General features: G+C 39.2%; 2 protein-coding genes across 14 annotated transcripts; both read right to left on the reverse strand.

The window, feature by feature from the left end:
• Nucleotides 1-2,136: 2,136 nt before the first annotated feature.
• Nucleotides 2,137-55,277, reverse strand: LOC105498718 (centrosomal protein 78). 13 transcript variants are annotated; one of them, XR_011612422.1, is made up of 19 exons: nucleotides 54,748-55,201; nucleotides 51,294-51,466; nucleotides 51,125-51,197; nucleotides 49,685-49,788; nucleotides 47,102-47,276; nucleotides 43,997-44,110; nucleotides 42,406-42,470; nucleotides 41,889-42,000; nucleotides 40,493-40,510; nucleotides 38,704-38,839; nucleotides 37,488-37,533; nucleotides 35,718-35,846; nucleotides 27,708-27,785; nucleotides 26,368-26,534; nucleotides 25,159-25,330; nucleotides 24,800-24,847; nucleotides 23,999-24,260; nucleotides 3,202-3,386; nucleotides 2,140-2,484 (listed from the first exon to the last, which is right to left on the reverse strand). XR_011612422.1 is itself a non-coding variant. In XM_011770998.3 (18 exons), the coding sequence occupies exons 1-18, from the start codon at nucleotides 54,998-55,000 to the stop codon at nucleotides 19,496-19,498; spliced, it is 2,136 nt and encodes a 711-aa protein (XP_011769300.1). In that variant the 5' UTR covers nucleotides 55,001-55,201; the 3' UTR covers nucleotides 16,734-19,495. The 13 variants fall into 13 exon arrangements, 11 of the variants coding, with proteins under 11 accessions (XP_011769303.1, XP_011769300.1, XP_011769291.2 ...); XR_011612423.1 differs by lacking the exon at nucleotides 24,800-24,847 and having other exon boundaries at nucleotides 2,137-2,484; nucleotides 23,999-24,085; XM_011770998.3 differs by lacking the exons at nucleotides 2,140-2,484; nucleotides 3,202-3,386 and adding an exon at nucleotides 16,734-19,506.
• Nucleotides 47,793-49,471, reverse strand: LOC105498717 (U1 small nuclear ribonucleoprotein C). Its single transcript, XM_071077635.1, has one exon. The coding sequence runs from the start codon at nucleotides 49,412-49,414 to the stop codon at nucleotides 48,935-48,937; it is 480 nt and encodes a 159-aa protein (XP_070933736.1). The 5' UTR covers nucleotides 49,415-49,471; the 3' UTR covers nucleotides 47,793-48,934.
• Nucleotides 55,278-72,089: the final 16,812 nt, after the last annotated feature.

The raw sequence follows: 72,089 nt of genomic DNA on the forward strand, positions 1-72,089 counted from the left end.
CTCTCACCAACAGTGCACAAGGATTCCAATTTCTTCATATCCTTGTCAACACTTATTTTCTGTTTTGTTTTGTTAATAGTAGCTATCCAAATAGAAGTAAGATACTTTCCCAGGATTTTTAACTGGAACTGAGAAAATCAGTTTTTCCTGTGACAGAAGGTATGCTGTGGAGGTGGTACTCTAGAGTTAACTGTTATGTTTCTTTTTTTTTTTTCTTTTTTTTTTGAGTCAGCATCTCACTCTGTCGCCCAAGGTGGTGTGATCACACACAGCTCACTGAAGCCTTGACCTCCCCAGGCTCAGGTGATCCTCCCACCTCAACCTCCCAAGTAGCTGGTGAGAGGTGAAGCCAGCTGGGCTTCTGGGTCGAGTGGGGACTTGGAGAACTTTTCTGTCTAGCTAAAGGATTGTAAACACACCAATCAGTGCTCTGTGTCTAGCTAAAGGTTTGTAAACACACCAATCAGCACTCTGTAAAATGGACCAGTCAGCGCTCTGTAAAATGGACCAATCAGCAAGATGTGGGTGGGGCCAAATAAGGGAATAAAAGCTGGCCACTGGCGCCAGCAGCAGCAACCTGGTTTGGGTTTCCTTCCACCATATGGAAGCTTTGTTCTTTCGCTCTTTATAATAAATCTTGCTGCTGCTCACTCTTTGGGTCTGCACTACGTTTACGAGCTGTAACACTCACTGCCAGGGTCAGCGGCTTCATTCCTGAAGTCACCGAGACCATGAACCCATCAGGAGGAACAAACAACTCCAGATGAGTCACCTTTAAGAGCTGTAACACTCTCTGCGAAGGTCTGTGGCTTCACTCCTGAAGTCGGCGAGGCCGCGAACCCACCAGAAGGAAGAAACTCCAGACACATCTGAACAGCTGAAGGAACACACTCAGGACACACCATCTTTAAGAACTGTAACACTCACCACAAGGGTCTGCAGCTTCATTCCTGAAGTCAGCAAGACCATGAACCCACCGGAATGAAGAAACTCTGGACACATCTGAACATCTGAAGGAACAAACTCTGGACACACCATATTTTAGAACTGTAACACTCACCGCGAGGGTCCACGGCTTCATTCTTCAAGTCAGTGAGACCATGAATCCGCCAGAAGGAACCAATTCTGGAAGGTGTGTGTCACCACACCTTCCTAATTTTTGTATTTTTTGTAGAGACAGGGTTTTGCCATGTTGCTCAGGCTGGTCTCAAACTCCTGGGCTCAAGTGATCCACCTGCCTCTGCTTCCCAAAGTGCTGGGATTACCAGAGTGAGCCACCATGACCAGCCACTATCATGTTTCCTGACATGAATTAAGACGATCCACGTTGAGTGTTTAGGGTACTAATTAATACAATCCTTCTCCCCTCCAAAGTTCTGAATCCCAATGAAACCTGTTCACAGAAGCACAATAGACTCCAATAAAGATGGTAATAGCAGCTTCAGTCCTTTTTAAGGTGGATTGGAGACTATGACTGGAAGCCAAATCCAGGTTGGTCTTCCCATTCCTCTTCCCCCAGCAAATGGAATTTACTTACAAGGTAGTGGCAGGCCTGCTATGTCCCACCTTGCAACAGAGGCAGAGAAGGCCCCCATGAATCAGCTACAGAAAATGAACAAAACCAAAGGGAAAACTGCATGCTACTTGGGGACAGGCAAGATCCAAAAGAGAACCAGAGGAAGGAGGCCCGTATGCCTAATGAGCCTTTGCCAATCTCGGCAGCCTGAATGAGTCATTCCTTCATCCTGGGAGGATATAGGGAGTCTGATAAGAAGAAGGCTTCGTCCCCAAAACATCTGAGGAAGCCAACACTCATCTTTATGGACTCAGACTGACACCTGAAGAGAAAGGGAAATGTCCCTCTTCCTTGCCTCCCCAGTGTTGCTTATGTTTGGCTTTCTTAGTTTTTGTTTTTGTTTTGGAGATAGGGTCTCGGTCTGTTGCCCAGGCTGGAGTGCAATGGTACTATCACCGTTCACTTCAACGTCCACCTCCGGGGCTCAAGCGATCCTCCTACCTCAGCCTCCCAAGTAGCTGGAATTACAGGCATGGACCACCAGGTCTGGCTAATTTTTATTTATTTATTATTATTTTTTAAATTTTTATTTACTTTAAGTTCTGGGATACATGTGCAGAATGTGCAGGTTTGTTACATAGGTACACATGTACATTTTAAAACTTTTTGTAGAGATGGGATCTTGCCATGTTGCCTAAGCTGGTCCCAAACTCCTAGATGCAAGCAATCCACATGCCTAAACCTCCTAAAGTGCTGGGATTCCAAGCGTGAGCCACGGAGTGTTGGCATGCTGGCTTCGTTTGGCTTTCTTAACCCCTGTGGTGCAGCACAGCCAGATGCAGCTGTTGCCCCTGGGTAAGGGTGCTGAGTGTCCCTAAGCCTTCCCCCTCATCTGGAAGCCTGCTCCGGACCGTCATCATGACTCCTGCAGGAGTCCTCCTGAGGTCAGTGGTGGGACGCTGAAGGTTCTGAAATGGGTAAGAACAGAACATTGGTTGCATTTACGGAAGGTCATAAATGCCCTAGACGGGAAATTCACTCCCCAATCTGTTCTTCATCTTACATTTTCTCAGGTAGGACATTCAGTGGAGCTCACTGGAGATTATGCAGTGAACTCAAATGAAGGCATAAAACTTCTCCAAATAATAAATGCCAGCAATATTAAAATGCCCTGATTTGAACTATATGAAATACTTCACATTATTAAATTCTCAGGGAGCTATTAAGGTCTTAAACCAAATGTCATTTTTCTTGAAAATTGAGGTCTAAAGAAATTAAAAGTCCAAAAATGATTCCCTCTCCAATTTTTTTTTTTTGGTTTGGGGTCAGCCAGAGGGCTCATTTAGCCATGGTGGTAGACTCTGACTCCTTCTGCACAGCTGCAGTCCCCTGCAGAAGAGCCTTAGCTGCAGGCTCTCCAAAATGCCACTCAAGATCTTGGGCAGCTGTCCTGAGTCCATGACTTGTGAACTTAACTGGGAGAAATCCAGTCTTGTGAATTCACTCCTGCTGCTCTGGGGCCCTCCCCAACCCTGGCAGAAGTCCAGGGCTGGCTGAGGCCTGTGTTCCTGCTGGGATAGCTCTCCTCTGAAGCTGCTGCTTCTCAAAACCATTAAAAGTAAACCCCCTTTTAAGAGGCATCTCTGCCTCTTTTGAGGTAAGCCTTTCCCAGCTGTAGCAAGTACCTGCCTCATCCACATGAGACTGTGAAGTCCTTGGAGAAATGAAGTTATTTCTCATTTCCCTGGGAGTTTCTCCTGATAGGAGGCTCACCGGTGCTTCAGCCTGCAGGGCTATGACAGATATCGGAGGCCAAGGACCAGCAAGGCCAATGCTTTCCAACTAAGGCCAAAGGCATGAGGCTTTCCTTCTAGAAAGAACAGGTGAGACAGAATAGCCAGAAGGGTAAGAATCGTGTTATTGTAGAGAAAAATCACAGTTTCCTGATGACAAACATGGAGAAATCCTAAATGATTACAATTGTTGTAAACTGTGAAGATGATTTAACTCAGATCTGTGGAAAGTTTCATCATGGTCCTCTTTAAGAAAGCAATCACTTGAAAAGCATGGCAAAGCCGGGCGCGGTGGCTCAAGCCTGTAATCCCAGCACTTTGGGAGGCCGAGGCGGGTGGATCACGAGGTCAGGAGATCGAGACTATCCTGGCTAACATAGTGAAACCCCGTCTCTACTAAAAATACAAAAAAAAAACTAGTCGGGCGTGGTGGCGGGCGCCTGTAGTCTCAGCTACTTGGGAGGCTGAGGCAGGAGAATGGCGTGAACCCGGGAGGCGGAGCTTGCAGTGAGCCGAGATCACGCCACTGCACTCCAGCCTGGGAGACACAGTGAGACTCCGTCTCAAAAAAAAAAAAAAAAAAGAAAAGCATGGCAAAATCACAGGCAATTGACAGTTTTAGACCTGAAGCTCTATTTTAAAGTGAAAGGTCTAAAATGTTAACCCCAGTAAAAGATTCAGGGCAAATCTACTGTTTTTTTTTTTGTTGTTTGAGATGGAGTCTCGCTCTGTCACCTAGGCTGGAGTGCAGTGGCTTGATCTCGGCTCACTGCAAGCTCCGCCTCCCGGGTTCACACCATTCTCCTGCCTCAGCCTCCCACGTAGCTGGGACTACAGGCACCTGTCACCACACCTGGCTAATTTTTTGTATTTTTAGTAGAGACGGGGTTTCACCATGTTAGCCAGGATGGTCTCGATCTCCTGATCTCATGATCCGCCCGCCTCAGACTCCCAAAGTGCTGAGATTACAGGCGTGAGCCACCGCACCTGGCCCAAATCTACTCTTAGTAGTGAGAGAAAACACCGCACTGTAGCTTGTCTATTATATTCAGCATCTAGGCCTTAGATGCTATGGACTTCACATGTAAGATGACTGATTTCGGGCTGGGCTTAGTGGCTCGTTTACTTGAGTATGAGCAGAAGTGTGGACCTGGGTAGAACTCACTGCTGCAGTCTCTCTGATATATAGCTCTGATCTGATGTTATAGTCGGTGACAATAAATATTTGTGGAATACTATTTGTGCGGGAAAGATGCAAAGGTCACACGGTGAAGAAAACAGATTTGGAAGTCAACAGATCCTGCTTCTGCCTTGTACTACTTGAAGCCCTCAGCCAAGTGAATCAATACCTCTTGGGCCTCATTTCTTCTTCTTTAAAATAATAACACTTTTTACTCCTTATAGGTTTTCAAGATTTGGAATAATATACAGAAGTGTCTCCTATCTGGTTACAATAAGGAACTCAATTCTTAGGTAAGATTTAGGTAAAGTTTGGATTTAGTATAAAGAAATTAGAGCTGATTATTTGGCAAACTGATTTTAGTGTTTTCAAACCCTACTCAAATTTTATCATTTTTAAGCTAGGATTATCTAGCTTTCAAGATTTTGTGGAGTTTTCTTGTTTTCTTAAAGAGATAAAATGCCTTCACATTTCAAGGACTTTGAGGACCATCTTTCTAACACATTAAAGAAACCAACTAATCTTCACTGGTCTCTCTGGAACAAGCTAATTATTATTTAATCTATAAGTGGGTCCTTATCTATTTCTAAACTACCAAGTTTGCCTTTTTTTTTTTCCTTCAATTCACAGTGGTTTAAAATGTACAAACTGTACTAAGAGAACTCGGGCATTCTCTGAGCCCTTTCAGTCCCTGTCGCTCACTATGTGCCTTTGTGAGCAGCCAGGCGTACCTTCCGAGCACCTCAGTAGCAGGGCAAAGTCTTCTGGTTTTTTAACTTTTTGACCAAATTATATGTGAAAACTCTCAGGTAGATGTATCAGTTTGAAAACTCAGGTTTTCATTGTCACAAAAGGGTTCTGAAAAGGGAAATCTAAAGAGAATTACCATAAGACTATGGAGAGTTAAAGAGCTCAAGGAAGTAATTTGCAAATGCAGAAATGACTTTTAGCCATAAAATAAAACAAATGTGGGAAAGACTTGCATCGTCCACGAGTAGCAGTTTTGTCAGGGGTAAACAGAGCAGATGTTTGAAACACTCTAGCCAGTGTTTCCAAACAGTAGGACATGACCCATTAGTGGATTGTGAAACATACTTCGTGGGTTGCCAACACAATTTTCTTTAAAGGCATGGAATAGAACAGAACATGAATTAGTCACTGGAAGTACAATCAGAGTTGTTTGATTTCATTTTTCCATTAATTATATGTGCACACAGGGAAGGTGGGGCCAGGACTACTACTTTTTACTTTGCAGAAAACTTCATTTTTACTGTGGGTTGTGGTTAAGTTAAAAACATTTGACTATGCCATGTAGGCAACTCCAACACTTCAGGAATACAAAGCTCTGAAAAGAGGTTGTGTAGCAAAGCTCATTTTCATTCGCATTGATAAGGAAATAGGTCAGACACATTTTTGAAGAAAAAAATGGACAGAGCATAAAGGATAGCAGAGTACACATTTTCATTTTCTATGATGAAAAATAATTTTAAAATTTGTCTGTTCTACATAAAAACATGTTTTTTTTCAAATCAAATAACCTAGAATCAAATGAAGTAAAATGTGAGAAGCCCCCCTTTATTCCTCCTTCAGCCAACAAAACCACTGTCAACAGCCTGATATGTATTATCACAGACTCTTTTCTAGGGTGCACACACGCGTATATGCTACGTATAGGTAAACAGGTTTTAACTATACAAATGTAAACAGGAGTGTGTGCCTACTATGCAACTTCCTTTTCCTGTCAATGTCTTAGAAGTATTTTCATGTCCACAGTAGAGAGCTATTGTCTTTAGCTGCTGCAGTGTTATATGTCAGAAATTGGTATGTATTAATTCAACAATTTCTGCATTTCTGTACATGTATGCTGTTTCTAATTTTTTATTATCTCAAAAAACACTTCACACAATCTTGTATCTGACTCTTTGGGCACTTGTGTCAATATTTCTTTAGGCTGGATGCCTACAATTAGTCATTAGATCAAAGGCTGGAGACGTTTCACATGTTGATACACATTGTCAGACTGTCCATCCAAAAGTTGTACCAATTTGTACAATGACTGAGAGTACTCCTTTCCTCACATTATCTCCAGCACTATTACTAATCTTTAATATCTGCCATTTCAATGTATTGAAAAATAGTATCTCCTGTTAACTTCAATTTTCCTGATTGCTTACGAAGTTGAATGTTTTTTATGTCTGTAGTCTGTATTTCTTATTTGTAAAATATTTCCATGTACTTTGTCCTATTTTTGTTTGTAGGTGCTCTTTATATTAAGTATCTTAAATTTTCTGTTCTATTACCTATATTTTCCCACTCTTTTATTTATGAAACCTAATTTTATCAAAGTTTTGTAAAAAGTGAAAGGTTTTACTTTTTAAAAATATAGTCAAATCTATCATTTTTTTTTCATGGCTACCGGGTTTTGTGTCTTGGTTGGGAATGCATTTCTTACACCACATTTATTACAATTTTTTTCCAATATTTTCTTCTAGTTATTTTTAGATTTCCATGTTTAATTCATCTTGATTTTTTTCATCCATGATATGAAATAAGAACTAGTAGTAAATAACCTCAACATCATTTACTGAATAGTTCAAACCCTTCTCAACTGACTTGTGATGCCATTATTTAAATACCAAGTTCCCATATATATACATTGCCCTGTTCCTAGGTTCTCAGTTCTACATCTGTACGTGATTATTCCTTACACTACGGTAAATGAACAGCACATTTACCCTAGCTCCATGGATTGTTTTGAGATGTAATCAAAATTGCTTTATGCCTGATGTCTTTCAGATTAATGTGATAATCAAGTTATTACTTCCATTTAAAAAGCTTTACTGTGGTTCTATGAAACTGCTTTGACTTTATAAATTAACTTGGTAGAACTGATATACTTATTATGTCGGGTCTTATACATGGTATACCTCAATTTTTGTGTTTCTTTTATACCCTCTAGCATAGATTGATCATTTTATTTATATAGGCCTTACATTTCTCTTGTTAATCTTATTTCTAGATAATATTTACTTCTTGTAGCTATTGTGGATGTGAGTCTATTTCCTCATACTTTTTCTAACTGGTTATTGCTGGTGTACACACTTTTCATACTGGTGTGTTGGTGTTGTGCACAGCTTCCTTACTAAGCTTTCTTAGTTGTAATAGAATGCCAGTAGATCATCACGGGGGGTTTTTGGTCCAAAAAAAAAAAGACCCCGTATTTACAAACAACGAGAGCCTTTATCTCATTTTCCAAACTGTACTTTTTAGTACCGTTTCTGTCTTCGTAAAAACTTTTCACCAAGTTTGTTTCCTGTAGATTTCTGTTAGGTATATTTAATCAAGCCAAGAAGCTAAGCTAAGGAAGTTTCCTTCTATTTCAAGATTGTTAAGAGTATCAGAGGATGTTGAATTTGTCACATGCTCTTTCAGCTTGTGAAGATGACTACAATCCTTTAATCTGTTAATTTAGTGAGCTACAGTGAGTTACTCTTGACTCAGTCTTGCATGTTTTGGTATAACTCTTACTTGAAAATGATATATCTGTTACTACACTGCTGAATTCAAACTGCTAGTTTTATTTTGGATTTTTGCACCTACATTAATTGAATATGGTTTAGTTTTCCTTGTGTTTTATTTGTGCAGTTTGCTCTAAGGATTATGCTAACCATATGGAATGAATTAGGGAGCTTTACATCTCTTTCCTATCCTCTGGAATGGTTTACAAATAAATGTGCCCCTGGAAGGTTTTTCTTTTTCTTTTCTTGAGTCGGAGTCTCACTCTTGCCCAGGCTAGAGAGCAGTGGTGGCATGATCACAGCACACTGCAGCCTTGATTCCTGGCCTCAAGCGATCCTCCCACCTCAGTCTCCTGAGTGGCTGGGACTACATGCACGCACCACCATGCCTGGCTACGTTTTTGGTTTTTTGTTTTTTTTTTTTTTAATTTTTGTAGAAATGAGGTCTTGCCCAGGCTGGTCTCAAATTGCTGGTCTCAGCAATCTTCCCCCTTTGGCCTCCCAAAGTGCTGGGATTACAGGTATGAGCCACCACACCTGGCCCCTTGAAAGTTTTTCTATTTGTCTTTTTTTTTTTTTTTTTGGAGAGTTTCCCTCTTGTCTCCCAGGCTACAGTGCAATGGCGCCACCTCAGCTCACTGAAACCTCTGCCTCCCAGGTTCAAGCAACTCGCATGCCTCAGCCTCCTGAGTAATTAGGATTACAGATGCCTGCCACCACGCCCGGCTAATTTTTGTATTTTTAGTAGAGACGGGGTTTCACCATGTTGGCCAGGCTGGTCTTGAATTCCTCACCTCAGGTGAGCTGCCCACCTCGGCCTCCCAAAGTGCTGGGATTATAGGCATGGGCCACCGCGCCCAGCCTCTTTTTAAAAATAAGTTCTTGTTCTATTTTCCAATTTCTCCTAAGATGTTTCATTTATTTACATTTTCTACTTTTTATCAATTTTTACAATCCATATTTTTACAAAGTCATCACATTTCATCTAGTCTTTCAAATCTATTGGTTTAACACTATCCAATCATTTATAGTAAATTATAAATAGTACTCTCATAATTAAAAATATCTCTTCAATTTGTAGGCATCCTCCTCAAATTATTCCTAATAGTGGCAATTTTTGTTAATTCTTGCTTTTTTTAATCATATTTTACAAAGGTTTATCTTTCATTTTTTAAAACCCTGTGTTTCACTGATCAAAATTGCTGTTTTATTCATTTCTGCTTTTCCCAATTCCTCACCTTTCTTTTGGTTTATCTCTTTCTTAGCTTTATGTTTTTAATTCATCTCTTTTGTCTTCTTACTTCCTGGAAAGTAAATCAAAATCTATACAATTTCCTCTAACACCTATTTGGCAGAATTCCTCAGCTTTAGAGAAGTAGTTTTTATTAATTCTAAATAATTTGCAATTTGTTTTGATTTCTCCTTTACATGAGTTATTTAGAAGATCATTTTAAAATTTCCAAGTGGACAGGGGTGCCCAAGATGGCCAAACAGGTTCAGCTCCAGCTCCCAGTGTGAATGACACAGAAGATGGGTGATTTCTGCATTTTCAACAGAGGTACCAGGTTCATCTCACTGGGGCTTGTCGGACAGTCAGTGCTGGTCAGTGGGTGAAGCCCAACCAGCAAGAGCTGAAGCAGGGCGAGGCATCGCCTCACCTGGGAAGCGCAACGGGGAAGGGAATTCCTTTTCCTAGCCAAGGGAAACTGAGGCACACAACACCTGGAAAATTGGGTAACTCCCACCCTAATACTGCACTTTATAGTATTAGGTCTTAGTATTAGGTCTTAGCAAACGGCACCCCAGGAGATTATATCCCACGCCTGGCCTGGAGAGTCCCACGCCCACGGAGCCTCCCTCATTGCTAGCACAGCAGTCTGAGATCTAACTGCAAGGCGGTAGCGAGGCTGGGGGAGGGGCACCCGCCATTACTGAGGCTTAAGTAGGTAAACAAAACCTCCAGGAAGCTCGAACTGGGTGGAGCGTACTGCAGCTCAAGGAGGCCTGCCTGCCTCTGTAGACTCCACCTATGGAGACAGGGCATAGCTAAACAAAAAGCAGCAGAAACCTCTGCAGATGTAAATGTCCCTGTCTGACAGCTTTGAGGAGAGCAGTGGTTCTCCCAGCACGGAGGTTGAGATCTGAGAACGGACAGACTGCCTGCTCAAGTGGGTCCCTGACCCCTGAGTAGCCTAACTGGGAGACATCCCCCACTAGGTGCAGACTGACACCTCCCACCTCACATGGCTGGGTACACTTCTAAGATGAAGCTCCCAGAGCAAGAATCAGACAGCAACACTTGCTGTTCAGCAATATTCTATCTTCTGCAGCCTCCGCTGCTGATACCCAGGCAAACGGGGTCTGGAGTGGACCTCAAGCAAACTCCAACAGACCCGCAGCTGAAGGTCCTGACTGTTAGAAGGAAAACTAACAAACAAAAAGGACACCCACACCAAAACCCCATCAGTACGTCACCATCATCAAAGACCAAAGGCAGATAAAACCACAAAGGTGGGGAAACAGCAGTGCAGAAAAGCTGGAAATTCAAAAAATCAGAGCACATCTCCCCCTCCAAAGGATCGCAGCTCATCGCCAGCAATGGAACAAAGCTGAACGGAGAATGATTTTGATGAGTTGAGAGAAGAAAGCTTCAGTCGATCAAACTTCTCAGAGCTAAAGGAGGAAGTACATACCCAGCACAAAGAAACTAAAAACCTTGAAAAAAGAAAGGAAGAATGGATAACTAGAATAACCGATGCAGAGAAGTCCATAAACGAACTGATAGAGATGAAAACTATGACACGAGAACTACGTGACAAATGCACAAGCTTCAGTAACTAACTCGATCAACTGGAATAAAGAGTATCAATGACTGAAGATCAAATGAATGAAATGAAGCGAGAAGTTTAGACAAAAAAGAGTAAAAAGAGATGAACAAAGCCTCCAAGAAATATGGGATTATGTGAAAAGACCAAATCTACGTCTGATTGGTGTGCCTGAAAGTGATGGGGAGAATGGAACCAAGTTGGAAAACACTCTGCAGGATATTATCCAGGAGAACTTCCCCAAACTAGCAAGGTAGGCCAACATTCAAATTCAGGAAATACAGAGAACGCCACAAAGATACTCCTCGGGAAGAGCAACTCCAAGATACATAATTGTCAGATTCACCAAAGTTGAACTGGAAGGAAAAAATGTGAAGGAAAGCCAGAGAGAAAGGTCGGGTTACCCATAAAAGGAAGCCCATCAGACTAACAGTAGATCTCTCGGCAGAAACTCTACAAGCCAGAAGAGAGTGGGGGCCAATATTCAGCATTCTTAAAGAAAAGAATTTTCAACCCAGAATTTCATATCCAGCCAAACTAAGTTTCATAAATGAAGGAGAAATAAAATCCTTTACAGACAAGCAAATGCTTAGAGAACCTGAAGGAAGCACTAAACATGGAAAGGAACAACTGGTACCAGCCATTGCAAACACATGCCAGAATGTAAAGACCATCGATGCTAGGAAGAAACTGTATCAACGAACGAGCAAAATAACCAGCTAATATCATAATGACAAGATCAAGTTCACACATAACAATATTAACCTTAAATGTAAATGAATTAAATGGTCCAATTAAAAGACACAGACTGGCAAATTGGATAAAGAGTCAACACACATCAGTTTGCTGTATTCAGGAGACCCATCTCACATGCAGAGACACATACAGGCTCAAAACAAAGGGATGGAGGAAGATCTACCAAGCAAATGGAAAACAAAAAAAGGCAAGGGTTGCAATCCTAGTCTCTGATAAAACAGACTTTAAACTAACAAAGATCAAAAGAGACAAAGAAGGCCATTACATAATGACAAAGGGATCAATTCAACAAGAAGAGCTAACTATCCTAAATATATATGCACCCAATACAGGAGCACCCAGATTCACAAAGCAAGTCCTTAGAGACTCACAAAGAGACTTAGACTCCCACACAATAATAATGTGAGACTTTAACACCCCACTGTCAACACTAAACAGATCAATGAGACAGAAAGTTACCATGGATATCCAGGAATTGAACTCAACTCCGCACCAAGCGGACCTAACAGGCATCTACAGAACTCTCCACCCCAAATCAACAGAATATATATTCTTCTCAGCACCATATCACAATTATTCCAAAATTGACCACATAGTTGGAAGTAAAGCACTCCTCAGCAAATGGAAAAGAACAGAAATTATAACAAACTGTCTCTCAGACCACAGTGCAATCAAACTAGAACTCAGGACTAAGAAACTCAATCAAAACTGCTCAACTACATGGAAACTGGACAACCTGCTCCTGAATGACTACTGGGTACATAATGAAATGAAGGCAGAAATAAAGATGTTCTTTGAAACCAATGAGAACAAAGATACAACATACCAGAATCTCTGGAACACATTTAAAGCAGTGTGTAGAGGGAAATTTATAGCACTAAATGCCCACAAGAGAAAGCAGGAGAGATCTAAAATTAACACCCTAACATCACAATTAAAAGAACTAGAGAAGCAAGAGCAAACACATTCAAAAGCCAGCAGAAGGCAAGAAATAACTAAGATCAGAGCAGAACTGAAGGAGATAGAGACAAAAAAAAACCCTTCAAAAAATCAATGAATCCAGGAGCTGGTTTTTTGAAAAGATCAACAAAATTGATAGACCGCTAGCAAGATTAATAAAGAAGAAAAGAGAGAAGAATCAAACAGATGCAATAAAAAATGATAAAGGGGATATCACCACCGACTCCACAGAAATACAAACTACCATCAGAAAATACTGTAAACACCTCTATGCAAATAAACTAGAAAACCTAGAAGAAATGGATAAATTCCTGGACACACACACTCTCCCAAGACTAAGAAGAAGTTGAATCCCTGAATAGACCAGTTTCAGGCTCTGAAATTGAGGCAATAATTAATAGCCTACCAACCAAAAAAAGTCCAGGACCAGACGGATTCACAACTGAGTTCTACCAGAGGTACAAGGAGGAGCTGGTACCATCCCTTCTGAAACTATTCCAATCAAGAGAAAAAGACGGAATCCTCCCTAACTCCTTTTATGAGGCCAACATCATCCTGATACCAAAGCCTGGCAGAGACACAACAAAAAGAGAGAATTTTAGACCGATATCCCTGATGAATATCGATGCAAAAATCCTCAATAAAATACTGGCAAACCGAATCCAGCAGCACATCAAAAAGCTTATCCACTATGATCAAGTGGGCTTCATCCCTGGGATGCAAGGCTGGTTCAACATACGCAAATCAATAAATGTAATCCAGCATATAAACAGAACAAAAGACAAAAACCACATGATTATCTCAATAGATTCAGAAAAGGCCTTTGACAAAATTCAACAGCCCTTCATCCTAAAAACTCTCAATAAATTCAGTATTGATGGAACGTATCTCAAAATAATAAGAGCTATTTATGACAAACCCACAGCCAATATCATATTGAATGGGCAAAAACTGGAAGCATTCCCTTTGAAAACTGGCACAAGACAGGGATACCCTCTCTCACCACTCCTATTCAACATAGTGTGGGAAGTTCTGGCTAGGGCAACCAGGCAAGAGAAAGAAATAAAGGGTATTCAATTAGGAAAAGAAGTCAAATTGTCCTTGTTTGCAGATGACATGATTGTATATTTAGAAAACCCCATCGTCTCAGCCCAAAATCTCCTTAAGCTGATAAGCAACTTCAGCACCAAGTCTCAGGATACAAAATCAATGTGCAAAAATCACAAGCATTCTTATACACCAGTAACAGACAAACAGAGTGAAATCATGAATGAACTCCCATTCACAAAAGCTTCAAAGAGAATAAAATACCTAGGAATACAACTTACAAGGGATGTGAAGGACCTCTTCAAGGAGAACTACAAACCACTGCTGAGTGAAATAAAAGAGGACACAAACAAATGGAAGAACATACCATGCTCATAGACAGGAAGAATCAATATCGTGAAAATAGCCATACTGCCCAAAGTAATTTATAGATTCAATGCCATCCCCATTAGGCTACCAATGAGTTTCTTCACAGAATTGGAAAAAACTGCTTTAAAGTTCATATGGAACCAAAAAAGACCCCACATTGCCAGACAATCCTAAGCCAAAAGAACAAAGCTGGAGGCATCACGCTACCTGACTTCAAACTATACTACAAGGTTACAGTAACCAAAACATGGTACTGGTACCAAAACAGAGATATAGACCAATGGAACAGAACAGAGGCCTCAGAAATAATACCACACATCTACAGCCATCTGATCTTTGACAAGCCTGACAAAAACAAGAAATAGGAAAAGCATTCCCTATTCAATAAATGGTGCTGGGAAAATTGGCTAGCCATAAGTAGAAAGCTGAAACTGGATCCTTTCCTTATTCCTTATATGAAAATTAATTCAAGATAGATTCGAGACTTGAATGTTAGACCTAATACCATAAAAACCCTAGAAGGAAACCTAGGTAATACCATTCAGGACATAGGCATGAACAAGGACTTCATGTCTAAAACACCAAAAGCAATGGCAACTAAAGCCAAAATTGACGAATGGGATCTAATTAAACAAAAGAGCTTCTGCACAGCAAAAGAAACTACCATCACAGTGAACAGGCAACCTACAGAATGGGAGAAAATTTTTGCAATCTACTCATATGACAAAGGGCTAATATCCAGAATCTACAAAGAACTCATACAAATTTACAAGAAAAAAACAATCCCATCAAAAAGTGGGCAAAGGATATGAACAGACACTGCTCAAAAGAAGAGATTTATACAGCCAACAGACACATGAAAAAATGCTCATCATCACTCCCCATCAGAGAAATGCAAATCAAAACCACAATGAGATACCATCTCATACCAGTTAGAATGGCTATCATTAAAAAGTCAGGAAACAACAGGTGCTGGAGAGGATGTGGAGAAATAGGAACACTTTTACACTGTTGGTGGGATTGTAAACTAGTTCAACCATTGTGGAAAACAGTGTGGCGATTCCTCAAGGATCTAGAACTGGAAATACCATTTGACCCAGCCATCTCATTACTGGGTATATACCCAAAGGATTATAAATCATGCTGCTATAAAGACATATGCACATGTATGTTTATTGCAGCACTATTCACAATAGCAAAGACTTGGAATCAACCCAAATGTCCATCAGTGACAGACTGGATTAAGAAAACGTGGCAAATAAACAACATGGAATACTATGCAGCCATAAAAAAGGATGAGTTTGTGTCCTTTGCAGGGACATGGATGCAGCTGGAAACCATCATTCTCAGCAAACTATCGCAAGAACAGAAAACCAAACACCGCATGTTCTCACTCATAGGTGGGAATTGAACAATGAGATCATTTGGACACAAGAAGGGGAACATCACACAGTGGGGCCTATTGTGGGGAGGGGGGATGGGGGAGGGATAGCATTAGGAGATATACCTAATGTAAATGATGAGTTAATGGGTGCAGCACACCAACGTGGCACATGTATACATATGTAAACCTGCACATTGTGCACATGTACCCTAGAACTTAAAGTATAAAAAAAAAAAATTTCCAAGTGGACAGGCCTTTTGTTATTATATTATACAAAGAACACATGATCTGTATGATCTTTGAATTTTGTAAGTATTTTTCCTTCATACAAATCATTTATATGAATGTTCCATTGGTTTTCCAGGAGAATATGCTTTGTATTCATGATAGACACAAAATATTTATGTTCAATGGTATCTTTCATATCTTGATGGCAAGAGGGATGAGTTTTTCAAGTTCTAATATTACTATACAGTAAAATTAATTTTTTTGAGAGTGTGCAGTTCTATAAATTTTAACATATGTATAGACTCATCTTACCACCACCACAATCAGGATACAGAACTGTTCATCACCAAAACAAACAAACAAAAAACAAACTCCCTTGTACAGCCTCTTTGTAATCAACTTCCCCCAGCTCCAACACCTGGCAACCTCCAATCTGTTCTGTCACAACAGTTTTGTCTTTTCAAGAATGTCATATAAATGGAATCATACAGAATGTAGCCTTCTGAGACTGGTTTTTTCACTCAGCATATGATGTTGAGATTCATCCAAATTGTGACGTTTGCCATCATATGGATGCATCTCTATCCATTCACCTGTTGGAAGACATCTTGGTGACTATGAATGGCGCTGCTATAAATATCCATGCACAGGTTTTGTGTGAACATAAGTTTTCATCTCTCTATATACCCAGGAGTGGGACTGCTGGGTCATATGGTATGTGTATGTTAGCATTTAAAGAAACTGCCAAACTGTTTTGAGTGACTCAGTCATTTTGCATTCTTACCAGCTGTGAGGAACTCCAGTTGCTCTGTGTATTTATCAGCATTTCAAAATGTTAGCCATTCTAGTAAGTGTGGGTGCAGCAGTAGACCCACTGATTCTGAAAAGAGATGTGTTAAAGCTTCTCATTATAACTGGTTTGTCCATTTTTCCTTGTATTTCTAAATTCTCACCCTATAATTTTAAGATGTTTTTGTTTGTTTTGAGACAGAGTCTTGCTCTATCGCCCAGGCTGGAGTGCAGTGGTGCCATCTCAGCTCACTCCAACCTCCGCCTCCCAGGTTCAAGCGATTCTCCTGCCTCAGCCTCCCAAGTAGCTAGCTGGGATTACAGGCATGCGCCATGACACCCAGCTAATTTATTTACCTTTTTTTTTTTTTTTTTTTTTTTTTTTTTTGTATTTTTAGTAGAGATGGGGTTTTGCCATGTTGGCCAGGCTGGTCTTCAACTCCTGACCTCAGGTGATCCGCCCACTTCGGCCTCCCAAAATGCTGGGATTACAGACGCGAGTCACCATACCTAGCCTAACATGATGTTTTTAAATTGCAGATATAGTTTTTAAAAAACCTTCTGCGACACTGTACTTATCAGCCAAAAGAGTCTTTTGTCAACCCTTTACCAATTTTCACGTTGGGTTCTATTTAGTCTGAAGGTAGCACAGCCACATTTACCCTTTAGCATCTGCCTAGTATATTTTTGTCCATCTCTTTATAATCTATGGCAGTGTTTTAGATTGTGCAAATAGCACACAGTGGGATTTCGTGTTTTTACTCAAGCCTAAAGATTCCAGAATTTAACCTGTTCATGTTTATTATGAGTAAAAAACTTGACCTTGCTATATTGTGGATTTTTTATTTATATGTAGCTTCTTTTTCTTTCCCGTCATGCTGGATCTAAAAATTCCATTCCCTCTTTCCAGGTAGTTTTGTAGCTATTAAAGTTGTTGACATATATTTGCTTCCCTCTCTTCTCATGGCAAATGGCAATTCTGCACTTCCCTGGTCTGCTGAACTTGGGCACAGCCATGCAACTTTCTTTGGCCAAAGAAATGTGAACAGAAGTGACATATGTCACATCTAGACAGAAGCTTTAAGTCACAATATATGCTGCATCATACTCTCTTTCATTGGACACCGGAACCAGCAATGTTCCAAATATTGATGTTCCACCAGCCTTGCTCCCAGACTGAGGGTGATATTGAATAGGGGCCTCTAGCCAATCTGCCAAAGGCAAATTGCATGGGCACAAATAAACCTATGTTGTTGAAAGTAATTAAAATTTGGGAGCTGTTAATGCAACATCATCTAACCTATCCTTACTAACATACCCTTAACTTTATATGTATTTTAATATATTTTTTCAATCAATACCTAGAATCAAACACTACCTATATCCTTCCCATGAATAAGACAAGATCTAGGACAAGCTTTCATTTTCTATGTCCTGTCCTGCCTCCATTCATGTTCAAACCTAGAACTTTAGTTGGACTTTTTCACATGTCATTAGTATTTATTTAGACTTTTTCTGTCTACAGTCACCTCTGGTGATTATAGTGGATTTGCAGGTCACAAAGCCAAAAGTAGTTTGTCTCATATCTTTATCCGTTTATTTGATCTAAACATCTTTCATGGGGCTGGGCACAGTGGCTCAGGTCTGTAGTCCCAGCACTTTGGGAGGCCAAGGTGGGAGGATCATTTGAGGCCAGGAGTTCAAGACCAGCCTAAGAAAGAACCCATCTCGGCCAGGCACAGTGGCTCACACCTGTAATCCCAGCACTTTGGGAGGCTGAGGCAGGTGAATCACCTGAGGTCAGGAGTCTGAGACCAGCCTGGCCAACATGGTGAAACTCCATCTCTACTAAAAATACAAAAATTAGCCGGGCATAGTGGTGCGTGCCTGTAATCCCAGTTACTAGGAGGGCTGAGGCAGGAGGATCACTTGATGGTTGCAATGAGCTGAGATTAAGGAGGTTGCAATGGGCTGAGATGGCACCACTGCACTCCAGCCTGGGCAACAGAACGAGACTCCGTCTCAAAAAAAAAAAAAAAAAAAAAAAAAAAAAGAAAAGAAAAGAAAAAGAAAAAAGGAAAAGAAAGAACCCATCTCTACAATAATTTTTTAAAACTTAGGCATGGTGGTACGTTTCAGCTACTTGGGAGGCTGAGGTGGGAGGATCATTTAAGCCCAATGGTTCCTGGTTACAATGAGCTGTGATCCCATCACTACACCCCAGCCTGGGTGACATGAGTGAGACCTTGATTAAAAAAAAAAAAAAAAAAAAACCACACTTTAATGGATTCATTGTTCATTTTGGTTAGTTACTCTGAGGAAGATTTTTTCTAAGTAATTTAGTTGCTGATGAAATGTCTAATACCAATTAATATCTTCCATTTCATAAATTTAAGCTTCAACTGAATCCATTCTGCTGTGTAGTCCATCTTCTGAGTGTTTCAGTTTTATAATCAAATTTTTAATTTCCAGTAATCCGCTAAATAATCCGCTAAATATTTTTTCATGGCATCCTATTCTTTATGAACGTAATTATCTTTATGAATTGCTGAAGATTTTGATTCATTAATTTAAAAATTTCATGTTTCTCCTAGTAACTATCTTCTTGAACAGGTTAATTTTAATTTCATGCCTCCTTTTATGTTACTGGTTTTCTTCAAATTTGATGATTTTTGGCTGTCCATATTTACAAATGAGGGCCTAAGATTAAAGTTTGAAGTATTGTTTTTTCATCCAGATGGGAATTCTGGTTCACTTTCAGTGAACACAAATGATTACAGGCACTTATATGGTGATTATAAATGGAAGTGGCAGATCATCATAGTCAGAGATCGATCACGTGGGCAGCTTAACTTCAGTTCCTCTTCATAGCCATTTTGGGTAATTCCCTTATTCTCTGATCCCAGCATTTCTTGGGTCAGAGCTCCCACTTCAGATGGCCGCTTTCTTAGCCTGGTGGCAAACTCCAGAATTAGATGCTCCAAAGATGAGTGGAATGGCTTAGCTGTTCCACCCGTTAATTAACTGGTACTTAGATCATCTGCTTCTTATCTTCCAGAAATTCCACACTGTTCAATTTCTGGTTTTCCAACTCTGCTATTATTTTTATTTTAATATTTCTCCAATCATTTCAATGGGATTCTAGAAGAGTAAAAGAATGTGTTCAGTCATCCACGTTAACGTTCCAGCACGTAGTGTATAATCAGAATTTTTCAAAAAACCAATCATCTCCTATCATGCCGATCCTCTGAAAATCAAGTGTTACTGTCTTGAGATTAGAGATTCTCTAAATACCCATTTGAAATTGGACGAACAAATTATTGGATATAGAACTGGATGGGCAAGTTAAGAGTGATGATTTTTGACCACTAGTAACTATGTGTGAATTTAAGGCAGGATGACAAGCTCTTTGCTACAGTATCACATCTGACTGTTTTCTGAAAAAAGTCCTGTTTGCATATGGATTGTATATGTTATGGTAAGTACTCAGTAAAGGTGCATAGTAATTTCTCAGTAAAGGAACATACTTGTACCTTTCTCTAAACCAAATGAAAATATCGTATTTCAAAATTAAATGATATTATTTCAGGTATATTGAAAGTTTAACAATTATTTGCAGGGCTAAAATTGTATATATTAAGCAGCAAAATATCCACATTTATAATTCTTAATGTTATGGTTTTAAATGTTTGATAAAATATATGTAAAATATGGAAGAATTTTAAAACTATAATTATGTGTATGTGTGTAGGTCTTGTAAAAATCCATGGCTAAAGAAAATTGGGGATATCAAGTATAAACTCATTTAACTTCCAGTTCTTCCCATTTTTGTCTCTGTTCACACTTCCCAGGATCCCCCAACTCTACAATAACTTTTACATATTTTACAACGTGACCCCATCCCTGCTTTTATTTTCTTATCCGTATTTCTTTCCCAGATTCTCTAAGTTACTTATCTAACCATTTTGCACTCATCTCAAGTTCATTAAGAATTCAAATATGTACATCCCCATCTGTTCAGATCTGTTTCTTTTAGTCTAAAGAACATTAAAGTATCTCATGCTCCCTCCTTGTCTGAGATCCTGCTGCATAAATGAGCCTCTCCTTCTTTGCTTGGTTCCTTCCTTTCACCTTACAAACATTTAAGTCTTTTTTACTCTAAAAACTTCCTCTTCACCTAACTCCATTTCCTCTTACCATCCAAACTCCTTCAAAGAGTAGCCCTACACCCAAACTTCATTGTCCCCTCAGGGTATGCCTGCCCTTCAATTTACTGCAACCTGGTATTTTCACCAACCAATTCAGTGAATTGCTCTCATTAAGGTCACCTGGGACCTAACTGCCAAAATCCCGTGGACACCTATTCTCTGCCAGGTGACACTGTATTCTTCTTCCTTCTTTTTTTTTTAAACTCTTTTTTTTTTTTTTTTTTTTTTTTTTTTTTTTTTTTTTTTTTGAGACGGAGTCTCGCGCTGTCACCCAGGCTGGAGTGCAGTGGCCGGATCTCAGCTCACTGCAAGCTCCGCCTCCCGGGTTCACGCCATTCTCCTGCCTCCGCCTCCCAAGTAGCTGGGACTACAGGCGTCCGCCACCTTGGCCGGCTAGTTTTTTGTATTTTTTAGTAGAGACGGGGTTTCACCGTGTTAACCAGGATGGTCTCGATCTCCTGACCTCGTGATCCGCCCGTCTCGGCCTCCCAAAGTGCTGGGATTACAGGCTTGAGCCACCGCGCCCGGCCATTCTTCTTCCTTCTTGACACTCTTATCACTTGTCTCTCTCAGAATCCTTTCTTTGCTTAGCACTTAAACTTTGACAGTCCCCACAATTCTGTGTTCTCATCAACTTTACGATTTTAACTACTGCTTATATGTGCTGATGACTTTCAAATTCTTTATTTCCATGTCTTCACATGCACATCCAATCATCTAGCAGTCATTTCCTCCTGAAATTTACAGGTGATGTATTCAACCTGTCCCAAACTAAACTCTTCTTTCCAAAGCAGTTCTTTATCCCATATTCCCAGCCTCAATGACACCACCACCCAATCTTAGTCACAGAAACACAAGTCCACCCACTGCCCTTTTCCTTATTTCCCATAACCAAATCTTATTTAACTGCCAAAATAAGATTAAAACTTATTCCCTCCCTTCATCTATACCTTGTTTTAGATCCCCTTCTCTTCTTGCTAAGTCATAAGTTACCAAACTGGCATTTCGTGGCACCAATTGTTAGGCACTCCTATTTAAAAAGGATTCTATAAACAAGTATATTTGAGAAGGGCTGCATACCATATCTTGAAGGCTGCATACCTGTCTTGAAGAGTCAGAATGAACATTAGCCTCTAGCACCCCTGAGAAGTACTACTAAAGAAACCTGCGGCCGGGCACGGTGGCTCATGCCTGTAATCCTAGCACTTTGGGAGGCCAAGGCAGGCAGATCACGAGGTCAGGAGATCGATACCATCCTGGCTAACATGGCGAAACCCTGTCTCCACCAAAAATACAAAAAATTAGCCGGGCATGGTGGCGGGCGCCTGTAGTCCCAGCTACTCAGGAGGCTGAGGCGGAGCTTGCAGTGAGCCAACATTGCGCCACTGCACTCCAGCCTGGGCAACAGAGCAAAACTCCGTCTCAAAAGACAAAAAAAAAAAAAGAAAGAAAGAAACCTGCCTAATTCTATTTATGCATGGGTTTCCTTTATGTTGGTCTAAAAATTATTTCAGTAGGAGAAGAAGTGGGAAGATAAGTCCCATTTACAAATCAAAGACAAACGCTCTTCAGAAGAGTGTGGAAAACTGATCTCCATACTTCTTTAATGTATCAGCCTAAAGCTAATGATCTTAAATGCAAGCCTGAGCATATCATTTCCATTCTTTACTAGCTCATTATTTACTGAAGAAAAAGAATCAGCTCCATGCAATGTGGATTATAAAACCCAATCTCGTTCCCCTAGCTGCCTCCTTGAGCGACATCTGCCAGTGCCTGATGACATTTCGGTAACTCTCAATTACTTGTGTTTGTGGTTCCTCAAACACACATACTCACACTTACAGCTCTGTACTTCTACTCATGCTATTCCCTCTGCCCTGAGTATCCTTCCCCTTCATCTCCTTATTCACCAACCTCTAATTCGTCCTTTAAGACTTAGCTTAGAAATTAACACGACCTTTGGTCTCTTTAGTTGGCCTTTCTTGGCCCCACTGCTCTCCTCCTTTTTCCCCAAACACTGACTAAACTCCCTCAGCATTCCCACCATAGAACGTAATATACAGTATTACACCATCTGCTTGTGTGTCTCCCCTTCACCCGACTGTTAAAAGGCCAAGATTACATCTTGTTCATTGTTTTATTCCCATAACAGTCAATCCATGATTAATGAACTCAGTAGTAATGTAGTAGCCCTTTTGATAACAATCAGGCAAGACCATCCAGAAGAAATCCAACACTCCAGCTTTTCTCTCATCTCATCTCTCAAGTCATAGTCTGGTTGTAGGAAAGGACTTACCTATGCATATTTTACCAGGGAGGGATATTTACTCCAAAGATTTATGTCCATACTCTTACTAACTCTGCCTTTAAAAAATTCTACCTAGGTGTGCTTTCTGATAGCGCCACTCTTTTCTACTTATAGTGTTCATAGGCTTTTTTCTTGGAATCTTCCTTAAGTGGTTCCTCTCTTAACAGTGAAACACAATAGCTGCTTAAAGTATGGGTTCTGGTTCAGATCCCAGCCCTACCACCTATTTACAGCAGTGCAACTTTGGGCAATTCACATAATCTGTCTCCTCAGGCTCCCCATCTATAAGATGGGCATAATAATATTAATAGTTCCCTATCTTATAGGGTTGCTATAATCCATGAACATGCTTAAGCATCTAGACATGTTTACTGCTCTGGTTATATATTAGAATATGTCAATGGCTTCTGGCCATGTGATATATATTTATTTCCACATTTAACCAAATGGTAAAATTATTCCATTTATTCATTCCCATCCCTTTCTATTCATCATATTCTCCTTTGTTGTTCTGTTTTCTCCCTCCACAGAATATTAGTTCCTTGAGAGTAAAGGCTTTGTTTTGTCCACTGCTGAAAGCCATAGCACCCAGAATGATATTATACATACTAGCCCCTCAGTAAACAATTGCTGAATGAACGTTGTAAACTATCAAAGGGAAAAATAGACCAAAAATTTCATTATAATAAAAAGTACAGAGAAATCTTCCTTTAGTGGCTTCCAATCCTATATTTTAAGACACCATATGCCATAATAAAAACATAAAAAATTTATTAAAATTTAAAGGCAAAAACATAATTTCAAAATATTTAGTCGTATGAAAGGCGTGATAGAGAATGGATGCTTTCTTGAAATTCAAAATCAGATCCAAGAGTATCACTTTCAGAATGTTCTAGTGGACTGGATTTACTTTTATTTGTCTTGGATGAAACAGTCACTATTCTATTTTCTTTCTTGACAGAAACAGATTTTTTCAAAGACCTACTTTTAATTAATTCATTAACCAAAGAACTAGTTTCCCCAGTTCCTTTGCTTTTCCGGTTTTCAGGAGAGTCAGAGCAGGAATGCAGGTCCTTTCCAGGGTGTTTCTTACCAGAGTGTTTTTTGGTATATTCACCTGTTTTGGTCTTTTTCTCTGAAGAAGATCTGCTATTTCTGGACAACTCCTCTTCTTTTCTTTGACTTCCAGTTCCAGAAGTCGCATCTGGTAAAGGAGAACACATTCTAGCAATGAATCCCTCAAAAGACTCCTGCCGCTGCTCAGCGGCTGGGACTCCCAGGTTGTCGTTGGAAGTTCCTAAGGTCTCTGGAGTAGAAACTGGGACAGGGAAGGAGTCGAGAGGCAAAGGAATTCTAGCATCACCTGTAATTTTCTGAAACTAGAAGGAAAAACAAAACAAAAATTTAGTGACGAACAAAGCCAACCATTAAAAAGTCAAGTTCAAAACATCAATGTTATTCTGTGATCTTAGAAGATTTCCAGGTCATTTTTCCCCTAATTATATCTTGCCAAGTGATTGCCAACTCAACTTAGCTATATCCAGAGGTAGGTCCAGCACATTTTCAGACTTTTGTGTTTTGCGTAATTATTACTAATTTATCACTCCCTCATTAAAAAAAATAGAACCTTATTCTATAAGAAAATTAATTTCTTTCCTATCCTCTATGCACATGTGAGCAGTATCCAATTTGTAAGCAGACTGAGTTTTCAAGTCGTCAGTTGCCAAGACCAGTCTGAGACTGGCTGAGATGGGAGATGGGGGCTCCAAGTAAGGCCAGAGGAAAAGCAGCAGGGGATTCCTGTGGCAGACAAGTTTGCCCCTCCCATTCCCATAACTAGATGATGCGTATAATATACTGCCTGTTTGTTATATATGAATTACTTATTCTGAAAAATTATCTATATCAGTACTTGTACCTTCATTAGTGTTCCTTCATTGTAAGCTGACTGCATACAAATAGAAACCTAGATGAAATATGAATAGAATAGACATTTATAAAATTTAAAATTTAAAATATTTTCTCTACTCTTTTATTTCTTCACTGAGGATAGTCTACTTTAAATCATAAATTTTCAAAATAACTTTCTTATTTTTTATTTACAACAATACAATATAATGAAATGGGTACAAACTTACTAATCTCAGTCTTGGAAAGGACCCCAAAGATGCTTCTGGTCCCCGAGTATGTGAACAGATCATTATTCTTTTCTCTCTTAGTAATTCCCTTTTTTGCTAATCACTTGTAGAATCACTAAGTTCTGTTCTATTCACTTACCTGGATATTTTGCATCTGCCCTAGGGCATTCTGCTTTGGTTCTGGTCTTTCATCTTCAAGTGCCTTCTTTTCTTCTTTAGGTGGATTACTAACAGTAGAAGTCATCTGGGGATGACCTAGTAATTGAAAATCTGACTGATCTATCCCAGCCATTGTGGCAAGCTGCCCAAGCCTGGTCAAGAGAAGAAAAGGAGGAAAAGGCAAGGATTACTAGAATCACATAAGAACAGCTTACATTTCCCAGAACCTATGACCATGAAATACTTCTAAAATCTTAAAACCCATTATCCTACTCCAGACCACACCCCCATCCCTCCCAGTTTCTCAGATCTTCCCACATTTATCCTCTGAGATGAACCAAATCAGATCGTACAATCCTTTAAGCACTGTTTCTTCCCCCAACAATGTATTAGATACCTCTTGACTTCATTTCCTTACTTATTCCCTATTTTACATACTGTCTCAGTAGAAGCTGCATTTTCTACTGCATACCTACTGCCTCTCACCTTCATCCCCACACATCTATACCACCTTTCCTCCAGTCCTCAAGAATGTTTGTTCCTTCCCTCACCAAACTGTTCACCTACAAAACATAACTCTATCAATTATCTACCTCCAACTCTCTTTCAGTATCTTCTTTTAGCAAAATCATTCTTGGTTGAGGACCACTGATCCATATCTCTATCTATATCTACCCTGCAGATTAATAACAATTTTAATGTCTAAGACAAAGTTAATTTTAATTCAAATTTATTTAACAAGCAAAGTGAATAAAATAAAAATTCCTATACATTCCTGAATACTTTCAATTAAAACTACCTTCAATTTAGTCTTTAACAAGAATTACCCTTAACCAATTACTCTATCTACAGCTTATTCTTTTTTTTCTTTTTAAGAGATGGGGTCTTGCTATGTTGCTCAGGCTAACCTTGAATTCCTGGGCTCAAGTGATCCTCCTGCCTCAGCCTCCCAAGTAGCTGGGATTACAGGTGCAAACCACCAAGCCAGGTAAGTTTACTCTTTCATATTGGGCAGGTTTGTCATTTCGCATTTCTTTTAAAATTAATTCCACATTTAAAAAATCAAGTGTATTACTTATAATTATACAGTAAATATGACTTCAGGAAGCTATAAAAATTGCTCAAGTTCCTCAGCAAAACACCATTAAAGTCATGGAGGGACGAATGTCATAGGGAGAAAGTAACTAACCCAGCATCTTTAAGGAGATCCAAAAAAGCATGAAACTTCTGAAAAGAATTCTCAATGCTGCCCAAAACACCTTCATCATCCAGGATCATATTTGTCAATGACTGTGCATGAAGGGCTTCAGATAGAGAGAAATTTATATTTCTTAACTGGGCATTTTCATGTTCCAGCTATAAAAGAAGATTGAAAATGTGTGACATCATTTTCTCTCATTATCACCAAAATAGTTTTTATGAAACTAAAATAAAACATTTTAAAAATGTAATTAATTTGCAGTTAATCTAACTCTCCACCAGCAAAGACAGACCATATTACATAACAATCAAAACCCGGAGATAAGTGGCAAAACCTCCTACATAAACAATATAAACAGTATTTCATTAATGATCTTTCAAAAAGATCACATTTCTAACAGGTTAAATACATACCTGGATCATTCTATATTTAAAAATTAGCTGTGTAAGGTTTCCCTCAAATTAGACAACGAAATAAAGAGTAAGCATATTACAATCTGGCTGTTAAGAACTAATTTTTGCCAGTAAAATGCTTAATAAATTTAAAAGTCCTATTTCAGACCCAATTTACTAACTGTACAATTACCAATATTCCCCCTTTGCTTCTTGAAAATATGTACTCTCCTGCACACCATCCCCCTTTATCATCTATTTATTTAATACTACACATAAGTCTAACTCTGGTATTTCTCAGAAAGGCCATTGTGTTCACAATGCACCTTTTGCCTTATACAATCAGGTGCTCAACTTTTACTGAATGATTAACTGTCTTACAAACCAATGCATATACTTTCAAAAATTCCTCCTTAAACTTGCTTTGTAATAATATAGTTATATAGAATGTTCTAGCTTATGCTGTGCTCTTATGCACATTCACCTAATTTAGTCCTCATGGTATAGATTTTTATCTTTCATTGCATTCTTACCAGTTTTCCATTATCTTTTACCTTATTTATTCATTTTCCTAATTCACCATCAGTAGATAGTCTCATCCCCATCTTTTATGTAATTGTATATCAGTATAAGCCTAATAAATGCATTCTTGAATTGATGCATCATGAACAGAAAATAAGCTCCAGTCATATAAAAGCACAGGAAAAGAAAACAAACTACAAGTTTTACATTTTTAAAAAACGTGCTTTTTGGAATACAGATCACACGATCACCAAATATAAGTAAATACAAACATTAACATAGTGTGACCAATTTGCAATATACTGTATTGTCTCACTTTAAAGTTTATAAAATGTATGTATGTATGTATGAGTTAAAGTTAAACCAAAACAAAAACAAAAAAAACTCTCAAAAGGTAAGAAAACTTTTATTTACCTCACTGACTCGCTTATCAGCCTTAAGCCTTATCACTCTTTCCTCCTTTAACTGCTTTAGGCACTCCTCCAGTTTTTCCTAGTATTAAGTAATAAAGTAAATATTGTAATTAATTCCCAATACGATCCCCAAAACTCTTCCAGCTATTGAGCTTACCAAGTGTTTAGGGACAGAGCCAGAAGTGAACTCAGATATCAGGATTACAACCTACTGCCTGTATAATATCATACCATGCTAGGGAAATTAATTACCAAAAACATATCAAATTCTCACATTACAGATTTAAATCCCACTCTTTCCAAAATAAATTTGTGATAGCTCACCATAGAAGGCATACACATATGTTTATTGAGTCAGAAATAAAAATTAAGGCTATGAAAAAGAAATTCTATTCTTATTTGTGGATCCATTATAATAGGAAGCCCTAGTAACACACTTAACACACCTGAATTATGTAACAGCAAATTAAAAATCAAGTAATCAATTAAAAGGGATGGGGCTCTTTCTGGTAAAGATTGAAATACAAAAGGAATTAGCCATGATGGAGATTCTCCAATTCCCTCCAGAGTGAGGGAAGGAACTCTACTATATACCTACGTTAGGAAAGGAAATTGGTACCACTTTCTGGAGTCGTCTTCAGTAAATACTACCAATTCTATGTCTGGGAATTTACCCTAAGGAAATCACCAAACATGTGGACAAAGATTTATCTACCAACATAATGTCATAGGACTGTTTGTAACTAAAAGCCTCCAAATTGTGATTGTTTAAAAAAAAAAAAAAAGCACATTCATATGATGAAATGTTCTATGGAGCCACTAAAAACAATGATACGGGTCTTAACCAGAGTTAATGAAGGTCGTTTTTCTTGGGAGATGGTCCATAAGCTAAGTAAGATTCTCTGATGTGGAAGAGCATTCAATGATATGACAAAATATTTTGATACCTTTTTGAGATAAAAGTGCAAATTACAAAATATCCAGGTGTGTGTACCATGCAGAGGTGGTTTTTATTTCCCTCAATGTTTTTCACGATTTTCAAAAATTTTCTCAAAGGGCATGTATTTTTACACTCAGAACACGTTTGAAAAATCAGTAAATGCCCTAATAACTACAAATTCTTTAATGCTTCATTATCAGTTAAAGCCAACCAAGTTTTTACGGGAAAAAGGAAAAACAAATTGCAAAATTCCTCTACTTACTGTTTACATAATGGTTTCAATATTTAGAACTGTTATCAAAGAACTTCTAACCAAACATGCAAATAAGCAAAAAACTTATCACAACTGGAGAAAGAAGACTAAAATCCTACATTCCTAACTAGTTCTAAAAATCACATCAAAGCACAATTACATGAAATTGTTTCTCCCTCTAGTGGAGGAAGTGAGAACATAATGTTACATTTTTATGAAAGCACCCTCCTCAGTACTCCTTTGAAGAGTAATTCAGGTTCCTTAAAGAAAATAAGGAAATATGAAACGAAACAATTAGAAAGTAAAATCACTTAACATTCCACTACTTAAAAACGACTAATGATAAAGTGTTGTAGTAATTTTCCTCCCTGACAGCTGCTCCTCTTCCTCTCTTCTATATATGGAAGAGTTGATTTTTTTTCTGGAATGCAACCCCAGAAATATCAAATGTTATACTGTACAACAACCCTTGAACATCAAGGGCTTGAAGTATGCAGACTCATTATATGCAGATTTTTTTCAACCAAATGCAGATCAAGAACAGTATTCTGGCTGGGCACGGTGGCTCACACCTGTAATCCCAGCACTTTGGGAGGCCGAGGTGGGTGGATCATGAGGTCAGGAGATAGAGGCCAACATGGTGAAACCCCATCTCTACAAAAAATATAAAAATTAGCTGGGTGTGGTGGTGCGCACCTGTAATCCCAGCTACTTGGGAGGCTGAGGCAGGAGATTCACTTGAACCCAGGAGGCAGAGGGTGCAGTGAGCCGAGACTGGGCCACTGCACTCCAGCCTGGCGACAGAGCAAGACTCCGTCTCAAAAAAAAAAAAAAAAAAAAAAAAAAATACAGTATTCTCCTATGCAAAACCTCATACAGAGGGCTGACTTTTTTATATACCCTGGTTCCACAGGCCAACTGTGAGGCCTAAGCATGCATGCATGGATTTGGGTATATGCTGGAGGATGGAGTCATGGAATAATAACCTGAGTAAACTGAGGGAAGACTGTATATCCAATTTTATGTTAGACATTCTTCCATTTAACATTGAATCAGAGAACTCATAACTTTGACTTTTTTTTTTTTTTTTTCTTGAGACGGAGTCTCACTCTGTCGCCCAGGCTGGAGTACAGTGGCCCGATCTCGGCTCACTGCAAGCTCCACCTCCCGGGTTCACGCCATTCTCCTGCCTCAGCCTCCCGAGTAGCTGGGACTACAGATGCCCACCAACACGCCTGGCTAATTTTTTGCATTTTGAGTAAAGACGGGGTTTCACCATGTTAGCCAGGATGGTCTCCATCTCCTGACCTCGTGATCCGCCTGTCTCAGCCTCCCAAAGTGCTAGGATTACAGGCGTGAGCCACCACGCCCGACCAACTTTGACTTTTTTAGTGGGCTACAAAATATTCCACTGAGCCAGCTTATTAGTTCATGTAATCATTCCTTTATGGCTAACAAGACTGTTTTCAACTTTTCAACATTATAAGATAAAATAATCACTTTTAAGCATGAAGGCTTTGTTCTCCCATATTTAGAATAATTTTCTTGCAATAAATTAATAAAAAAGGAATTTTAGGTCAAAGCAAATAAACATTTTTAAAGCTTTGCAATACTTACATCCAAATTGCTTTTCGAAAGATTTCTAAGATTTTATACTGCTCCTGGCAATGAAACAGTCTATCACTTGGATATATCACCTCTACTCTAACTGTTGGCTTACCTTCCCACTTAAAGTGCAAGATATTCAAGAGAAGGTAGTATATTTTATTGTTTATCCCCAGCATCTGTGTCTACCACAAAGCAGACAACCAATAAATAATTGCTGAATAGAGAAAATCCCTGCCAATATAAGATTTATGTGTGTGTTAAAGACAGAATGTGTGTTTTTCTCTAATAGATAAAAGGTTACTGTCTTCCTTAAATGTGCATTTCTTTGCTTACTAATTAGTACTTAAATTTCTCGTTTAGGTTATTTTTTGGAAATTCAGATTCTCTGAGGCAAAGTTCTGGCCTTACCCATCAGCTGTATAACCTTGGGCAAGTTCAATAACTCTAGGTCTTAATTTCCTCATCTATAAAATGGAGATAAATTCACGTATCACAGGGCTCTTGAAAGGAGTAAATTAATTAACACACACATAAAACCAAGAAGAGTGCCTGGTGTATATAGAGTATGTTCAATCAATGCAAAATGAATAAACATACAAATAGAATTAGTAGCGAAGAGCTTAAAATGGAAGTTAATCGTCTCCTCCTCACTCACACACACAGTTTCCCAGAGGCAACCATTTCTTTAAGCAGGTTTTTTATTGCAAAATATGCTAAACATACTGAAAAATACATAAAGCACACTATCAGGGAATACTCATGTAGCCATAAACCCAAGTTTGCAAGTACAACCAGCCAGCATCTCTGTAATCCCCCATATTTTCTACTCATCACAAGCCCCTCTCCTTCTCCCAGAATTAAACACCATCCTCATTTTCCTAATGATCATTTCCTTTATATGCATGCATCCCTAACAATCTAGTTTTGCCTACTTCTAACTTTATGCAAAGAAAATCATAGCGAATGCAGACTTCTGTATCTTCTTTCTTTCAACATTGTTCTTACAATTCATCTGTTGTTGCCTGTAGCTCTTGTTCATTCAATTTTATTACTTTTATAATTTTCTCACTGTACAAATACAATCTAATTTTTAATTCTTAATGGACATTTAGGTTGTTTTCAGGTTGGGCTATTAAAAATAATGCACATGGACCCTTTTGCACCTGTTTTTCTGGTGCATGTACCCTTGGATGACTTGTTGGGTCACAAGGTATTTATATACTTTCAATTGACAGACAATGCTAAATGCTTTCCAAAGTAGGTGTGCTGACTTATACTTTCAATATAAGCAGGGTGGAAGATTCTTATTACACTCCAGGTCTACAATACCTGCCACTACAAAATTTTATTTTTTGCCAATCTGATAGGAGTGTAGTTGCATCTCATACGGATTTCAGTTCATTTTTCTCTGATTACCTATATGGTTGAATACTTTTCCATATTTATGGGCTACTTGGCTTTTTGTGTGGGGGAGGTTTAAGTCAACCATTCTTCTTTTTAATCCTTCTCTAGTTCTAAATAACATACTATTTAACTACTATATGACCGAATTTCAGACATTATTTACTAACTTTCTGCTTTACTAAATAAAAGTTTGGTTCATTCTTATTTGCTTACTTATAGCCACTCCTCTCAATAAAGTTATATCACCATTAGTTTTTCCATTGGTCATGATCTCAACTTCTAGTGATATATATTACTTAAAAATCTAAATTGTTTTATCAACTCTAAACTCTCTCAATGCACTGCTTTGTAAAATAAGGACAACATACTTTTTTGTCCCTTCTTTCCACCTGTGTCCACCTTCCAAACTTAGCTTTTACACTGTTAAAATTAATAATATTTATATTCTGTTTTATATGCTGAGTTGTTTGTTTTTTGAGAGACAGATAGATCAGTGTTTAAGAGAACAGGCAGAAAGCTTAAGCTCAAATCCCTGATCCAACTCTAAATTTAAGTACAGCTTGGGCTTACTTAAATTTAGCTTCTTTTCTGAAAAGTAGGACTAATAGTAGTAACACCTACCACAGGTTATTCTGAGGATCAAATGAATTAATATAAGCAAAACACTTAGAACAGTGTCCATTACCTGCTAAATGTGACACAAGTTAGTTATTATTGCTATTACATGCAAATTGATAATCAAAGCCGCAGACCACAGCAGTATTCCCATTACATGATTAAATTAATACTGCCTACTGCAGAGTTATATTGTATCTCCATGTATATACAGATTACACTGCCTTCTATACAGTTTCAGTGTCACAGCCCTTGTATAGCATGACCGCGTATTTTAAGTTGCCCTGGACTGTTCCAGTTTACAACCCTTGTCTTGATAGTGTTAACAGCACCTGCTTACACTATTAAAAAGTGTTCTGGTTTGTACAACAAATTAGATAGGTGGTCACTGACTGCTGTGCCACTGAAAAGGGCGGACAAGCTCAAGTGGAATTTTTCCCCTTTGTACATCAGTGGTAGCTCAAAAACTGCCATAGTTTCATTTGCTTTATCTTCGTGCCAACAGAACTTTCTCCTCCTCTGGAGTTTGATTCCCTCCCTCCCTCTTTTCTTCTCTCTCTTTCCCCCTCCCTTCTAATAGTGCCTAATACATAGTAATATGCTTCAAGGATTTTTTTAAGCTCTGAGTCACACAACCAGTGGAAGCCTCTCAAATCCAGACCCGCTGCTCTCCACATTGAAACCACTGATCCCTGATATCCTATTATCTTCCTTCTTGGTTTATACCCTCATTTTGATGGACTATGTTTTCAAATAACAAGAAAAAGTATAGCGCAGGAGGTCCAAAATGTCCCATTCAGCCCCAACTTACGATTGACAGTTTGGCTGGATGGAAAACTCCAGGTTGACAATCATTTTAAAACTTTGGAGGTAGCTTTCTAATTCCAGGATCCATGGTAGCTGATGAGAAGTATAATAAAGTCTGGTTTTTATTGTTTTTAGGTGACTGGTATTTTTCTCTCGGGAATTTCTTTCTTTTCTCAGTATCTTGAAATTTTACAATGAAGACTGTCTACTTATATGTGTCTATCTAAGGCAAACTTTCTTCTGTTCTATCTACTGAGAAATTTCCTTAATTCCTACCGAATTTATTTCAACCATTATAATTTCCAAGCGACCACCCTTGCTTTCTGCTATTCCTTTTTAAACGACACCCTATTTCTTTCTTTTTTTCTTGTTTTTTTTGGAGACGAAGTCTCACTCTGTCGCCCAGGCTGGAGTGCAGTGGCACTATCTGGGCTCTGCCTCCTGGGTTCACGCCATTCTCCTGCCTCAGCCTCTCGAGTAGCTGGGATTACAGGCGCCCACTACCACGCCTGGCTTTTTTTTTTTTTTTTTTTTTTTTTTTGTATTTTTAGTAGAGACAGAGTTTCACTGTATTAGCCAAGACGGTCTCAAGCTCCTGACCTTGTGATCCACCAGCCTCAGCCTCCCAACACCCTATTTCTTTTTTACAGGCGCTGTATCTTTCATACTTGTACTTAACAAACCTAAGGATGTTAAGTAGGGTTTTTTCTTAAAGTATTTTTGTTCTCTTAATTAGCTCTGGTCCTACCAGGACATATTTTTCATCTTTTATTTTCCTTGTCATGTTGTGAGTTTTATTCAACTATCAGGTGAATCATGGTTATTTTCTATTTAAGAATAAGGGAGCGGAGGATCACTGGGAGCTGATGACTGGCTTTTCCTATGCATGAAGAAGTGGGTAGCCAGTATGGCAGGATATCCTCAGCTACCCTTTTCTAGGGTGCAAAATCCACACTATCTACCCTAGTTCTCCCCAGTTACTTTACTGTTTTTCAAAGTCAAATGATCTCATTTCAGGAGAGTGCAGGTAAGGCTGGGAGTCAACTCTTCCACATACAAACTGTCAAGGAGCTCCCTCTATGTTAGTCACGTTTCTAGTTCCCTTCTCCTTTTTCCTATATGCATATCTGTGTATGGAGCCATTTCTGGAGTAGGGATTAGATTCCCTCTGAGCTGTAGGCTTCCCCTGTGCATATTCTAGTCAATGGTTTTCCTCTGTTCTACTGATTCGGTTTCATACTCATTTCCATCTGTCGCCTGTATTTCAAAAATATGTTGAAATCTCTTCAATTCTCTTGATTATTGTAGGCTTACATGTGTTAGAAATTTTGATAACATCATTTTAAAGAGTTCTTAAAAGAGAAAAGAACTGAGAAAATTCTCAGTGCCTCTTGAATCAGAAATTCCCAAGTTGTATTTCGTAACCTTCTTGGTCTCCTCAGTGGCTATAATCATTTTTAGAATACAATTTCCTAATCCCCGGTGAAGAAAATAAATACAACACATTTAAAACAATAATGAACATGAATGAGACATTCTAGGATTTTGTTTTTCCTCTGGAACTTAGCAATAAACCACTCAGGTGCTACAAACTATAGGTGCTCATTTATAATAGGGACAATTCTACATTATCTATAAATTTTTCCCTCTAATGTTCTATCATTTTTATAATTATCTTAAAATTTTTCTATATAAATACTATTAATTTTAATATTAAAAATGAAAATCAGGCTTCATTTTTTTGAAAATCAAAAAGTGATTTCCATAGTCACATAAAAATAAGGTAACTGCCCTTCCACCATGTGAGGACATGGTGAAAAGCCATCTATGAACCAGAAAGCAGGCCCTTGCCAGACATCAAATCTGCCTGAGCCTTGATCTTAGACTCTCCTGCCTCCAGAACTGTGAGACATAAATTCCTGTTGTTTATAAGCTAAATGTAAGTATATAAAAAAGGGATAATTATTTCTATATTTCTAAGTTTCATATAAAAGAAAATTATATTAATTCTAAAAAATTAATTGTGGACTTCCTAGCACACACAAAAAAGTTAAGGCCTCCCAAAGAGCCCTAAATCAGCTGGTTACATTCATTCAGGGCTTAATTTCATCGAGTTTATCTTATGATCATTAAGGCCTTCCCTAAATCTAATATTCTATAATTCTAAGGAAAGGAAAATAGATTACTGATGACATGTTTCAATTTTTATTTCTTAGAGTAGAGATGTCCTTCCTTTTACCTTGTTCTATGATAAAGAACCATTCAAGGGATATGAGATAGAAGGATTCCCATGCAAGCTGTCCAGTGCCTAATCAAGCTTTCACCAGAAACTAACTAGAGTTTGAAATAATCTTCTCCATATCTTTAAAGTGACAGCTTTGTACCTGTAATGCTTCTTGTTTTATGCTAGTTTTCTCAGGCACTTCATGAACACTCTCTGAAGAATCATCAACCTCTTCAATTTCAGAGGATGAAGGACTCTCTACTGTCACAGTCACAGGAAAACCTGGTTGCTTAAAGAAAGAGAACAAGATTGTATAATAATATAAACCAAATACCAAATACTAAAGGACATCTAATCAAAGTGATCTTTCTGAAGTGTTAAGTCATTCTCTATAAATGTCTATCACTACTCCTTAGCCTAACACAATCAATAACAAAGTAAAAAGACACTATTCTTGCTATGTCATTGAAATAATTCTCTCATACAAGGTTTATAATTAATACTAGAATCGCCCATTTTTTTTTTCTTAAATAAAATCTTTCTGAAAAGAACCTATATTATTTTATTACACTTTTTTCACATAAACCAAGCGAGGAGGCAGGGTAAACATTTTTTCTCAGATCAACTGCAGATGAGAAATTTATTCTCTACCATCACACACAGAGTCTTAAAGAAAGTATGATTTTTAGGAGAAAAAATCCATCAGTGGAGGCCTCACAAAGAAGGAAGAATAATTTAAACTGTGAATAATAAACACTAGAATGGTCTGTAATCCCAGCACTATGGGAGGCCAAGGCAGGAGGACTGCTTGAAGTCAGGAGTTCAAGACCAGACTGGGCAACATAGCAAGACCCTGTCTCTACAAAATAAAACAAAAACTAGAATTAAAAAAAAAATTAACCAAATACATGCACACAACTAAAACTGAGACATCAAAAACCTCATCTTTTCCTCATTCTTAAGCCAAAAACTACTGTAATAACAATGCAATTCTCCTGTCAAGTTTCAATGCCACTGGAATGTTGTTCAATATGATATTTCCAAATATTTCAAAATTGACTGTGTCACAATCCCATAAAAAGTCCACAGATCAAAAAGAAGAGTGCCGGGATACATAACTGTACAGAAGAGAAGTCACGAGAATGCAGTATCTACTACAAGCATAAATCCTGCAGTACCTGAAAATCCTAGATGGTAGAATGAGATGCACGCCCATACTTTTGGCTATGCAAGGAGCAGTACCGACACACAGGTGCTCCTTCATCTCAGTAGTGCTACCTTTTACAGAGAAATTACAGTCTCTAAAAACAATTGAAAAGGAAAACCTGATACTCTGAAAGAATTGGCTTGCTCTAATACCATGATGCAGAATGACAGGGAATGTGTTTGATCCTGACAAGGGAGGAAGAAAAACTCTGAGAAAGCAGAGGCTTTAGGACTGGTTGCTTTATTGTGGATTTAGAATCTGGAATTTTTATATACATTTATATATAATTTATATACATATTTATATATATATAATTTATATATGTTTATATATACATATAATTTATATATTTTTTTATATACATATAAAATATGTATCCCCAAAAAACATTTCTTTTAAACTTAAGGACATTCTTGACTATGATAACTCCATGTGCCAGGTGAGAAATGGTGGTCAAATTTGTTTCACTAGGGGCAACAGCTAATTTGCAGACCCAGAGAAATGACTTCCTGTCTACACAGATGAAACCACAAGGCCTCCATTGTGTGACATAGCCACACGATTATACTGTGGCACTGGGAAAACCCAGAAAATTTTAAATGAATTTACTTCAGGGAGGGAAATGTTTTTGTAAAACTCTATTCCGTTTAAAGAGCACAGAGAATGATTTTCCACCCTTCCCATTCCAACCCCCTACATATTATAAACACGGTAACTACGTACCTGCAACTGATTATATATATCACGTGTTTTGATTAATGGGAAACCCCTAAAGAGATATTGATAAATTAAGTTATATTTTGATGTAAATACACCACCAGTTAACACTAGGTAATAACACTTGCTAGTATTATGTAGACTATCCATACATAACTGTGCATAGAAATAAATCACCTCCAGATAAGGGCCTGGAAAACTCTGCTATGGAGAAAATTAAACAATTTAGCAGAATGGCTTTGGGATAAGTCTCTGAAGATGCATGTAGTTCTTATGTTCAGGATGGTTCAGATTTCCAATTTAACTTCTTTAACTGGTGATATTAATTGTTCTCTAATTCACAACTCCTTGTGACCAAGATGGGACTTGAAATGAGTAAGTATCTCAAGAAGACATGAAACTGCAGTTATTAAATGTAAGTGTAAAGACCAGGGCCTCAGCACTACAGTTTATGCAATAATAATTCACATTACCAGTTGTAAAATAAGTATAGTCATCAGTTGCCTAATAAAGATTATACATATTCAATTTAATCTGAGCAACTGAACAGATATTTCACATAGCACCTATTTCCAGTCCTATTTAAAATCAGTTCTCTGTCTTCTTAAGCAATTGTTAATCTCCAATTTCTTGAATACTAAAAGTCATTTGAAAACAATTTATAGTAATCTAATTCATTTATTAAGCATAAAATTATAGTACAACATTTTAAAAACATTCTTCTGACAAAAATTACTATGAATAGCTACCCCCTAGGTAACTGGCTAAAACTAGTTATATCTGGTTTGATTCACTAAATATGATTCACTAAAATGAGTTAGGCCAGTTGGCTGAGTTAGATTAAGTCTAATCAACACTCTCCTATGCTTTACAATGCCCTTTCCCCAATCTTAAATATCCAAATTCCTACTTCTGTCCTATAGGACTTGGTTTAACTGCACATGCTTTAAATGAAACCTTTCCTCACCTGCACAACTGGAGATAATTTCAGTTTCCTCTGGACTCCCACAAGGATACAGCTTGCTGTGACACTTAATAACTTGAAACCCTACTTAAGATTATTTTTTGTTTTTCTTCCTTAAAGGATTCATGAGGCAGAAGCCACATGAGTCATTTTTACCCTATAGACGTAAGCAGAGAACTCTCACATAATAGAAGCTCCAAAATAAAGAATTTTGAATCCCATTTTTATCCTAAAAGATAGAAAATAAAAATACCCTACCTGTGCCTTTTTGCACGTTCTGCAGTACGCCATGGCAAGAAACCAGACACACCAGGTGGTAGAGGTGCGGGCGCATATTCTTTACCAAGGGAGTGTTTTCTGCCACTACTTACAGGTTTCTTTGTAGCCAATCCTACTTGAGAAAGTGTTAAAAAGAAAGAATTAAGATGCACTAAAGGTCTACAGATTAATTAGCACATGTGCATACTCTTAAAAGAATACCAATGGGCACCTGACAATGACACCAAGGCCATTAAATCAGGATCAATTTGTAAATATCTTTTTACATAGGCCACTAATAAATATAAGAATAAATATATTTTAATATATTTAAATATAAGTAAAAAATGTAATAAATATATAAAAATTAAAAATATAAGTTGTCTAGAGTAACAAGTTATCACTTTAACTAAAATATAACTTTAATATATGAGACATGCAGAGCATGAAAAAGTAAATAAAACATGTAACCCAAAGAATGAAAGATTATATGTGATACATTTCATTATGCATTATGCAGAAATATTGTTATTAAATCTCAGAATATTTTTGGCATTCCTGAATCTCAAGGACAGAACATAGATATACCCATGACTCCTACCAAACAGAACCTTCTGAATTGGACCAAAATTTCAATGTGAGATTAATTTTATCATGGAAAAATTATCCAAGTTATAAGAGTGAAGGTAGCTGGACTAATTTTATAATGTAAAAACTATCCAAGTTGTAAGACTGAAGGTAGCTGGGTAGTAGGTGAGTCAATGTTGCCGCCTGTATGTCTGTCCACCTTCAGTGTTCATTTGCTTTTATAGAATACAAAACAAACACATGAAACCTATTGGATAAAAGAATGAAGCATAAAGTCTTATCCTACATTTCAGTATTAAAGAATCAAGTATCTTTTTATGAAACATTTGGTAGCAAAAGCTAGACCTATTAATATTTTATTTAAAACAAATTATATATTAAAATTCACATTTAAATATATGTTTCTGATATCGCTGAGAACAAATAATACAAGTTTATTAAAATGGTTATATTTATCCTTCCAATCTATTTTACTATGTAAGATCTACTTTAGCAGCTTTAGGACAGCATCTACAAGAACGTGTATGTGGTAATACAGGACAAATATTTCCCATAGTGTAGCTTATTGATAATCACCACATCATGTTGTGCCATTTCTCTGGACAAATTTATATACCTCTTAAAATATATAGGAGCTCAGTTCATTGTATGCTGTTATTAATATAATTATCCCAAAAAAATGTTCCTGTGTATTGTTTGTGGTGTGTGTAGAAAGTAATGCAAATATAATTTTTTTTTTTTGGAGGAGTCTCACTCTGTCGCCCAGGCTAGAGTGTAGTGGCACAATCTTGGCTCACTGCAACCTCCACCTCCCAGGTTCAAGCAGTTCTTCTGCCTCAGCCTCCCAAGAAGCTGGGATTACAGGTGCACACCGCCACACTCAGCTAATTTTTTGTATTTTAGTAAAGTTGCCCAGGCTGGTCTCCAACTCCTGAGTTTAGGTAATCCACCCGCCTCGGCCTCCTAAAGTGCTGGGATTACAGGCGTGAGCCACCGTGCCCAGCCACAAACAGAAATTTTAGTTAAAACCAAACTAATTTACTTATCTTGTTAGATGATGAAAAAAATTATAGTGGAAGTTTCCTATCTTCTGTCTGCACACGTAATTGCAATATGAATGTAACATAATTTACATAAATTATATAACCCCTATACTCACTGACACCTATTAAATATATAGCCAGACACTGATTTGGCTTACCTCTGTGTCTCCAAATAACTGAGGCAAATACAAAAAAAGCCCAAGAAATAAAGTTACTCTTAAAATAGCTCAGTGAGCTTGTAAACTTCAGTTACATTTCCAATTTCTTTAATCATGCTAAGAAAAAAGATTTTTTGAATTCTCATTCAATGATGTCCAATTATATACCACTAGCTACTAAAATTATAGTATTTCCAATGTTTTATATTTTATGTTAAATTGTTTTATATCTTAGCCATTTTTAAGCATACAGTTCAGTGATATTGTCAAGTGATAGCTTTTAAAAATTTCAAGTAGCATCCAAATAAAAGATTATCTGGTATTAATTGTTTGGTGATCGTAATGTACAGGGTATGTAACTAAAGTCACCACAAACCTTTTTCTGGGAAACATGTTTATGTTTATGATTATAAACATAAAAAAATTATTTTGTTTCCTCTGTATTAGTCTTCATGGTTTTACTGTTTCAAAATTCAAAGTTACTTACAAGAAAAGGTCACTTTCATATTAGATTTGGCTTAACTTATTCCACTGTCACTCATTCTTATCAGTAAAAAAAGGCTACTTATGACTAAAGATAATGTGTTCTAGAAAATAAAAGTTAAAGACTCTTTAAAAACAAAACGAAAATATCAGTAGAACTAGATTATACCAAATTTATATATTCAGGAGAATGTGAAATTTATGTCATTAGTTGATAAAGAGTTTATAAAGTTTTCTTTCATTACTCTGTCACAAAATTATAGACAATTTCAAAATTCTAGACTGTTATTTGGCAGATTAAATAAACTATAAATAGCAAACATTTACGGAATGTTTGTCTAAAATGTTCCATCTCTGGGTAATAAACTTACCTGCAGTATTGTTTTATAAGGATTACATACGATTTAAGGTTTTTTCATCATTGAAAGAAGCAAGGTGCTACCTGATTCAACAACTTTGGGTAAGAATTTGCAAGGAAGGAGGAGGAAACAAAGGGAAAAAAGGGAACTGGGAAGAGATTTTGTTTTCTATAGTATGAAAGGATAATTTTTCATTAACAACAACAACAAAATCATACAAACGCACTGCTGCTAAAACTGTCATCAAAGTGCATCCCAAATTTCAACTGCAAAGTATCAGAAGTAATCATCAATCAGAAAACATATCTAAAATCATGTTGTATGAAAAACAAATAAGGGTAATTTTTAAAATGGAAGCACTAGCATCCCTTTCCTAATGATTCATTTACTATTTCTACATTCCATAAATTCTCATAATCAGAATAATTATAGTCCTAATAATATGCACAGAGTCAAAATTGGTTGTTACCGTCAATATCATAAATGAGAAGAGATTTTGATTTTAACACACTAGAACACTAGTAGCATTAAAAAGCCAAGACCAAAAAGGTTACCAATTCTAATAGTAGCTTTTCCTTTGTGACCACTTCCTAGAATTATAGTTCTCTTTTTCTGTTTAGCAGTTTTGGATGGTTCCTTCACTGATGGAGAAGTTATCCACTGGTACTAAAAGAGAGAGAATAAACACTACATTTCAGTTACAGATCATTTATGAGGGTTAGATCTTAAATGGAAATTGTTAAGATATTCTAAGTTAATAAAAGGTTTGCAATCAGCAGTTCTGGGACCCAAAATTAAAGAATCGTATGGTATTTACAAAAACAGAAAAGACATTTGATTTGACTGTAAATTTAAGATGGCAGAAAAGTGCCTTAATAGTTTCATCTTATTAAAAACAGACAAAAAGCTGGGTACAGTGGTATATACCTAGAATCCTAGCTACCTAGGAAGCTGGGAAGGGGGAAGATCGTTGAGCTCAGGAGTTTGAGGCCAGATTGGGCAATATAGTGAGATCCCAGAAGAAAAGCAATTAAATAAGAATTATTTCTAGAGAAATAAAACATGATATACCTCTGATTTAGCACTGCTTCCATTCTGAAGAACTTTTTTGATAACTGCTTTCATCATAGAATGATCTAAAGTAAAATAAAAATTGAAATTATAGTAATTGTTTCCCAATGAGCAGCTATTCCCATTTAAAAACAAAAGCCAACTAATTATTGCTTTTCCCATGAAATTAAATATGAATTCCATATAATGTAATTATATATCTTTTCCCCCTTTGATTATTCTAACTTCTTCCTCAAAAACAAAATAAAGTATGCCAACATGCATATTGTCCCTATGGCTACTATTCTGGCAGCAGCAAAGATCAAAGGTAAACACTTTGGAACTAAAATAGCTTTAGATACCTCTGAATAGGAAATCAAAAGCCTAGACACTGTCCAGACACTTAGATGCCTAAAAGGCACCAAATATACACAAATCAAAGTCATGATGCATCCCCAAAGCTGCTCTTCTCCATAGCCTCCTTTTCTCTATAAACAGTACCACCCAGTTGTATGCAAAATCATCTAGGACTTGAAAACAAAATTATTATTTCCTTTATACCCCACAAGTCTTGTTAGCTACACCCTGCTTCAACCACTTTTTACCACCTCCAATCTTCCACCCTAAGCGAAGCCACAGCCGTCTCTAACTTGGATCAGTGTGAGTCTCCTAACTGGTCTCCCTCTTTCCCTTTTATAGCTCCCTACAAGTCTACTCTCCACACTAAGTCATCTGATTGAATTACTACTTGGAATATAACCCTTACCAGCTCAAAATCCTCCCATGGTTTTCAGCTCATTTAGAATTATCTAAGTCCTTACCATGACCTTCAAACCTTACAAGATCAGGCCCCTTGCTGGTTGTCTGACTTCGTAGCATACCAGGCTCTTCCTCACTCAGTGCTCCCACCATGTTGGCCTTCTTGCTTTTCCTTAAATACTCCATCCACCCTGCCACCTATGTACCTACATATTCATTGCTTCCTCATCACTGGAATGTACTTTATCTGCATCTTTCATTGCTTGTTCCTCTCCTAATCAGGTATCTGCTCAAATGTCACTTTTTTAGTGAAGCTGTCTCCTAACAAACCTATCTAATATAGTCCCACCTGTCCCTATTTGTCTTCTTACCTTAATGTATTTTTGCACTTCCTACTATCTAAATTACATTACCTATCTGAGTTCTGATATAACTCCCCCACTAGAATGTAAGCTCTAGGAGACCAAGACTTTGTCTAGCTGGTTTACTGCTACATGTTTAGTGCCTAAACCAGTATCTAGCAGATAGAAGTATTCAAAAATTACTTGTCAAATCAACAAATGAATGAAATACTATTTCCAAGAATTCAGAAGTTCTACAGGAAGAAAATAATGCACTTGGTGGAAGCAGATTTATTATCTAGGTTCACTTCTATTCAGAGTAGCAGCCAAGAGCAATATAAGTATAACTCTTTTCATCAGTAAATTATCTACTATAAACATAAGAAAGTGCAAGATTAGAAAAGAGTAAGATTAGGAAAGCAAACACATTATGTTTTCGAAACTGTCAATACATGAGAAATTATTTTTGTTTTGCTATTTGTTAGTCAATAAAAAATATTGTAGTGACATACCAATGAGTGGATTTTTTCTTATATCCAGAACGACCAGAGTTGTATTGGTTTCAAGGGCCTCTAGCAAAGCCTTTGCTCCTTCATTGGTGAGGCCGCACTGTTGCAGGTCAAGAGCTTTCAAGAAAAGACAAAAGGTCACTTGCTAATTCTATACAGATTTTTTTTTTTTTTTTTTTTTGAGATGGAGTCTCGCTCTGTTGCGCAGGCTGGAGTGCAGTGGTGCTATCTCGGCTCACTGCAAGCTCTGCCTCCCGCATTCACGCCATTCTCCTGCCTCAGCCTCCCGAGTAGCTGGGACTACAGGTGCCCGCCACCACGCACGGCTGATTTTTCTGTATTTTTAGTAGAAACAAGGTTTCACCATGTTTGCCAGGATGGTCTCAATCTCCTGACCTCGTGATCTGCCTGCCTTGGCCTCCCAAAGTGCTGAGATTACAGGCATGAGCCACCTCTCCCGGCCAATTCTATACAGATTTAACATACAGACAACTCCCACTTAATCACACCTGGAAGACTCCTGCCCAAGACTACTCATGGCCAGTTTTCAATCTTGGGTATCGAAAAAATAAAAAATAGAAAACCACATGCACACACACAAAACAAAAAAGAAACCCTCTTCTTAGATGTGCCATGATTACCCTCCCTTTAGCACCAATAAATTACCCAACATATTTTACAATTACAGAGTTGAAAAATAACTCTATATAAAACATCACAGGATGAATATCTGTTCACAATTAACAAGAATGCTAGTGACAGTGTAAACCTCATAGGCAAAAACTGGGTGGAGCTCAGAAATTGTACTAGATTCATCATCAAATTCAAATTCAAACTCCAAGTGACTCTCAAAAAATGACATTAAAAAAGGGAAAAGAAAATAGAAAAAGGTAAGAACTGTTAGTTTTAGAATAAAAATGACAAAGAAAGAACTCTAAGGGGATAGAAATAATGAATGCAAAGAATGTGTGAATAGAGATTATATACTAAAAACCTATCAGGAAAAAATGATGGTCACGAACTCTCCCTCAAGTAAAAGGTCAAAGAACTAAACAAATGCTCATGAATACTAGTAACACTGAGGCTGAACAATCTACTCATTTAAACCCAAAAGGATTATCACAAAAGTACAGGTATAAAAAAAGATTACATCAGAGCAAAAGCACTGTGTATACCATTACATTAAAATAACTGAAGTCTTTCAAAACTTCATGTTATGGACTACATGTCTGTATTCCCCAAAAATGCATATTGAAACCCTAACCCCCAAGAGGGTAGTAGTATTAGGAAGTGGGGCCTTTGAGAGGTAGTTAGGTTTAGTTGAGGTCTTGAGAGTGGAGCCCTCATAATCGGATTAAAGTCCTTATAAGAAAAAAAAAAAAGAGACTACAGCTCTCTCTCACCACCATTTGAGGATACAAAAGTCTTCCATAAGCTAGGGAGAATGCCCTCACCTGACAGCTATCTACTGGCATCTGGATCTTGGGCTTCCCAGCCTCCAGAACTGTGAGAAATGAATGCCTTCTCTTTAAGTCACCTAGAATATAATTGTCATATGCTTCTATAACAGAGTATCATAGAATATTCTATGAAGCCCTAAGACACCACAAGACACACAGAAATAAGTCAGATATATGGATCTGACAGAATATGGTACAACCTTTACAAACTCTTGCTGCAGAAGAATGAGCATAGGATGCAATTATCCAACTAGCCAAATTAATAAAAATAGCCAGTAAATCTCACTAGTAAATCAAATGAATATAAACTAAAACAATTAAATGTGATCATGCTTCTATCAGATTGGTGAAGGTCACATTTTTAAAAAACCCTTAAAATGTGCAGACTCTGTTAACACAGCAACTCTCCTTCTAAGAATTTGCCAGAAGGAAATAATAAGAGACACGGACAAGGACACGTATTAAAGTACTGTTTATAACAATGATAAATTGGAAATAGCTTATATATCTAATAGGAATGAATAAGCTAAGTGTTCTATGGCATATTAACATAATGGAACTCTGAAGAGGCACTAAAAATGATATGGTAAATGTAAACTTATTGATTTAAGGTATGCTATACTAAGTGAAAAAAGTGATAAAATTCACAGAGCAATCCCATTTGCATTAAAAAAGAAAAAGCAGGGAGTTCTCATTTCTGTAAAGTTTAAGGTTTTAAAATAGACACAATCCAGCATTTATGAGACTATAATATGGCACATTTCTGGAAGGCAAATTGGTGACATGTATCAAAAGTCTTTAAGAAATACATTATACTGAGTTACTTGACTTTAGTAATTTATCCTACAGAAGTAAATTCAGGCTGGGCACAGTGGCTCGTGCCTGAAATCCAGTACTTTTGGGAGGCCAAGGCGAGAGAACTGTTTGAGCCCAGGAGTTTGAGACCAGCCTGGGCAACACAGCAAGACCATGTCTCCACAAAAATACAAAAATTAGCCTGGCGTGGTAGTGTGCACCTGTAGTGCCAGCTACTCAGGAGGGTAAAGTGGGAGGACACTTGAACCAGGAGTTTAAGGCTACAGTGTGGTATGATTACGCCACTGCACTCCAGCCTGGGCAACAGAGAAAGACCCTGTCTCCAAAAAACAAAAGTAACTTCAATGGACACAGAGATGTATACATAAGGAGTTTACTACAGAGTTGTTTATAATAGGGGAAAAGCATAAACTGTCTAAATATCAAATAGCAGGGAATTAAACTATTGTGCCTCAATGTAATAGAGTACTACGTGATACATCATTAAATAAAAAAAGCAGGGTTACAAAATGGTAAGTGCACTATAGTTCTGTTCTTGTAACTCTAAGCACACAAATACACGTGCAGGAAAAAACAATACTGAAAGTATACACACCAAAATGAACAGTTTATCTCTAGGCATTGAGATTATACGTAGTATTATTTTTTTGTTACTTGGTATCTTCTATAAAGAATATATGTAACTTTCATAAAGGCTTAAAAGCAAAATAAAACCTATTAGAAAAAAGAGGCTTTTTTAAAAACCTTAGGACAACATTACTGTGCCAAGAGTGAAGCATATTTAATATCAAAAAATTCAATATTTTCCATCTTACAAGTTCATTTAACTTACCTCTCAGCCATAAATCCTCACTGAGAGAGTCTGCAAAAGCACTTGCACCTAGGTCACCAATGAGTGTGTTGCAATTCAATGTGATACGTCTTAAGCCAGCCATACAGTCAAGATCAGGTCTCCTATAGCGAAGACTCTCAGCCCAGGTTTCTTCATGCCTTCTCATGGTCTGATACTTTAAAGATTTAGTAAGATGAAATTAATACACTTGAATAAAGAGATAGGAACACCAAAAGGAACCAAGTACAGCTGATTACATCAGAGTTTTACACACACACCAGGTACATATGCCAGGTGGGTTAATCTGAGAGACTGATTAAATAGTAGATTTTGAGTGAGGAGTCCAGTGACCCAGATCCTAGTCTGCCACTGACTAGCTGTGTGACCCTAACCACTAATGACCTGTTACTGATTATTTTACGTAAACTGACAACTTAGTTAACTTCTAAGAATTTTATTTTCTTTACACGCCAAGTGAAGGTATTGGTTCTAAATTCTATCATTGCCAAGCCTCTAAACTATATCATTCTGTCCTCTAGTGGTCTCTAAACACTTGACTGGATATCCCACAGGTAAACATTACACATATATGTTATTTATTAATAAACTATATATAGGAAGTTCTACATACATATTTTATGTATATTACAAACCAAACAGAAACAACAGATATTTTTTAAATGATATAAAAATATAGAGGTTAATATTTTCTTCTCCTAACCCAAGGGATCTCACATATTTCTTAGGGTATGCACACCAAATTTAGAGGCCTAGAATATACAAAGCAAGGCTGATATGCCTTAGGAAACTGGTGGTTTGAGTTTTAACCACAGGTACTATCTTAAAGACATAATCACTTCTCTATATCCATAAAGTAAATTTTGGTAACAGGGAACACTGATTTTAAGAGAAAAAAAATCTTATTACATTCTAAAACAACAGAAGATTCAAAGTTCCTATGACTCTGTCAAATGAAAATTGTGTCATTTGCTATTCATAATAACTGTATAAAAGCAATAAGAGGAAATAACAGCAAACACTTAGATAGCCAGGCACTATTTTATACACATTAGGTCATTAAATCCTAAGAATGATAGACACAGGTTTTCTTACTATACACATTTTACGGATGAGAAAAGTGAGGCACAGAGAGGTTAAGTAATTTGCCCATGGTCACAACTTATTAAATGGGAGAGAGCTTGGGTTTTAACCTAGGCCATCTGGCTTCAGAATCCACATGTGTAACCATTATCTATCCCAGGGAGAGTGGGCTTGGGCTGTAGAGGCCCCAAAGTAAACATTTTCAGCTCTGTGGGTCATATAGTTTCTTTTGCAGCGACTCAACTTTCCTAGTGTAGGGTGTAGCAATAGTTAATATGTAAACAAATGTGCATGACTATGTTTCAAAACTTTATTTACAAAAACAGATCACAGGCTAGATTTGGTCCACAGGCCATAGTTTGACTACCCCTGGTCTATACCATCAAATTACTAAAAAGGCTTCATGTCACATTATTATGTAATTTTATCCTAAATACAGTAGTAATAACCACTATAAAGTTGTTAAGACACCTTTAAAATTATTGTTTTACAAACCACATTTTTTTTTTTAATTGAAAGAGTTGACAATTTTATTTTCACATTTCCCAATATAAATGAAAACTGCATCTTTTTTGTCCCACTTCTCCCCTCCAAAACTATTCTCTCTTTGATAGGACAGGGGAGCAAGTCTTCCCTATGCTGTTTAGAAAACTCAGTATCACAGCAGCATGATCTCCTGGTGAAGCAGAACAGGTAATATAAAACTGATACAATGAAGCCTCCCCTCTATCCTTATCTGTCTGGTCGAGTCATTCCGGGCCGAGTGGGCACCATCATGGGACGGGCAAGAGGTCTCATCATTGGGGGCCCAGGCATCATTGGCATGTGGCTTCCCATGGGCGGCCTCATTCCAGGAGCAGGTCCCACTGGCATCATCCCAGGAGGAGGAGGGCCCATCATTGGCATCATGGGAGGGCCCCCCATATGGGGTGCTGGCATCATACCAGGGCGAGGAGGACCCGGAAGGCTGGGGGGAGGTGGTATCATCGCCCCTGCAGGAGGAGGAGCAGAGAATGGAGTAGGAGGTATCTTTCCTTGTTGAAATGCAGCCGTTGTTTTATCAATCAGGCTCTGAGCCTGCTCTTCCATCCATTTCTGATGATAGTCTTTCACATTCTCTTTGTGTTTCCTTCCACTGCAGTGTGTCTTTCTCACAGATGGAGAGTCATGGGTGAGGTATGTATCGCAGTAGTCACAATAAAACTTGGGCATGTTGCTCTGCAGGCCGTTGGCCACTCCACAAACCACATTTACAGAAAAACATAATTATTATGTTTTAGATCTCCTATTTCTAAGATTAAGCATACTACTTTTACTAAATGGTAGAACTCCAGTCTGAAAATCGGTCATATTCTTTAAACAAAACTAAAACTGCAATCCCTGTATGTATCAAAAGACAAAAATAACTGCTGTCTTGTATCAAAATATTAATGTGTGGCAATCATATAACACATTTTCATGAAAGTTGGAACATAAAGTTACCTTTAAGATCTTGGCCATGTGATCTGCTCCCTGCCATGTCAGATTACATCCTGTGAAGTTGACTGTCTTAAGAGTGATAGAGCTCTTTATACCTTGACAAATAACTAAAATGGAAAAAAAACCATATACAATAAGACGAAGAGTCTATACAACCTAATCAATCTTGATTTATTTGCTCTTCTTGTGTCTTTTCTATTTTATAGTTGTATTCTTAAAATCACTATCTACAATCTACCTAGGCAACTGATTGGTCCATTCTAAAATATGTCAGTAACAAAGTGTTACTCCAGTTTATTGCAATAGCTCAATTCTATTTAGATGCCAAAATTGAATAGACTGAATATTGCAACCTTACTCCCGACCACAGTACAGTTCTACATACTTTTTGAGACATCTGAAAGAAAAACATAAAAAACACAAAACTCTTCCTATTTTCATTTCCAACAGCAGACCTCAATCTGTTATCAACCAACAATTCAGTGTCAACTATAAACCCAGAATTGTATTAGGTGCTACACTAGAGCACCTAATGTACTAGAACAATAGAAGACAGAGGCCTTTAAACTCTCTGCTCCCTCAAATTGAAATGCAGGCTTCCTTACCCCTCCAGACCACTATTCCACACAATGAACACAGGTCAAGACTTCAGGATCCCAACCAACAGTCACCTTCTGTGAATATTTCCAACACCCCACCCCCTTCCCCGAGTCTGCCAGCCTTTTATATGCTCCCATACAGCACTTTCCCTATATTTCCTATTTTGGAACATACCATAGCGCATTAAAATTGATTGTATATATGTTTTAATTATTTAAAATAATGATGATTTTTCTCTTTTTTTTTTTCTTTTTAGATGGAGTCTTGCTCTATCGCCCAGGCTGGAGTGCAGTGGTGCAATCTCGGCTCACTGCAACCTCTGACTCATGCCATTCTCCTGCTTCAGCCTCCCGAGTGGCTGGGACTACAGGCGCCCGTCACCATGCCCGGCTAATTTTTTTTGTATTTTTTTAGTAGAGACGGGGTTTCACCATGTTAGCCAGGATGGTCTCGATCTCCTGACCTCATGATCCACCCGCCTCGGCCTCCCAAAGTGCTGGGATTACAGGCGTGAGCCACCGCGCCCGGCCTCTTTACATCTTGCTATTTCCTTCCCATAAATATTTCTTGAAGAAAAACTCTAAAATATGAACAAACACAAAAAACAGAGAACACCAGATGGTATATATCTGTGTGGTCTGTGGTTTAACACAAACTTAAGTAAAGTTAGTTCAGATTATATTCAGCATGCCAAGCTTTCATGGTAGACTTGAGACTGGACCAAGGTTTGAACAAGCACATGAGGCAGTAGTAAGATAAAGGTACAGACGGGAATTAACATGGCATGTAGGGAAACATGAAACCGGCCTGACAGGACAAGAGTTAAATGAGATTTAAACTCACTTTCTAAACCTCCATCTCCAATTGGACAATTTGCAAGAGACAGGTGCACCAAAGAAGTCGATTTATTCAATCCCTTTAATGAGGGGGAAAAGTTAAAAATGTTATTGAGGTTTTTTTTCCTCCAAAAGCAACTATCAAATGTCTACAGGCCAAATTAGACAAAGCTTACCTTTGCTAAAATAGTTAAATCCCTCTCTCTCAGAATTAGTCCATTTAGCTCCAGGTTCTTTAGCACACTTGATATACTTAAACAGCCTTTAAGAGCTTTACACAACTGGAAGGTCACATCTTTGTATCTTATCGCAGGAACACGACTTCTGCAAAATTTATTTATGTCAGAACCTAAAACAAAGATAAAGGAAAGTTAGTGACTTCAATCATACAATGTATCATTCAAAAACATCTGCTCTGTGCTAAGACACAGAAATGAGCCATGTCCTTAAAGGCCTCTTAAGGACAGACACATGTAAACTCAAGCCACATGAGATACATCAAACTACCTACATAGAGGTTCTCATGGAAGCAAAGAAGTTGCACTGAAAGGATGGCTTCAAGATAATCCTGAAGCTGAATCTAGAAAGGTGAGAACAACAACATGAGGTCAGAGTGGGTGATGCATTAACCAGAGGAAACAGCAAGAGCAAAGTCATCTAACTCTGACACCTGCCGGGCACTGGAAAACTGCAGGTGGATCTGACTAAAGCCCAGAACTGTAGCAGGTAGAGTCAGAAATTTACAGAGAGGCAGGGAGAAGCAAGCCTGCGAGTTGACTTTTACCTCACAGGTGATGAGGACCAGGGCTACCACTGACACATTAAGGATACCCCTAGCAGGTCAGAAAAATGTACCTCACTGTTGGAGAACCAAAGAGATAAAGGAAATGGGAAAAAGCTCCCTTTCCTCAAGACCAACCCCAGGAAGCTTAACAGAACACAGCTGGGATTTCAGTGCCTCTGTGCAGAACACAAACCACCAATACACACCGGTCCTGTGTGGGCATGCCACTTTAAGCATGTCTTTTCCTTTTAGAAAGATCACTTGAACCAAAGTAGGCAGATGAACTAAGAAAAACCAAGCTCAGGGGCAGCAAAACTAGCTAGGAGCTTCTGCAATAGTCCAGGCAAAATGTAATTAAGGATGGACAAGCAATATGTAGGTTAAAATCTACAACCTAGACCCACTGGATGCAAGAGATAAAGAAGGTTCAGTGAAGAATATCTTGACAAGAATGATCTGTAATACCTTTTTCTTACATTCAGTGCAAAATATTAGGCAAGATCTAGTAGGCTAGCCTTGACTCTGAGGTCCCTCCCATCTTTAATTTCTTTTGGTTCCTGTTTTTTTTTTTGTTTATTTTTTGTGGGGGGAGGGTCATGGATAGGGTCTCACTCTGTTACCCACGCTGGAGTACAGTGGCGAAATCATGGCTCACTGCAGCCTCAACCTCCCAGGCTCAAGAGATCCACCAAGCCCAGCTAATATTTTTTACTTTTTATAGAGACAGGAGTCTCACTATGTTGCCCAGGCCAGTCACAAACTCCTGGACTCCCAAAGTGTTAGGATTAACAGTGTGAACCACTGCACCTGACTTGGTTCCTGTTATTATTTTGATTAAGTAAAGTCCATTCAGAGGTACAGAACAGTTCCTGCACCTGAATGAGATGTAGAGAATAATCTGACTTATTTTCAGAAGCAGATGTGTTGAACTGTCCTTGCAGAAGAGATGGTGCTAACTCCAGAGCCTAGAAAAGGGCCGAGCACACAACAAGCGGTCAGGTTGTTTTTAAATAAATCAACAATCATTTCCTGTCCCAGATCACACATCCTCCCTCTTTCTCTCAGCTTATAAACATATTCACATCCATATCCACTTAAAAAACACCTTTCAGACCTACAATTATCCGGATCTTCTTTGTGGATAATCTAGGTCCCTCCCATGCCTTCAAATACCTGTCCTCCCACAAAGCCTAAATCTTGGTTCCAGATCTGCCTAGCAGACATATTTGGATGCCCCACAGACCCCTCTTAAAACATTAAAGACAAACTGAGATCCTCTTCCCACGCCCAATCCAACCCTTCTCTATTTTTTTTTTTTTTTGGAGACAGAGTTTTGCTCTTGTTGCCTAGGCTGGAGGGCAATGGTGCAATCTCAGCTCACTGCAACCTCCACCTTCTGGGTTCAAGCGATTCTCCTGCCCCAGCTTCCCAAGAAGCTGGGATTACAGGCGCCAGCCACCACGCCCGGCTAATTTTTTTTTTTTTTTTTTTTTTTTTTTTAGTACAGATGGGGTTTCGCGGTGTTGGTCAGGCTGGTCTCGAACTCCTGACCTCAGGTGATCCACCCGCCTTGGCCTCCCAAAGTGCTGGGATTACGGGCGTGAGCCACAGTGCCCGGCCCCAGCCCTTCTTCTCTATACCTTAATTTGGGCCATTAGATTACAACAATTCACCATCCTTCCAAATTTAATTTGCCTTCCACATGGAGGTTAGAGTGAGCTCCTCTAGAAATTCCATCTCATCATCGTACATTGGTTTCCCAAAACCTTCAGGATAACCCATGACAGGACAAACAAGGACCCTCCCTGTTTCGCCCCCACAAGGTTTCCAGCCTCAACTCTCTGCTCTTTCTCAAACCCTAAATTCTAGTCCTGTACCTCAGCTTGCCATACTCTCTCCTAATTCCAAAACTTCGGCACAAACTGTTCCCTTCTGTTACCTAGCTAGCCTCTATAGGAAGCTGCCTCCATTATGCACAAAATGCTAAGTGCTCAAAGGAATAACAGCATTTTGTCATACATCGTGGTTGACCTAACATATTTTCCGAATAATCAGAGTCTGGATCCCTAATTATACCACCATACATTTACAAATGGCTTCTATTTGTAAAGCACTTTACAAACTTCTTATATATACCTTAAAAAACGAAGACAGGCAGAGCGCGGTGGCTCACGCCTGTAATCCCAGCACTTTGGGAGGCCGAGGCGGGCGGATCACCTGAGGACAGGAGTTCGAGACCAGCCTGGCTAACATGCTGAAACCCCGTTTCTACTAAAAATACAAAAATTAGCCGGGCCTGATGGTGCGGGCCTGTAATCCCAGCTACTGGGGAGGCTGAGGCAGGAGAATCACTTGAATCCAAGAGGCGGAGGTGGCAGTGAGTCCAGATCCCGCCATTGCACTGGATCCAGCCTGGGCGACAGAGTGAAACTGTGTCTCGGAAAAAAAAAAAAAAAAAAAAAAAAAAAAAAACGAATGAAGACAAAGGCTGACATATATTAATTTCCTACCTGCTTAGTTCTCTATCAGGCAAATTAAAGTCATTCAATAAAATAGGTAACATCTGTCAAATGTTTAATGACGTCCCAAACTGTGCTAAGAGCTCTGCAGGCATCAGCAGCGCAGGGAATCCTTGCAAAGGCGCACATAACCTGGGTCTCGTTATTAAGCCCATGTTACGGATGAGCACACTGAAGCCCTAGAGACCTTAAGCCACTCACCTAGTTGGTGAGTTTCCAGGCCGCACACTCCGTCTATTGCACACATACCCCGGCAATGGACACCACCCACCTAAAAACCCACTTCACCGCACCGACAGAGGGGCCCTGGAGGCGGGAACTACAAACCTGTGTCCCCCAGCCAAGGCTGGAAGAAGCTCTTGATGGAGATCAAGGGTAGGTCTTTATTGATCTTCAGAGTGCTCAGCAGAGGTGCCCAGTCCACCCCGCGGAGGCGGTCGGCGTTGAAGTCCAGCACGCCCTCCCGGAGACATGCGCGTACGGCGGGCAGCGGCACCGAGTCCTGCAGCGCGCACAGGTACTCGTAGTGCGAGAAGAAGTCCGCCGCGCTGTCGCGGCGTAGCTTCACCGAGTCGATCATGGCCCGAGGGCGGCCTCGGGGGATGCCCGCCGCGGAGACTCCGCCCGCGCCCACCCAGGAACCCTGGGTCGCCGCCCGGCCGCTCCGGCACCCACGGCCAGGCGGTGGCGGCAGCCGCGCACCGGGCTCAGGAGCGGCTATTCGGTCGGAAGACGCAAGGCCAGAGCCCCACGCTAGGCCGGTCCCTCAACGCCCAGCTCCCGCGCTGCCTCCCGCCCCGCGGCCCAGGCGGTTGGCGCCCGCCTCATAATCCTCTGAGGCGCGGGGATTCAAGCCGGTGGGCGGTGCCGTGGAACGGTGCGCGAAGACGTCAACGTGCTCGCTGTGCGTCGGCACGCAGGCCCCGCCTCCTGAGAACGGGCGGGCTGGCAGCGACCCTAGATAGTGGTCAGGAGAGTGTGAGGGTTTACGAAAGTGTTTACTGATCGATCCAAATAAAAGTGAAATGTGTGGTCGGGTGCGGTGGCCCACCTCTGTAATCCCAGCACTTTGGGAGGCCGAGGCGGGCGGATCACCTGAGATCAGGAGTTCGAGACCAGCCTGGCCAACATGGCGAAACCCCGTCTCAATTGAAAATACAAACATTAGCCGGGCATGGTGGCAGACGCCTGTAATCCCAGCTACTCGGGAGGCTGAGGAAGGAAAATCGCTGGAACCCGGGAGGCGGAGGCTGCAGTGAGCCGAGATCGCGCCATTGCACTCCAGCCTGGGCGACAAGAGCGAAACTCCGTTTCAAAAAAAAAAGAGAAGAAAAAGTGAAATGTGGATGTAACAACGCACTTTTAAAAAATAGTCTAAACATCTGAGGAATGTGTCTGTGTTTGCAGCGTCCAGCCAGCACAGAGATTGCTCTCAAGGGATGTAGGAACGACTGATTGAACGTGAACTGCGGTCATTAAATCTTTTATGTCTGTGTTAATGTCTACAAATAAGCCTTAATTTCTGTAGTTGCTGCATATCTCACACGGCTCCTGGCAAACTGAAGAGTGTTTCATGAATTCAGGACTTCATTGTGTTTGCTGTGAATCAGTTTGTTTTGTACTGACGATGATGTTGGCTAACTCCCTGATAACCAGTACTTATTTGAAATAATGTTCTCGGGATTATTTTAAGCACTGTGTAAGTATGAAATCATTTCATTCTCCTAACATCTCCTCAAAAAATATACTATTATATTCTACTTTACAAAAGGGGAAACTGAGGGACAGGAAAGTTAAGTGGAAGCAAAGTGGAAGAATCCAGATGATTTTATCCGATTGCTAGAGCAATGATATTCCGCGGGTAGAGCCTTAGACATTGTGTTTATCGCATTCCTCTTCCACCCACTGCATTCCGGATACTCCAACTTACTACCAACACACACACATGCACGCGCCTCTAAAATTCCGGAGATGTGGTCACCAATGATTTCTATGTGCTACGTGCTCAAATCATAGTAAGCACTTGTATATTCATAAACCAGCTTAAGAAGTGAAACATTACCATTCTTGTTGAGGAGCCTTGTGTAACCACCCTCCCAATCACTACTACTCTCTAACTGACCCTGAGATAACTGCTCTTCTGAACTTGGTATTCATCATTGCAATGTATGTCTTTATGTTTCTGCTACATACGTAAGTAAGCAGTATATAATATTCTATATTTTCTTTTCCTACTTTATTTTTTGTTACCTTTACTAGGTCCATCCGTGTTGACATATAGAGATATTTATTTATTTTCCCTGTTGTGTATAGGAGTTCCATGTAGAAACATGCAGTAAACATACAGTAATGTGTCTGTTTTTCTGTTGATGGAAATTTAAATTGTGTCCAACTTTATGATATCCAGTTTCTTGCTAGTCTCCAGCATCAATTAATGTAGTGTCCCTACCTTCTTAAAGCTCCCTCTTCCCTGTTTCCCATGAAGCCACCTGATTTTTTTTTTCTTTACCTCTCGAATTTCTTCTTCTCAGTCGTATTCTTGGGCTTCTCTTGCTTACCCATTCTAAATGTTGCTGTTCGTCAGGTTTCCACCCTCAGCTTTCAGCCTTCTGACATTGTACAATTTCTCTGGGTGTTCTTGTCTTCTGCTCAGCTGTAATTTCCCCACTATAGACAGATGACTTCTAGCACAGATAGTTCTCTTCCTCCATCAAATTGCCCCCCAGAAAGCCAAGATTTCTCGTTGCCCTCAGGATCAGATCTGTATCACATAGCTTGACATACAGGCTTCTTCATAATTTGACTACCTCTGTTGTCTCTCTCCTTGCTACGTTCTTCCTGGCATGTCTTCTCTAGATACACAGAACTGTTTGAAGTTTCTGATGTCCTATTGTTGCTGTCTGGGCCTTTTCATAGGCTGCTCCTTTATTTAGTGGGCTAACTTCCATTCTTTTCCCAGCCTTGGTTTGGGGCTTCCCTAAAAACCTGTTTCTCTCTAACCCTCATCTCTCTTCTCGTGCTTGTTTAGTACCTCACTACTGTGCTCCCTGACACCCTGTAGCATAACACTTAGAACATCCAATGATAAGCCTCTTTTTATATGGTTTTCCTTCCATAGTCTGTAAGCCCTTTAAAGGCAAGAACCATGTCTCATTCATGCTTACATTCCCTATGCATAGCACAGCGTTAGCACAGGGGAAGTGCTGAATAACGACTAATTGTAGGAACACTCTTCCCTATTATCCTCACAAGCTATTGTCAGCACCCTGTGACCACTGCCTGTGAATGCAGCTCAGAGAAGACTTCTTCATAGTAATAATCATTTAACATATTCATTTACAATTTATGTTTCCTGTGCTTACTTATTTTTAGGATGGCAAGATTTCCTTCAAGGACTTGCCTGATAATCTCAGAGTTCTCTGCGTCAGTTAAATTGCGACTTCATAGTTGCTTCAAAAAAAAAGTGGCTTCAGTTCTCCTTTCAGCATCTGGTGGGTTCACCCACACGCTTCCTTGAACACCAAATGAAAACTGCCTCTCTGCAGCACCTCTGGGATCCTCTGACAAACCAGGCTCACACCTGGCCCAAGACAAAATGCCTTGGCTTCCTTGCAGGTGCATGACTTGGGAGGGACGTTCTACTGGTATAAGAGATGAGCTCTCCTCCTTCAGGGGATCTGGTGAGTGTTTGAGTAGAATACAGCTAAATGGTATCGTTTAAGCTCTTATTCGCTGTGCTCTACTCCCAGTCAATCCAGACAATGTTATACCCAGACTTCCTAGCTCACTTACCTTTCCATAAAACTGCAAGTTCGTCTGCTCATCTCTAACATTCATCCTCTTTGTACTTGCCTCCAGAGCAGTGAGGTTTGATGGATCCAGGCACAGAGCAATGTCAACCTGGCCAGCAACATAAGCTGTCTTATTTTAACGGACATGTGGTCCCCATTTCTTTTTCCCATTACCGTCCTTATGGCTACTCACAATGGCTGTTCCAATTCCTTCTCCTTCATTCTTTTCATGTTGCCGCTTGATATAGTTTGGCTGTGTCCCCACACAAATTTCACCTTGAATTGTAATAATCCGCACATGTCAAGGGCAAAGCCAGGTGGAAATAATTGAATTATGGGGGTGGTTTCCCCCATATTGTCCTTGTGATAGTGAATAAGTCTCACGAGACCTGATGGTTTTATAAACTGGAGCTCCCCTGCACAAGCTCTCTTGCCTGGCACCATGTGAGATGTGCCTTTGCTTCTCCTTTGCCTTCTGCCATGATTGTGAGGCCTCCCCAGCCATGTGGAGCTGTAAGTCCATTAAATCTCTTTCCTTTATAAATTATCCAGGCTCAGTTATGTCTTTATTAGCAGCTTGAGAACAGATTAATACACCATGACACTTCATTCTACATCCCTGCTCTGTCACCTGAACAGGACACCTCTTACTTCACCAGGGAAACAAGTTCCAAATGTAAACTTTCTTGTCTTCTTTCTTCTGACTTTAGCTGCCTTCCAATCCATGCTCCACACTGCGGCCGCCACCACCTCCTCTGAAGAGAAGAATATGTGGTTCTGGCTCATGAATCATGTAATGAACCCAGCCGAGACGCTGTTGGACACAAGTCTCCTCCACTCCTCTTCAGACATCAGATGAGTTTTCGGTACTTGTTTGGAAAGTTCTCTGGGTAACATAACATGCCGGTACTTGTAGTGCTCCTCGAAGTACTTTTCCGGGTAATAGATCTGCTGTGGGCCATCCTGCTGGCACGCTGCAGGAAATGAAAGGCGAGCGCTAAGAGGGGAAATGAAAGAGAGTGCGAAGAGGGGAAATGAAAGAGAGCGCGAAGAGGGGAAATGAAAGAGAGTGCGAAGAGGGGGTGCAGAAGGCAACATGTCCCCGTCCCGCCAAGGCAACGATTGATTCGCGAGAGACTAACCGGATCCCGCATCTCTTGTGGGTCCCCATAGACACATAGCAGATGAAGCAATCAGACAGGATTTTTATGCTCAGAGAGCTAATATGAGACCTGTCCCCAGTGGAGATGGGCACGTGTCCAGAGAGGGGCTTCAGCACTGTGCTCCCCCCCCTTCCCCAATGCCTGTCCACATGGGAAAACGTAAAGGCAGAAAAGCTAACCAGCTGAATAATGGTGAGGAGACGACCTTTTCACTAGGGAAACTTGTAAATGCTTTGTGCACAAACCCAGGGCTCACGGAGGTATTAACCCAGGCACTATCATTCAGTTTGCCAGGGTTATACGGAGAGCACAAAAGCTGCACCTCAGCAGTTGTCACTGACATTGAACACACGGGAATGGGACTCCCTGCAGTTCTATACCACCAAACCTCACATCTCACACTAATGTCAGGGCAACCAGTGCGTGACTTGGCGGGCACCTTCGGAGGGAAGAAAAGCCCTCAGCATCCTCATAGCCCAGCTTCCTCACAGCCCAGCTTCATGGACCACAGATTTCTTTAACATAGCATAAGCAAGTGGATGATTGTTCTAGATTGTCACTAGTGTTCTGTCAAACCATATCACTGAAGTCCATTGAAAGCTCTCTTTCTAGCAACAAACACACAGGAAAAACATTTGCAGCTCTTGTTGCCTTTGGATATATGCATTCCCAGAATAAACTCCTTCCTGTGAAACTAACCCTAGCACTTAGTCTGGGCAGAAAGGAATTCTAACTCCAGTACCTTTCAACATGCGGTTAAGAATAGGCTAAAACTTAGACAGTCACATACTGCATTATGACTTTTCAGCCAACAATGGATGGCAAATATGATGATTATAATGGAATTGAAAAAGTACACAATCATGTTTTATGATTGTGTCTGTGACATTACTGTACACTTTTGTAAACTTTATAAACACTGTACACCTCACGTGTCTGTGGTGATGCTGATATTAAAAACCCTACTGTCCTACCTATGAATGTATAACACATACAATTACATATAGTATATAATACTTGATAATGATAGTAAATGACATGTTACTAGTTCATGTATTAACTACACTATGGTTTTTATTGTTATTTTACAGTATACTCCTATTTTTTAAAGTTAACTGTAAAACAGCCTCAGGCAGGTCCTTCAGAACGTATCCAGAAGAAGGCATTGTTATCATAGGAGATGACAGCTCCATGCATGTTATTGACCCTGGAGACCTTCCACTGGGACAAGATGTAGAGGTAGAAGACAGTGATATTGCTGATCCTGACCCCGTGTAGGCCTAGACTAACGTGTGTCTTCATGTATTTGTTTTTAACAAAATTTTTTTTTTAATTTAAAAAAATGTAATAGAAGAAGTTTGTAGAATAAAGATAAAAAGAAAGAAAATATTCAAAGTATTCGTGGTGTTTTTTTGTTTGTTTGTTTTTGAGACAGAGTCTCACTCTGTCACCCAGGCTAGAGAATAGTGGCTTAATTTCGGCTCACTGCAACCTCCATCTCCCGGGTTCAAGCAATTCTCCCTGCCTCAGCCTCCCAAGTAGCTGGGACTGCAGGCACCTGCCACCACGTACAGCCAATTCTTTTTTTGTATTTTTAGTAGAGGCAGGGTTTCACCATGTTAGCCAGAATGGTCTCAATCTCCTGACCTCGTGATCTGCCCACCTTGGCCTCCCAAAGTGCTGGGATCACAGGCGTAAGCCACCGCGCCTGGCCGGCCCTTTGTGTTTTAAGCTTAGTGTTTTAAGCAAAAAATCCAAAAAGTTAAAAAAAAATTAGAAGTTTATAAAGTAAAAAAGTTAAAGTAAGCTAAGGTTAATTTATTATTGAAGGCATTTAAAAAATTAACACATTTAGCGTAGCCTATGTGTCCAATGTTTATGAACTCTACAATCGTGTACAGTAATGTCCTAGGCCTCCTCATTCACTCACCACTCACTCACTGACTCACCCAGAGCAACTTCTAGTCCTGTAAGCTCCATTCACGGTCAGTGCCCTATATAGGTGTACCATTTTTAATCTTTTATGCCGTATTTTTACTGTCACTCTTCTATATTAGATACACAAATACCACTGTGTTACAACTGCCTATAGGATTCAGTACAGTAACATGCTGTACAGGTTTTTGGTCTAGGAGCAATAGGCTGTACCAGATAGCCTAGGTGTATAGTAGGTTTTACCATCTAGGTTCGTGTAAGTGTACTCTGTGATGTTCAAACAATGATGAACTCGCTTAATGATGCATTTCTTAGATCCTATCCCCATTGTTAAGCATGTATACATGTACACAATCATGTTTTATGTCCCAGGATACAGTTTGTATTTTCTAAAAATAACCATAGCACTATTTCCAGTCCCTCATTGTCTTCCAGAACTTTGCTACCCTCCACCAAATGTTGAAGACGTATTACCTTTCCTTTAGAGTTGGGTGGAATCCATTGCTGTCTCGGTGACTAGAATGCAGCAGACATGAGTGCATTCATTTCCTAGAGCTCCTGTAACAAAGTGCCATAGATTGGGTAGCTTAGAAAAAAAAAAAAAAGAACAGAAATGGATTCTCTTACAGTTTCTGAGGTTAGACATCTGAAATCAAGGTGTCAGCAGGGTTGGTTCCTTCTGAAGCTGCTTAGAACAACAGAAATTTATTTTCTCAGAGTTCAAGAGGCCAGCCGTCAGAAATCAAGGTATTCGCAGAGCTGGTTCCCAGCTTTCCCTGGAGGCTTTGAGGGAGAATCTTTTCCTTGCCTCTCTCCCCTCTTCTGCTGGTTGCCAGTAATCCTTGGTATTCCTTGGCTTGTAGATCATCATTCCAATCTCTGCCTCTACTGCCACATGACACTATCCCCCACCTATATCCTGTGTCCAAATTTTCCTCCTCTTATAAGGACACCAGTCATTGGATTAAGGCCCATTCTAATGCAGTATGACCTCATTTTAACTTGATTATATCTACAAAAATGTGATTTCCAAATAAAGTCACCCCCAGGGGTGAGAGTTCCAAGGTTAGGTCATAAAAGAAAATCCCTCTTCTGCCTGAATTTCTCTCCCAATAGATGATCACCATTGGAACGCAGCTACTATTTTATGGGAAAGCCTAGAACATATGAAGAGGCCACATGTAAAAGATCCAACTGACAGCCCCAGCGAAGGCCCCAGCCCACAGCTAGACATTTAAGGGAATGGGCCTTCAGATGATTCCAACCCCAGCCTTTGAGCTGTGCCAGCTGAAGCTGAGTAGAGCAGAGAAGAACCACCCCCACTCACCCCTGCCCAAAAATGCAGATTCGTGAGCAAAATATATGTAATTGCTCTTTTAATCCACTAAGTTTTAGAGTGGTTTGTTATGTAACATTCAATTACTGGAACATTACCCAATGTCCACCACCCTACATGAGACCTTTGGAATCTCCTGTGGTAGGGTCACCTTTTGTCATGCGATCACGACCTGGGGATCTTGCTGTGGGTTTCTTTTGAGTTCAACCATCCTTCTCTCTGGACATAGTATGAAGCAGTTTGGCTAGATACACAGGTGTTACCGGCTTCAGCCTGGCTGAAGTAAAGATGTAGCTAAGTACTGACAGAATTTAACTACTTCTTTTGCTGGTGAGGTAGCTCTCCCAGCCTCTGGAGGACCAACCAGTGGCACAGAAGCGTAACTCTGATACTTACTAGTTGTGTGATCTGAGCCAAATTCCTCAAATTCTCCAAACTTTCTTTTCCGTCTGTAAAATTGGCATAATGATAACCATCTCATTTATGTAAGCTTGTAGCTCAATGTCTGGCTTATTTTAAATGTTCAAGAAGTAATAGGTGACTGTTTTAATTGAAAGTTAAAATGTTCAAAAATTTTTTCCTCTTAATATGTAAAATAACCTCATTAATGGAGGTTGTATAAACTCGTAAAACATATCCATACTTAGTAACCAATTGTAAGACTACGCCACTCTGGAATCTGGACTTTTCAGCATCAAGTAAGGGACAGTAAATATTTATAACAGCAACATAATCCTTGTTGCCACAGCTCACAAGGGCCTATTTATTAAAACAGGTGGCACTAAGCCAAGAGTGACTATTAAATTTGTAAGTTGAAAAGAATTTTCTTTGAATAGCGATAGTCCCCTTACTAAGCAAAAGAAGACAAAAAAAAAAAAAAAAAAAAAAAGGCCTACACCAAACACTTGCGAATTTCTAACTAAATAGTTTCTTTTTTGCGATGGCAAGATTTATTCCTTATACTAGAAACACATGTGAGACCATGAGACTATGAATCCATGGTATGGGTTTGAAGATTGCAGAATTAACTGGACCTAGGGAGCACTTAGTTGATCCTTGGATCTCAAGTGGGGGCCAAATTTAATGCTTCTGAGTAATGTTATTTTTATATATGAGATTCTATGTACTATTTACTAGTAATTTTTTTCAGCTTTGTGCATGCATCGAAAACTCAGTCATTTTACAAATTGCAACATAAATAGGAATTCCATCCACACAGTTTTTGAAAGACAGAAGTTTCTTTTAGCGAAGTCCACTCAATTTTGCTTGTTTCATTTTCCTATTTGCAAGTATATACTAAGGAGAAGCCATTCTTACTGATATTGCTGGCCTTTTTCAAAGATCCTTCCCACTTGCCTCTTACAAACTGAGGCTCTGCTGACAAATGGCTTTTTCTTCCTGCATTCTGTGGAAAGCTCACGGATGCTGAATGCTAAGTGGAAGGCAACCAAAACCCAAATTCACAAATCTGTGCACTTGAAAATGTGCCGTTGGAGTCAATCCTTGTCTGGAGCCTGGAGGAATATACTCGATTCTGTTGCTAGGTGGCGATGTTCCTTTACCAAAAGGGTGGTTATTAGCGTCTGCTCTAAAACAGAAAGGAAAACACTGCCTTCTTGACCTCTCCTTAGCAACTTTTTAACCAGACTTCTTGGTTTAAGACCACAAAGAGACATCAGTAACATCAGAAATTCCAAGCCTGGAGTACACAAACGAAAACTTATTCCCCTGGTCACTGTACCTTGGAAACCTCTGTGATATAAAGCACATGATTGCTTCCAATGACTGTAAAAATCCTCTCTAGGCTGGGAGTAGAAGTCTATTCCAGGCCTTAGTGAACAAGTAATATAATCTCAATGTCCAATGATCAGTGGTATAGTATTAATTTTATTTATGAAAAAACAGCCCTTGCATTGAGATTCTTTTTTAAAAAAGGAGTTTCTTCCATCCCATTATCAGTTCGGGTTACCAGATTTAGTAAATCGAAATACAGGACAGCTAGTTAAATTTGAATTGCAGATAAACAATGAATACATTTTTTAGTATAAGTATGATCCATGCAATAATTTGCAACCTACTGCTACTAAAAAAAAGTATTTGTTATTTATCAAAAAAAGTTCTGAATGAATGGGCCTGGAACCTACATTTTAACAAATACTTATGGTGTTTCAGTACAGATAATTCTCAGATCACACTTTCAAATAGCAAGAGTCTGAAGCTGTGGGATCATGAATCTCCTTGAGAACCAAGTCTTTTCCCGGAAGGCACTCATATAAGCTCAGTACCCTCACACTTCAGTGAAAGAACTGAAATTCAGAATTGCCTAGAGCCTACAAACCTCATGAACCCCAAGTTAAGCACTAGCCTTAGTAATCTCAAGTGGTTTACTGAAAAGCTTAGGTCTTCCACAGAAGTGAGAGGAGAACAGGCTCATTTTGAGCCCTCCCACTTGGCCTACTCCTTGTCCTTCCCAACACTTCTCAGCACAAGGAGCTTTTTTTTTTTTTTTACTTTCCACAAGAAATAATATCCTGCAACAGTATGAGTTCCCTCATACTGTTATGAGGGACATACTTTTTCCGTAGTGCCTCCCGGTTAGCTCTGTAAAAGGATCGTTTGGAAATAGGGTCTGCCTGAATGAAGCCTAGAAGCTGTAAACAAAATTCATCTTCATCAATGATGCAAGTAAACAATTCTGGGCCAAGCTGAACCACAGAGAGGCCATCTTAAATGCCCATCAAGCCATAAAAGGGTAGCCAGGAGATTGAAATGTTACACCTGTGTAAGGCAGGGAAGTAATTCTGTAGTTAAAATAAAATAGCAGGCTCATACACTTGAAGAGGGTTATTAAGCAGAGGTTCTCACCTTAGCTCTGTGAGAACTAGTCTTGCAGATGCCTTGAGAAGGCGTCGTCTCAGCGTGGGACTCTGAGGGCCTTGGTGTGCTGACCCTGTGGCAGAGCCATTGCCCGCTACACACTAGCTTTGGGTGGGAAGTGTAGAAGTTGCAGTGAAGTCCCGCACTCATGGAGCAGCTGTGGTGCTGAGAAAGTGTCTTAGAAGGTTGTGTTCAGAGATAAGGCACCCACGATACCCTTCTGAAGGCCCTTTAAGCTGCTCATCTGGCCACCTGTAAAGCATCTAAGGCACCCTGGCCCCAGGTTGGGGATGGAACCACAGTAAGGCTGTGGTATTACTGTCCCTTGGAACTGAAATAGTGCTGGGTAAGATGGCACTGGGACTTGGTTGAGTCACTAAGGTAGAAGTCCCAAGGCCCTCCATTAAGTTGCTCCCACCTGAAAGTCCGGGCCTCGTGAGGGTAAAAACTGATACACAGGTGTCTCTGAAGCTGCTGGAGCTCCCGCTGGGCTGGACCAGAGCCCTTCCGTAACCTCGGCACTCTTGCAAGAGAAGGCAACCCCGCTGTATTACACTCTCATGGGCTGGAATAGGCCTGAGTCCCAGGCTTCAGCGCTTTGGGTTTATAGGGATAACCACTTCTCCAGATGTACCAAGGTTAATTTATTTCAATGACTCTATTGGTTAGCCTCCGACTGGCTCTCAACCCAGCCTCATGGACCTCTTTAATTCATAAAGGTAGGCTGGCATGGGGAGAGTATTGCTCCATTTTCCTTTGGAGATAGAAGTCTTAGTATATCTTAATTACCAGACAATGGAGTCTTCATTCCTTCTTTAGATTTGCCTAACCAAGAAAACCTCAGAGTAACATTCCAAGAGCAAAGATGAACATGTATCCTGAAAACAAATAAACAAACAAACAAAAAAGCTGCTTTTGACTCCAAAGCTATAGCAGGACACTTTCTCTGCGGTGAAATGACTGAGTCAAAGGATACGGGCATTTGAAAAGCCCTCTTTTGTGTAACCACTATGTGGAATAAAGACAACTCATGTGATGTAATCGTAAAACAATTTCTTATTTCCCAGTGCCTCCTTAACTCTTTCGTTCTTCCTCTCTCCTGACTGAAAACTCCTATGGATCCAGATGATGATCAAAACTTTAATCTTCATTCAAAGGTAAATCACCCTTCTTTTCCCACTGTGGTACTGTTTCAGGACATGGTCGACTTGGCTCTGTCCTACCCACAGCACTTTCCCTCCATCTGCCCATCAAGGCTGTCTTGGCTTCCTCAGGCTGGAACTGGGAGGGTGGGAAAGGAAGTGAAAAGGGCAAGAAAGTTCTTATTTGATTGATGTTGTCAGTGGATGGCTTCTGCTTGCTGGAGCGTGAAGCTGTTTTTTTTCTCTTATGTGCATTTTTTCTGGGTTCTCATGAAAGCTGCCATTGTTGGGGGATGCTTCTCTTTCCATTTCTTTGATGTGGGCAAATGATGTCTCTTCTAGCTGGTCACTGGCAACTCCTCTGGCGACCTCTCACCATCCAGTGACTCATGGCTAGCTTCCTTCTGCTGATGTTCGCTTAGTCTTCAGATCGTCCTCAGAAAGATTCTTGATGCTCCCAGACCGCCTACCTCTCAAGAGTGGTACAAACCTCTTCCTCAGGAAATACACTTTCTTTGGCCACAGCCACCTCTCCTAGATCAGCTACTAAACACTTCTATCTCATTGTGTTTACGTTTCTTGGTGGGAATCAGATACAAGTATAGTCCTGTAAATCAAGCTTGTCCAACCTGTGGCCATAAACTTTTTAAAACATTAGATTTGTTTGCGAATTTTTTTAAAGCTAATCAGCTGCTGTTGGTTAGTGCATTTTATGTATGACCTAAGACAATTACTCTTCTTTCAACGTGGTCCAGGGAAGTCAAAAATTGGACACTGCTCCCTTAAACTGAATGTAGTACATCTTGAATTCTCTATGTGGGCTTCTTAAAACCATTAAGTGGGAAACATCTTCTATTCCTCACCCTTGTTGAGGTATCTAGCACTCCAACATCTATCTCCAAAATCCTTCTCCCAGTTTCACCTTCAACTTCCATGTACTTCATCCTCTTCATATTTTTAATGTGTGTGAGGGATGAGATCTGTCTTTGGTGTTCAGATATTTCTTTTGAAAATTTGTATTTTGTTTTAGCAACTCACTTTGAAATGCAATATATATTGTATCTTGATTCCTCAGTCAAAATCTTCACGGAACAGCCAATTGCATAAGAAAGATTTGCTCTTGTCACATAATCATAATTTCATATCAGGTATAAACCTGAAGGATTTGCAGGTGATATCATTGCAGCTGCCATTTACTAGCCACCCACAATATTCATTTACTCATGAGAGATTATTCATTGGTGGCCCTATGGAAACCAGATCCTCATTTGATTTCTCATTGATGTCGTCATTGCTAAATCTTTGAAGGTAGAGATCAGCTTTTCCACTTCTTCCATGAGCTTCTTCAGCTCGTCCACAGAGGCATAGAAGTAATGAGAAAACTGGTTGATATGGTTACCATTTTGCTTATGCCTCAAAAAATTAAATACAATGTGTTTATTAAAGCAAAAGTTGACTGATGACTTACATATAATAAAAGCCATACACATTTATCACAAAAAGCTCAAATTGCAAAGAAAATTAGAAAGTGGGAAAAAGTAATGCATGGTCCCAACACCCAAAGAGGTAATGAGATAGTCTTTTTACTTAATTGTTTTCATTTTTTTCATAGATGTAATAATAATGTACTGATCCCTGGGTCCTGCCCCAAATATTCAGATTTATTTGGTATGGGTGCATGTTCTAGACTCAGTGTTTTTCAAAAGCTCCTTAGTTGATTGCGACATGCTTAGTTGATTGCTTGCTCTGGGTGCCTGCCATTGACTTGTTCTCCATGCTTTTTCTGTATTCTTGGTTAATTAGGCCATGCAGAATGGATCGTAGAATCCACTGAGAATCAACTGTAATCATAAGTGTGTGTCAACATGAGAGGGAACCAGTCTTCTAATTACCAGTTCATACTGGATGCACATCTACATCTGGCCACTCATGATGAAGGATAATGATGGATAGGGATAAGTCGGTTTCCTTATCACCATGAGGACAGCCTGACTGCTTCCCCAATCCCCAACTCCCTGAAGGCTGGCATCAGAGACTAGTTAGCTTTCCATGTCGGAGGATTTACTGCAAGTGATATCACTGTGGCAGTCTGACTCTCTAGGGGTCACAAGTCATAGTTACAAGGGTTTTTAAAATCCAGTGACAACTTTTAGGTTGCACTGAACTGTGAGAAAGGAATTGGAAGAGTCTTGGGGCTTATTTTATGAGAAGTCTCAAGGAACCTTTTATGGTTGGTTGCACCCACAAACAACTTCATAATCAAAATGACTTGCTCCATCATAGTTTCAGAAACCTTGGAGGGGAGGACAGAAATGATCAGGACCCTTCTCAATGCTTTCTCTTCTCAGGAGGCTACGTATCAGAAACAGATGTGTTAGCCCTCAGATCGATGGTGGGAAAACGTGTCAGGAGACTCAGAATGGAAATACACGTGCTCACATCGCATACTGGTTTTGCAGATAGCTTGTATTATAATTTGTAATAAAATTATGGTAGTTAGCCCAGCTGCTAGATCTTGTTATTTATTAATAAAGCACACATATTACATAGTATTGTAGTATTTTGTCAATGGTATTTCAATGTTACTGATATAATCATAGGTTTTTATATTGTATTTACAAACATAAACAGGCTTTTGTTTCATATTATTTTGATGAGTGATGCATGTCATTTTCGTTTTTAATTTAGAGGTGATTTTGGAATTGGGAGGAGAAAACTAGCAGAGATAACTAGGAAAATTTACATTGTTATAGCTTCTATTTTTTAAATTCTATACGTTATTTCCTGTGTTTCCAGGATACTTTTTCATCTGATATTATGGCTTACATATGCTCATTTGTTGCCACATTTTAATTACCTTTCCCAGTGAATAATTATTTGCTTCCAGATAGTGGGCTGGTACGATTCCCGCTGGTTCTATTTTGAAACCAATGATAAGGTACATTAGCGAGGCTCAAAGTTGCTCCCACGAGACTGTTTTCCTTCTCCCATGATGTGGCCTCTTCTTTTCACAGTGTTAGAAATTGTAACTCAGGCGCGATGCTTATTAGCTTATTCTCTTTTCCCTGGGTCACAGATGGAGATGTGGTTTTTAAAATATCTCATATTAAAAGTTCCAAAATCAAGAGCAGGGTGATGTACCACCACCGCCAGGTTGATATTCTAGGAATAAATGTCAAGAATAGAGATAGAAATTACGTATTACAGGCGGCCTCATCATAAACATTCTCAGGGCTGTTTTTCTTGCGTAACGTGCTGCAACCCTGCTCCTGTACGATTTTCTCAGAAGCACACAAGCGAGAATGGCGTCTTAGAGCTTTGTTCTACCAGATACAAGAGAAAACGAAATTTATATTAGCATTAGTGAAAGTTAATATTAAAAAAAAAGTGCAATATGTTTCTTTCTGTGCATTTTAATACCTCCCCATCTAATGGAGAAAACTGTATTTCCACTACATGCAACATCAAATGCACCACCATACACATTCATCATGATGTATTCCGTCATTTGTGAGTCCTGTGTAATTCCCTTGCAATTGTCCTGGTATGATACAAGGTCAACTCATTTCCTATTCAACATATTTGGTGAGCTATCTAGAGACAAAACAAAGTGTGCAGGAGCAGATTAGTATGTCATGCTATGTAGCTAAATAGTTCTTTTTTTTATTATTATACTTTAAGTTCTGGGACACACGTGGAGAACATGCAGGCTGGTTACATAGGTATACATGTGCCATGGTGGTTTGCTGCACCCATCAACCCGTCATCAACATTAGGTATTTCTCCTAATGCTATCCCCCTGCTTGCCCCCCTGACAGGCCCCGGTGTGTGATGTTCCCCTCCCTGTGTCCATATGTTCTCATTGTTCAGCTCTCACATATAAGTGAGAACATGTGGTGCTTGCTTTTCTGTTCCTGTGTTAGTTTGTTTAGAATGATGGTTTCCAGCTTCATCCATGTCCCTGCAAAGGACATGAACTCATTCTTTTTTATAGCTGCATAGTATTCCATGGTGTATATGTGCCACATTTTCTTTATCCAGTCTATCATTAATGGACATTTGGGTTGGTTCCAAGTCTTTGCTATTGTGAACAGTGCTGCAATAAACATACGTGTGCATGTGTCTTTATAGCAGAATGATTTATAATCCTTTGGGTATATACCCAGTAATGGGATCACTGGGTCAAATGGTATTTCTAGTTCTAAATCCTTGAGGAATCATCACACTATCTTCCACAATGGTTGAACTAATTTACACTCCTACCAACAGTGTAAAAGCATTCCTATTTCTCCACATCCTCTCCAGCACCTGTTGTTTCCTGACTTTTTAATGATCACCATTCTAACTGGCATGAGATGGTATCTCATTGTGATTTTGATTTGCATTTCTTTAATGACCAGTGATGATGAGCTTTTTTTCATATGTTTGTTGGCCACATAAATGTCTTCTTTTGAGAAGGATCTATTCATATCATTTGCCCACTTTTTGATGGGGTTGTTTGTCTTTTTCTTGTAAATTTATTTAAGTTCCTTGTAGATTCTGGATATTAGCCCTTTGTCAGATGGATAGATTGCAAAGATTTTCTCCTATTCTGTAGGTTGCCTGTTCACTCTGTTGAAAGTTTCTTTTGCTGTGCAGAAGCTCTTTAGTTTAATTAGATCCCATTTGTCAATTTTGGCTTTTGTTGCCGTTTCTTTTGGTGTTTTAGTCATGAAGTCTTTGCCCTTGTCCTGAATGGTATTGCTTAGGTTTTCTTCTAGGATTTTTATGGTTTTAGGTCTTACATTTAAGTCTTTAATCCATCTTGAGTTAATTTTTGTATAAGGTATAAGGAAGGGGTCCAGTTTCAGTTTTCTGCATATGGCTAGCCAGTTTTCCCAACACCATTTATTAAATAGGCAATCCTTTCCCCATTGCTTGTTTTTGTCAGGTTTGTCAAAGATCAGATGGTTGTAGATGTGTGGTGTTATTTCTGAGGCCTCCGTTCTCTTCCATTGGTCTATATATCTGTTTCGGTACCAGTACCATGCTGTTTTGGTTAATGTAGCTCTTTTGGTTCCATATGAAACTTAAAGTAGTTTTTTCGAATTCTGTGAAGAAAGTCAATGGTAGCTTGATGGAAGTCGTGTTTAATCTATAAATTACTTTGGGCAGTATGGCCATTTTCAAGATATTGATTCTTCCTTTCCATGAGCATGGAATGTTCTTCCATTTGTTCGTGTCCTCTCTTATTTCCTTGAGCAGTCATTTGTAGTTCTCCTTGAAGAGGTTCTTCACATCCCTTGTAAGTTGTATTCCTAGGTTTTTTATCTCTTTGTAGCAATTGTGAATGGGAGTTCACTCATTATTTCACTCTCTGTTTGTCTATTATTGGTGTATAGGAATGCTTATGATTTTTGCACATTGATTTTGTGTCCTGAGACTT

The sequence above is a fragment of the Macaca nemestrina genome, chromosome 14, assembly GCF_043159975.1.
Source record: "Macaca nemestrina isolate mMacNem1 chromosome 14, mMacNem.hap1, whole genome shotgun sequence".
Lineage (NCBI taxonomy): Eukaryota > Metazoa > Chordata > Mammalia > Primates > Cercopithecidae > Macaca > Macaca nemestrina.

Excerpts from the sequence above, each read along its gene's own strand:
- LOC105498717 (XM_071077635.1), bottom strand. The coding sequence starts at position 49,414 with ATGCCCAAGTTTTATTGTGACTACTGCGATACATACCTCACCCATGAC.
- LOC105498718 (XM_011770988.3), bottom strand. The coding sequence starts at position 55,000 with ATGATCGACTCGGTGAAGCTACGCCGCGACAGCGCGGCGGACTTCTTC. Across the intron at positions 49,789-51,124 it reads TGGAGATGGAGGTTTAGAAA|TTATTTGTCAAGGTATAAAG; the intron begins GTGAGTTTAAAT and ends TTTCCATTTTAG. Across the intron at positions 24,848-25,158 it reads GGCAGATGCAAAATATCCAG|GTTTCTATTTGTATGCAGTC; the intron begins GTAAGTGAATAG and ends TATTTCATCTAG.